General features: G+C 38.6%; 4 protein-coding genes and 1 pseudogene across 11 annotated transcripts in view; 2 read left to right on the top strand and 3 right to left on the bottom strand.

Moving 5' to 3' along the window:
* fosl2 (FOS like 2, AP-1 transcription factor subunit) overlaps positions 1-8,003 on the top strand; it is a 13,962-nt gene extending 5,959 nt beyond the window's left edge. Inside the window, exons 2-5 of one of the 4 annotated variants that reach the window (XM_047346255.1) lie at positions 745-864; positions 2,963-3,214; positions 3,305-3,412; positions 5,475-8,003. In XM_047346255.1, the coding sequence (XP_047202211.1) occupies positions 2,978-3,214; positions 3,305-3,412; positions 5,475-6,026 (897 nt within the window). In that variant the 5' untranslated portion in view covers positions 745-864; positions 2,963-2,977 and the 3' untranslated portion in view covers positions 6,027-8,003. Of the gene's footprint in view, positions 1-249; positions 865-2,962; positions 3,215-3,304; positions 3,413-5,474 lie in introns of those variants that run through there. The other 3 variants (XM_047346254.1, XM_047346253.1, XM_047346256.1) reach the window with 3 other exon arrangements.
* Positions 8,004-12,322: 4,319 nt separating this feature from the next.
* wdr35 (WD repeat domain 35) lies at positions 12,323-27,837 on the bottom strand. Its single transcript, XM_047346252.1, has 28 exons — positions 27,448-27,837; positions 27,248-27,365; positions 25,776-25,847; positions 25,038-25,130; positions 24,825-24,953; positions 24,546-24,679; positions 24,096-24,261; positions 23,848-23,993; positions 23,399-23,524; positions 22,941-23,126; positions 22,775-22,810; positions 22,624-22,684; positions 21,146-21,290; positions 20,689-20,758; positions 20,449-20,502; positions 20,178-20,287; positions 19,841-20,060; positions 19,663-19,743; positions 19,276-19,412; positions 18,348-18,551; positions 18,103-18,249; positions 16,524-16,656; positions 16,312-16,422; positions 15,718-15,882; positions 15,137-15,277; positions 14,838-14,994; positions 12,959-13,199; positions 12,323-12,722 (listed from the first exon to the last, which is right to left on the bottom strand). Exons 1-28 carry the CDS (start codon positions 27,469-27,471, stop codon positions 12,572-12,574), a joined length of 3,558 nt encoding a protein of 1,185 aa, XP_047202208.1. The 5' UTR covers positions 27,472-27,837; the 3' UTR covers positions 12,323-12,571.
* A 3,510-nt stretch (positions 27,838-31,347) lies between these two features.
* LOC124884931 (matrilin-3-like) lies at positions 31,348-45,810 on the bottom strand. Of its 5 annotated transcripts, none has more exons than XM_047392987.1 (10): positions 45,534-45,810; positions 45,228-45,332; positions 43,387-44,073; positions 39,157-39,276; positions 38,479-38,598; positions 36,152-36,271; positions 34,503-34,622; positions 33,995-34,114; positions 32,086-32,187; positions 31,348-31,925 (listed from the first exon to the last, which is right to left on the bottom strand). In XM_047392987.1, the coding sequence occupies exons 1-10, from the start codon at positions 45,799-45,801 to the stop codon at positions 31,873-31,875; spliced, it is 1,815 nt and encodes a 604-aa protein (XP_047248943.1). In that variant the 5' UTR covers positions 45,802-45,810; the 3' UTR covers positions 31,348-31,872. The 5 variants fall into 5 exon arrangements, with proteins under 5 accessions (XP_047248943.1, XP_047248945.1, XP_047248946.1 ...); XM_047392989.1 differs by having other exon boundaries at positions 43,498-44,073; XM_047392990.1 differs by lacking the exon at positions 36,152-36,271.
* A 2,275-nt stretch (positions 45,811-48,085) lies between these two features.
* LOC124855613 lies at positions 48,086-51,662 on the top strand (annotated as a pseudogene).
* A 4,180-nt stretch (positions 51,663-55,842) lies between these two features.
* On the bottom strand, positions 55,843-59,375 carry odc1 (ornithine decarboxylase 1). Its single transcript, XM_047392933.1, is given in 11 exon segments — positions 55,843-56,874; positions 56,876-56,959; positions 57,048-57,262; positions 57,359-57,474; positions 57,588-57,750; positions 57,838-57,921; positions 58,013-58,229; positions 58,309-58,481; positions 58,609-58,782; positions 59,003-59,135; positions 59,292-59,375. Coding segments are annotated over 10 exon segments (1,380 nt in total). The 5' UTR covers positions 59,105-59,135; positions 59,292-59,375; the 3' UTR covers positions 55,843-56,822.
* Positions 59,376-65,633: the final 6,258 nt, after the last annotated feature.

Below are 65,633 nucleotides of genomic sequence, written 5' to 3'. Positions count from 1 at the left end.
GCTGACGTCCACCGGCACCAAAAATAACAAACCCGCTTTAACTGTAAACCAGGTTTTAGATCTTTAGTCTCCGTCGTCCGCCGCGGGAGAAACGAGCTCTGCTCCCTTTGCGCTGATCCAGAAGACTAGAGGAGCGGAGAGGAGAGGACCCCTCCCCTGCTGGATGTTTGCAACGCCCCGCCGTGACGTCGGACGTTTCGTTGGTGTTGAAAAGCCGTCGCGCTTCTTCTTAGTGCCATTGAAGTGAGTCATCTGTAGGAAGTGGGGTGAAAAGGGAAAGAAAAAAAAAAAAAAGTTCGAGGTGTTCCGTGAGCGACAGAGAGAGTTCAGAGTAGAGTAAGTAGGCAAGGCGGCGGAAAATATTCGGAAGATTAAAAACCTGCTTGAGTCACTCTGACTGCTGACTTCAGGCTCAAGTTTTCGCACCTGAGAGGATCTCTGATAGTCTAGTCTACCTGAAAGCACAAAAAAAAGCAACTTAACTCTCAGGGCTAATTGATACAACCTGTACTATCTGTAAGATGTTTTAGATCAGGTGTAATAATCGCACTTTGCTTCCCCGTTCTTGGATACCTGAACATCTCCAATCACAGGATTCTCTTTTCTTGCTGGTGCCTTTTTTTTTTTTTTTTGCTGCGGGGGGTAATTGTTTGCGTGAGAAAGAGAGGAGGAAAAATAGGGAAAAAAGGCTCCAGAGCTCTAACAGTCCCCTGAAATCTGCCTCTGTCCCGGATCATGTACCAGGACTACTCCGGGAACTACGACACCTCGTCCCGCGGAAGCAGCACCTCTCCGGCCCAGCCAGAGTCCTTCACAAGCGGCAGCAGCACGATCGGGAGTCCGATCTCTACCTCAAACTACCAGGTAAGACGCAGAAACCTCTAGGAATGCATTTTTTTTTAAATAGGGGTCTGTAAATAATAAACTGCAATATTGATGACTGGATAGATGTTTTACAAAATGTTGGAAAATGTGACCTACGCCTACGTTTACCGGTGAAAAATCTGGATTTTACGCACGCAGACAAAGCGTTTATTATTTACAACAGAGCGTTTCATAAGATTTGATTGCTGTTTAATTCAGACCAAGCCTCTGATTTCCAAACAACATTCAGTCATTTCCGTCTGTAAATCTGCGGGGTCCTTAATGTCGGTTTGTGGTGCATTTTTACGCATTTTGATCTTAATAGAACAGACAGACGCTGAGCTGTGCGGAGATGAAGCGTGGATGCAACAGGCATGTGTGGAGTCGGGTAAATTCATGCAAACACGCTCCTCAAAAGCAGCGGGTTTTTTTTTTTGTGGCAGATTGCGATTGAGTCTCATCGAATATCTAAGATTTTCTTATGATTATATTCGTGTTCAGATTGATTGGATGCGACGGTCTCTCACATGGCACATTTCCTCCAGCGGGAAGCCGCTCAGTTGGACGATCAAAACCCTGCATATAGGCTTCCTTACAGAGGAGGGGCCCGTCACTGGGCCGCCTAAAAAACAAAGACCACGGCGTCTGAATATTAACTCAGACTGCAGCGTGTTTGTACATTTCTGAATAGAAATAAAAGGACTGGGCATGTTATTTCCCCACAGCCCGGTCCTACTGTTGCACTTCTGCGGAAAAGTGGCGTCAGGCTCACGCAATCTTACAGAAAACGACTTTGGCCCCCATATATCACCCTGTAATCACTCACTGCCTGTTTTCCATTACATGACCTCCTGTTTCTGTGTTTATTGGAGCAATAGAATATTTTATCACGCTCCAAGCATTTCATGTAATGACTCCAAGGAATTTCTTTGCCCCTGCTGCTGCGAGTTCATCCACCCAGGCTTGTTTTATTACTTAACAGGATTATTATTTTGTTTTGTTTTTTCTCCTTCGCATATTTCTGGATAAGAATTCCCGGCTTGCTCCAGCTGGCGCTTCCTCCACTTTACTTACTGGAACTGAGTTGGGTTCACACGTGCTGGACAAATCCCATTCACAGTGACTCATTATGATAAACAAAGTTCTAATAGACTGTCGGGATATCCGACGGAAAGTCGGGAATAACAGAGGAGGGGGGGGTCGTGCGTACTGACAGGTCGTCCATCTGGAGCACCGATCTGCTCAGAAGGTGTTCATGTAATGGAGACAGCTTCCAAACCCCCTGCTGCATCTTCAGTTGGATTTTAATGTGAAACAGGGGCGAATCCAGAAAGCTTTGTAAGGGGCGGTTAGCCAGATGGGGGCTAATCTGATCGTCTGATGTGGCACAGCAGAAAAGAAATCAAAATCAAACATTTCGTGAGTTTAGAGTGCCATTGTTATATGTATAGGGGAAGGATACCCAAAAGTTGCACACTATAAAATAAAAAATAAAAATAGAGTAATTGAAAATAAATTGGCAAACAAATAAATAAATAGCTTTTTCTAACAATTTATTTTGCTGATTCTCTCCGTACATTCCAGTTCATTAAAATATTCGGTCGAGTGTTTGGTTTGGCCAGAGGTGGACATTGTCCTCTCCAGATGCTCTTGGAGATGCCACTGTAGATGTGAAAAAGTGAGATTTGTGCCTGTTTTAAGTTTAAAAGTCTTTAACAAATCTTAGTCAAACTTCCAGATGTGCAGACCGACTGGTTTCAGGGGGCAGATGCTTCACCGGCATTGGTCTCATCGTGCTTTTTGTTGAACAACGAGATGGGCTGGACACCTTTAGGCTTTCCCACATGATTCACTGCATGTGTCACCGTTCCACTCTGGGGGTTACAGTTGACGTGGATTGAATCATTACTACAAGCTTTTAAACATGGCAAAATGTGTTAATTTGATGATGGTGGGAGATGCTGGAAGTCACGAGCTTCCAGCCAATTAATAAGTCAGAGGATTAAGCTGCATCCTTTGAAAGCGAAGATGAGTTCTGTCCATAGATGATGAGTCTTTTTTGACCATTTTTTCCTGTTTTGTCTCTCTTTTTTTCCAGAAGTACAGGGTTGACATGCCTGGCTCCAACAGTGCCTTCATCCCTACAATCAATGCAATCACAACCAGCCAAGACCTGCAGTGGATGGTGCAGCCGACCGTCATCACCTCCATGTCCAACCCGTACTCCCGCTCCCACCCGTATGGCCATCATCTGACCAACGGGCCGGGCCTGCTGTCGCACAACACACTGGCCCGGCCCGGGGTCATCCGCTCCACTGGCGACCTCAGACGGCGTAAGAGGGAGGAACAGGTGAGCAGTCTGAAGGTTTTGTTTCGCAGTCACACTGCCTACGGATCCAGCAGCTGATTTAACGTGTTTTTATTTTACTCATAAACGCAGCTGACCCCAGAAGAAGAGGAGAAAAGGAGGGTGAGGCGGGAGAGGAACAAGCTGGCTGCAGCCAAATGTAGAAACCGCAGGCGGGAGCTGACGGAGATGCTGCAGGGGGTGAGCATCACATTCAGCTGCTCAGTGCACATATTATTCATTAGGATGTGTGGCCCAGACGTTCTGATGAAAGCATGAACTCCACTCCTGCTTTTGCAACCTCGCCAGACTGGTTTGACTCTAAGTGCAGGCTCTGAGTGAAGAGATGACAAGCATTGAAAAGCTTTTTGTCTTTGGCGACTGCAGACAGAGGTTGGGTTGTCTCGTAGGCAGACAGTAACAGCATCTAAATGGACTAATTAGTGGAATTAAAGAGAGACTGAACTTGTCAGACCATTAAAGAGGGAGAAAACCTGGAGTGGAACTGGCTGTAAGCAGATGTCTTTATGAGTAAAGAGGCAAATAGAAATATCTAAATAACCGAAACCAAAAATGTTCACACCTGATTTTTTTCAATCATCCAAAAATAGAGCTTTACCAGCTTTACTAACGTCAGTCCTTATGAATGACTTCCTGATACCTTTGCCCATGAGTCACAGTTCTCAGACAGCATGGCCTCTTTATTGCTGTTTGTCTGGCACCCTACTGCAGTTTGCGCTTTCTTTTTTGTTTGATTTGATACATCTGTTTCAAACTGCTGAAGGAGATGTCATCTTCCAGAGACATAAAAACACAGTCATTAGGCGACGCTCAGATTCAGGCAGAGAGCTTACAGGTGACATGGTGTTGGTCCCAAGGTCTCATAAATCAACCCAATATCTCCAGCAGATGAACACTGCCCTCTCTTGGCAATTTAGAAAATCACAGAAACATTCTGGAAGCTCTGCTGTGTGAACTTGGATCAGATTTATGATAGTTTTGTTTTAAAATCTCTAAACAAGACAGTCTACTTTGGTGCCGCATATTACTCCCTTCACTCTCCGCCATTTCTAAAAGATCACTGTCAAATTCAGACAGAAACAACTGCATGAATTCTGCTTAGAAATCAAACCTTATAGCCGGAGCTAGTGAGTGAAGCAAATACAAGATAAAAGATCAAAATTAAAACAAAAAGAAAAAAAGGATAAAAAGAATACACAATGAAAAAACAGGAAATAAAGTAATTCAATAAATTATTTAAAAAAGAAATACAACAGTGTACAGCAGTAAATTAATAAATAATAAAATTTTCATATATATATATATATATATATATATATATATATATACAAAGAACAAAACATCCATATCATAGATTATAGGTAAAAAATAAATCTGAATGTAAATATTAAATAAAGGAAAAATATACAAGAAAAGTAAAGTATATTAATTTAAAAATAAAAACAGAAGTATATACATCAGTAACTGAACAAATAAAAGAGGGAAAAATAAAAAAATATATGAAATAAAACTATCAATGTAAATATAAGACATTAACATACTCATTAAACCTAAACATATGTATACAACAATACTGGAATAAATAAATAGCAATATAGCAAAACAAAATAAAGAAAAACAAAACAAATTTGGAAACTGGAAAATGACAAGAAATTACCAATTTAACAAGGAAGGAACATCTAAAATTATAACATTTATTATAAAAAAAATTATAAAACTTATTTAAATATAAGAAGCTAATTTTTTATTCAAAAATAAAAATATGTACATCAATAAATAAAAAAAATAAATCACAATGTTACAAAAATAAATGATGAAAAACTTTGTATGTACATTAGTACTGGAACTTAAATAAATGATCATTTACAGGAATCTCAACAAAAACTAAGAATGTTTAATGCAGAAATAAATCTAATAATTTCAAAATAAAAAGCCCCATATAATGATGTATATATATATATATATATATATATACACCAAAAAGCAAGAGAGCATATAATCGACATATAATAAATAACATTTAAATACATATGTTAATTTAAATATATAAACAGATGTTTAAAAAAAAAGTCATTGCTATAAACATAAAGTTTTTGTTTTACGGTGTTATAAATATTTTTATAGTTATTTATTTTTGTATACAGTTATCTTTAAAATTCCAAATGTACGTCAAATTTTGTCAATGAATTTTCTCAGATTATGCCGTAGCATCCGAGCTCATGTAGTGTTTATTTCTGAACAGGAGACTGAGAAGCTGGAGGAGGAGAAGGCCGACCTGCAGAAGGAGATCGAGAGCCTGCAGAAGGAGAAAGACAAGCTGGAGTTCATGCTGGTTGCCCACAACCCAGTGTGCAAGCTGCCCATTGAGGAGCGCCACCAGCAGCCCAGTCACCAGCAGCAGCAGCAGTGCAACCCGCTGCAGCTCACCATGCGCCCCAGCATGAACGCACGTGTTCAGATGAACCAGGTGGTGGTGAAGCAGGAGCCTGAGGACAGGGAGGATCAGGTTGGCAAACTTCAGCGCTCTGTCATCAAGCCCATCTGCCTGGGAGTCGGCATCAGCAGTGGGATGTACTGCCCGGACGGAGACAGCCTGAACACGCCTGTGGTGGTGGCGTCCACCCCGGCAGCCACGCCAAACACCCAAAACCTCATATTCACCTATCCCAACATGATGGAGCCCGAGAGCCCCTCGCCCTCCTCCGAGTCCTGCTCCAAAGCCCACCGGCGCAGCAGCAGCAGCGGTGACCAGTCATCCGATTCCCTCAACTCACCCACGCTCCTGGCGCTCTGAGTCAGTCAGGGGCGGGGCGCCGAGGCCCAGCTGGGAAACAAACACTGTAGTTGAAAACAATGAGGACAGACTGCCCCTCCACCCCAAGACCCCCTGGTCTCTCTAAAGCACATTGAAAAAGTCCAGACCAAGCTGACCGTGTGAGCCGCTTCCCCCATAGATGAAAGGGAAGGGAGGGGGGACCCATAAGGGCTACGCTGCGTTTCTTCTTCTTCAGCGTGAACATTTTTGTATCCATCAACGCGTGTGCAGTCATCCACCTTCCCTTCGGCATTTCAACTCCAGAGTGTTGATTTGTTTACTGACATTTCTGAAGAAAGAAAAACACAACCATGTTGATGTGACATCATCCAGAGAACGACATGTTAATATATTTTTCTGAAAACACCTGAAAAGCCATGCGGTTGACGCTTGCACTCTGCCGACCAATCAATAAAAAAATCACCAAACGAGGTCGGAATTCTGCTGGATTTCTGCAGAGAGGCGAAGACTCGTTTTATTTTTTCCTTTCAGACTCATAGGACTCAATTCAGGACAGAGATCACGATTTATCATGTTATCTCCATCTCTTTCAGTGTATTTATGACCTGTGCTGGTTGAATTTTCCTGTCCGCTCCTTTAAATCTACAAGGTGACCGGAGGATGACGTCCTCAGCATTACAGAGAATTTGAGCCAGCTAGCTTCTCAATACTTTCTCTTTTTTGCCATAGTGGCTTGAATTTGCAGTAGTATTGTGTGCTTTTTTCCTCAGTGATTCTGTACCTGAACCTGTTTTTTTTTTTTTTTTTCCTTTTTTCGGGACAAATTGTATGTGATTTACATTGATGTCAGGGATTATCTCTCATGTGTTTTAGTAGAACACCCGTCGTGAAGAGTGGTTGTGGCAGAGGTGGTACTTAAAAGAAAAAAAAAGGTTTAATTTCCTCGCTGTGAGTTGTTTTTGCTCCGACATTTCAAAAAAAACAAAGTTTGAATAAAACAATCCTCTGTTTCGTCCTCTTTAAATAAACATCCTTTTGTTCCGACGCTGCCTTCTCAGAGGCAGCTTGGGTTTCAAAAAGCCAAATCTGCTTTTTCTCGGCACATGTAATCCTGTGTCTCATCAGTCCTTGTCTAAAATTAAAAGGAGGAATTTTTGGTCAACTTCAACAAAAGCCACGTTGGTCCCGACTGTCGCCAGCTGCCAAATGATGTCAACCTTGTTTATATATATATTTATATATGTATAGGCTATGTGGTGTTTGTAAATCAGTCAGTTTTAGTTAAACAACGATGTTTAAACTCCACTCAGACGGGGCTGATATCTGGGTGCAAGAAGTAATTTATATGAAAAGGAAAATGATGAAGAAGACTCTCTACAGCTAGTCTGACGTGAAAGAGCGAACACTTTGAAGAACTTTTTGTTCATTATTTGAATATGTAAAAGGGACGAGGGTTTGGGCTATAATGCACTGACAGATCAGCGATATTTACCATTTATTTTCTTTACTTGAAACATTCCAAATAATTTAACGTAAAGAGGTTTAAACGCAGACCTCCCTTTTTTTTCTAATCAGAAGAATTTGAGATAGTTATGGATGCAGAAACTACATTTTACAACCAATCCAAGCTGCTGTTACTCGTTTGGAACAAACACGTCGGCTGTTTTTAATGTCATTTTAATTTGAGTGGCTGTTTTAAATCAACGGGGGCCTTTAATTTGGCTCGACAGCACAAAGAGACGATTCGAGGACCAAAACCCTCTAAATGTCTGTATGTCGGAACGTTCTGGAGCCCCTCCTCGACACACATAGGAAAGCCATTGACTGTAGATGTTCTACTGTACATGTCATCTGCTGTCTGTCGCCTGTTGAACTACGATTTCTTCTTTCTTTTTCCAAATGCTTTAACTGTTTAAATCATTCAAAATGAATAAAAACAGCAATATGTATAGCAGTGGTTGTTAATTTAAGAGTAATAAAATAATTTACATCTTGTGACTGTCTGCTTTCATGCTTTCATTCAGATGACAGAAAGTTGAGTTTTAATTAAGTCCATTCATCATTATAGTTGTGTCAAAATTAGAAACACATTTACGGTTTTTGTCAGTTAGCTCAAGCTTAAAAAAAGAGTTGTATTTTTGCTCTTTTTAACCTCTGAGTAACAATATCTTTGTTATTTTTTACATAAATATTAAATGAAACGCATGAAATTGAAAATGTAAAAGGCAATACAAATGCAACATGAGACATTTATTTAATTTGTTCAACAGGGCAGAATTTTTGTTTTATTTTCTGTATTTAGCAGAAAAAGGTCTTTCAGCTTAAATTTGCTTTGTAAGTGCATCAAAATAAGCCAGATGCTTTCAGAGATAAAAGATACAAAAATAATCCTTGGAGTGGGGAAAGAAATGTCATTCTGTCTCGAATAAGCATGAAAAAACTCCATCAATTCACTCCTGTATTTTTAAAATACAGAAACCTTCACGTGATAAAAATGGAGCAGAGAAGATCTCCATGAACACAACTTGAAAAATCTCAAAGCATGAATCACAAACTGCCAGTGGATTGAAAGTAAACAGAAAACACCAGAATATCATCAGCATATACACTGATATATCACCTGTCGTAAGTCCGCAGTTCCCCAAGTTAAATGAAAACATTAGTGAACCTCAAATTTTGCCCCAACAGTATATGTATTTGGAAATATGTTTGTCCCCATCTCTCTGTGAGCTATATTACATCTGATGGACTACAGGGCAGAGGAATAACGTCACATACAGATTTGGGAACCATAAGTACTTAATATAGAGGAAACATTTATCTTGCATTTTAAAACCTACAGGAGTAGTTTTAAATGTTTCCATATGTAAACATTAGTCTTGGCTAACTACAGCATTTCACATGAAAACATGAATAAAAAATAAAAAACTGTTACAAACCTAGTTCCATTAATTATTGTCTGTTTCAGGTCAAAATGAAAGAAACAAAAAAATATCAGTTGGTGCCATCGTGTTGATTGTAAACTGTTCCCCTAAAGGCCATTAAACATAAACCAGAAGAACTGCCAGGAATTTGTGGTTAAACAAAACCCTCAAACACTGACAAAACTCTGCCGAGAGAGAGTTCCAGGACATCCAGGAAGCAATAATCCAAGTTATTCAGCATGTGATGCACATGCATAACGATGATGGAGATCACTAAGGGGGGATTTAAGTGAATTAAAACAGGTGGGATAATGAACAAACTAGAGCCAGGTGTGAAGGGGGTGAAGGATGATTAACAGAAACAAACTGAGGAAGAAAAGAAGGCAGAACATAAAACAGGAAGAATAAACATAGAACCATAACAATCTTGATAAATAAACCAAAACACCCAAGATGATGACATTGCTATTAGCTGATGTAGCTACATCATGTGTCTTTTACTTCAGGCTGGCCAGTCCTGGTCCTGTAGGGCATGCAGGTAGTTTCCTGCTGGTTTGAGGTGTGTCCCTTGAGGACTACACACATAAACAGAATATTCAACCACTACAGAACATTTACTGCAGGGGTTTTGTGAAATGAGAAACTTGAAATAGAGAATAGGAATATTCTGTAAATTTAAACCAACTCCCCTTAAATGTTTATTTTAAATTTAAATTCTGATATGAGAAAAGTGCATCATTAGCATTTCAAGACTTCAGGCAAGAAACCAAATTTCTTTTTTAACATGTAGTCAGGCAGGAAAGGTTTTAAACATTTATATAACTCACTGATGATGAGCAAGTATATTTTCAATGTTAGAATTGGATGCAAGTATGGATTTTCAGTAAAATAGCCACAATATGTTCTTTGAATTTTATTTCAAGTTTTACTTTGTTAATTGGATTGATTTCTCCCATCAGCACAGGACAGTTTAGCATTTTGGATGAAAGCAAACCACATCAGTTGTAACAAAGTCATTTTCTACTTGTAAGAAAGCAGGATCATCTTCATTTTCAGCACTATTTCTGTCAAAAGGGTTTAGTTGTTTCCGTTTTCTGTTTCCTGCTGAGGAGAATTTTATTAGAAAGGCAGAGGCTTATGTTAGAAGTGTTAGCGTATGCTGCCCTCAAGTGGAGCTACAGGTGAATTACAACACAAGGAAGAAGGCTAACAGAGCTAAACGTGCAATGACACTGTCTGCCGAGCTTGGCTTTAACTAGCAAACTCCGAACAGCAGGAGCAACATATTGTTCAGATATGAAGCTCATGTGGCTCATGTGGTTGTAATATCAGGGATGTTGTCTAAGATTCTCAGGGAGAGAATGATGATCTTTCACCTCTGATCCAAAAGATTTCTTTCAGCTGTACAGAATCAAGAAGAGTTTGGTGTGAGACTTCTTATTAAGCTCATGTTTCATGACCTTCACTCAGCTTTAAAGCTTGGTAAACAGAAAGCCAGATAAAACGATAAGAGTTATAGGTCAACTGATCTTATTTTTTCTTCAGGACGGAATAAAACAAGCGGAGTTATTCAGGTGTTGTCTGGTTGGATCAGGTGGTCAGTCCAAACTTCAACAAGTCAGAGCAGCAAAATCTTCATTCTTATTGTTTCAATTTCAATATAACTTTTATCTTTAGGATATTTCCAGAACGTACAGATTCCTGTCCAGAAACTATAGGATACCTTCCAGAACAAAATGTACAGGCTACCTTTTCCGAACATTTTTCACCAATGTTACTCTCTGGGACACAGAACCCCTCTCCATCCTCAACAGTACAATGGCTGGATGTTTCCATGGAGTTTATACTTGTGTATAATTTAACAGATAAACATGACACTTTTGGCCTACTGGAATGCTACAGATAAACAGCTGCACAATAAATGAGTGACAAAATGTAATCATTCTACACATTTCTTAGGAAGGAAATGTCCGAAAGCTTCTCAGATTGTTATATCAAAACTGGAACACTACTATGAAACAATACTCACAGTCCAGTACCACTTCAAATGAGGTCCATATGGTTCCTCCTACCTCATTGTGGACAAAATCCAGGTTAAATCTGTTGCAGCACAGAATCAACAATTAATGGTATCTCTGATGCAAATTGTAAGCAATCATGAACCAGACTTGTTTTGAGGTTGCACCTAAAAATACATCAACAGCTGTGCCTCCATTTACCTGTGAATTAACCTATTAGAAACTTCCCAAAGCCATGACATCATCTTTTTCAAATTGCTTAAAGGCATAGTAATCTTAGTGTATGTAAACGTAGAATCTAGAATTTCTCATTATAATGGCACATTTTAATTAGAAATATTTTTGGTAATCCCTCCTGAAGTACATCAGGAAATCTCAGCCTCCCTGGGAAAGCTTACCCTAGATCAGGGTTACCCAAGTCCAGTCCTGGAGAGCTACTATCCCTCAGATGCCCCCTTCTCCAACACACCTCAATTGAATGTCTGAATTCCCTCATCAACAGTCCTTCAACTCTGCAGACGCCTGGTAACGAGCCTTTCATTTATTTCAGGTATGTTGGAGAAGGGGGCATCTAGAAGTTGCAGGAAGGTAGCTCTTGATGACTGGACAACTCGGACCTACGGTGTTGGAGTGGAGGCTCCTCTGAGGGGGCAGTGTGGCTTTCATCCTAGTCGTGGACAAAAAAAAGCAAGTAACTCAGTGTTTTGTGGAAGCTCTTTGGCATCTAAAGGAGTCAGTTAAAGTGGTTTGGACATTTCACCTGAATGTCTCCTTGGAACTTTCCTTTGAACGTTTTCTGGACAGTTTCCAATTGGAGGAGCCTCTGAGTCAAACCCAGAACTTGTTGGAGGGACCATATATAAGTATGCCTCAAAGAATTTGAATATAAAAAACAATTGCTTTATCTGTCACTCATTTCAGAAAGTGAAACTCATTTATCATAGAGATTCATTACACATAAGAGTGAAATATGTCAAGCCTTCACTGGGAAGAGAGATATCTGGTTTTTCCTGCTGGACCTATAACCTTTGTGTCCAAATCTCAGATAAACAGAAGACCATGGATTAAGGAATGTTAAGCAGAATGAGTTAGGGGAATGAAAGATTTCCTGGAATCTGCTCGTTCGTTAAAATTCGAGGCCTTTCTCCAAAATTTAAAACAGAGAAAGTTCTCCAAAAATCTGAAAACTTACAGTGACTCAAAGCAGTGACAGTTAATTCACTTAGACTTAGTGTAAAACTAGATACAAACCTGTAATATTTCTATATTTAAGTACATTTATATTATTTCTCTGTCTTCTCTGTTCTCTGTCTTATATTAATTGTACAGCTGTTGTATTGTTTTTAAGAGCTTTAGAAATAAAGTAGTATGGTAACTATTTAAAACCTTTAATGCCAAAATAAACATAACTTTTAAAGATACATAAGGTGAAGCAAAGATAAAGATTGAATTTCCTGTTTAAACTGTTAACATGAATCAACTGAGCTGCTTGTTTCTCTAATAATCAGGTAGCTGCCTGTTAAAATGTCAAAGTCTGAACATTTAGCACGTAACAAAAGGCAGCTGTTTAAAACTCCTCTTTTCTGTCTGAATCAGAGTCCACACAGGAAATAGTTGTTCTTCATGCTACAGGACTGTGGCACAGCGGGCAGCAGTTGTATTTGCTGATCTCCTGCTCCACAGCGCAGTGTTTACACACACTGCACATCCAAAACTGGTATTCCTGGATGGGAAGACCCGTCACGATGCACGTGGGCAGTTTTCCCTCGGCTCTAATGAAAAAAGGAAAGCAGAACAAGTTGAAGGAATATCAGGAGATACTTTGGCAACCTTGAAAATTCACTAGAATGAAGATAAAGACCCTCTATGCTCTGATTAGTCACAAACTTAGCAATACTCTCAAGAAAATATTTCTATACCGAAGGTTTATTGCTTACAGTGTATTGTTTTGAGTCAATACTCTTAACGATGGAAATGTCTATGGATATGGTCAGGGTGGTTCTCTCACCCCTCTAAGGAGCCGTCAGCCCGCAACACGCGGATGTCCTTTGGAGGATGCCTAGTGAAAATCTGCAGGGCCAAATCCTCGTAGAGCTGCCTCTGCTCAGGGCTCAGGCTCTCCAGAGATTCCAGCTTGATGAAGGCCTTGGAGCAGGTGCCAAAAGCCCGGTTCGCTGCAGAACAAAGAGCCAACAGAGAGTAGATCTCGACTGCAGGGATGACGTCCTCGTACTCACGAAGATGAAGGGCTGTAAAGTGGAAAGCACGGCGCAAAGTTTAACTGGTACTCAAGGGTGGATCTAGAAACCAACAAGTTTCCACTGGACAGGTTCCCAACAGATTAATGTTTTAAACTAACTGGTTTTGTCTACAGCTGGAGAATGACGTAGTTAATAGATAATATGTAAAAAATACAGAAAGCTCAGTCCAGTAAAAACTGTCATCTCAGCTGAGTTACAACCAAGCTCTCTGAAAGTGTAAATCCATTTCTAAACCACCTAAAAGTGTTTTCCTGATTTTCCCCTGAGACATATTTCATTATTTTGGAAATCAGAGTGCAGTACATAATGTTAATTTATTCATATGCCCTGTAGAGTTTGAGAAGCTGTTATTATTCCTAACACTAAAAGATAAAATATTTTACATACACTACTGGTCAAAGGTTTTAGACACACTTTCTCATTTAGTGGTTTTCTTTATGTTTAACATTATGTATGACTTATTTACATTGTACATAGATTCTCACTGAAGGCATCCGAACCATGAATGGGCACATATGGAATTATGTAGCAAACGAAAAATTGTAAAATAACTTTTAGATTCCTTAAAGCAGCCACCCTTTGCTGTGATGACTGAAATATTAACCTCTGGGAAGAGTTCTTTCTAGACTCTCTGGAAAACCATTTCAGGTGACCACGTCATGAAGCTGAGGGAGAGAATGCCGCGAGCAAAGTAATCAAAGCACTGGGAGGCTATTTTGTAAAAATCTAAAATATTAAAATGTTTAGCGGTATTTCACACTTCTTGTTTACTACATAATTCCATGTGTGTTCATTCAGTTTTGTTGCCTTTGGTGAGAATCTACAATGTAAATAGTCGTGAAAATAAAGAGACCCATTAAGTGAGAACGTTTATCTAAAACTTGTGACCGGTAGTGTATATCATTATATAAATGTTTACATAAGTCCCTGACTGCCATCAAATCTGCATGTTTTTGACTGCTGTGTTACTGTAATGAACTGGTTGTACCTCTACTCAGCTGTGATCCACCCAGTTTGTTCACCTTACCTACAGTCACCCCTATTGGTACCATTTGCCTGGTTTGGTAAATTTACTTAGGTCCAGTTTTTTAAAAAGGTATTTGTGGCACTAGTGGCCTTTATTTATTACTAGCTAGACAGAAAGAAGGGCAGTAAATGGCCCAGGGCCGGGAATCGAACCAGGGACAACTGCGTTGAGGACTGTAACCTCTGCATATGGTGCGCCTGCTCTACCACTGAGCCATGGGATCCCCAGGTCCAGTTTTTTTAACTGATAGAAAATACGCCACAATGGAAGACTAAGGCCAGATGAATTATGATAGGGAAAAAAGAAAGACTTTCTCAATGAAACAATTAGATGCTGAAGTGATTTTCTTATTGCAGTTTTTTAACACTGGGTGGCAGAAAACTCCTAGAATAAAACCACAGCTTGTGTTTAGTCTGCAGTAGTTGTGCTCTTTTAAAGTGTGTAGAAAAAAAGAGCTGCAACTGAAATCAGGGAATGAGTTTTTTATCTCTAGAAATTAAAACAACTCTTTCTCAGCTAATTGTTTTCATAGCTAATTGTAAAAACTTCCCCAGCCCTCGAAGTCATTATTCTGGTTAACTCTGGGAATTATTCTGCACCTGTGCGCATGGCGTTCTCTGTGTAGCCTGCATGGAGCTGCCTCTGGGCGAGCAGGAAGAAGTGATACGCTTCAGCTCCACGCCAAGCACAGTCTATGATGCGGTTGTCTGATGATGTTGCGTCTTCTTCAAGAAGGCCAGCAAGTGCGAATGTTGCCTAATTAAACCCAATGATACACACAACAGTACACAATGTTGCCTTTAAACGCTCACAAATGGTCAAAAGGAATGTTACATTAAGCTTTATTGAAGAAAAACAGAAAACGAACACTAACTACAGATGAAGTGCAGTAAATTACCTCTGACTTCTTTCCTTTGACTTTGCTCTGCTGTGATGCCTTCACCTGCTCATGGTAGTCCTCAACAAGCTGAGCAGCCAGAACGTAAAGCTTTTTCACCCTCAGAGGTCGGCTCATTTTCTTCCCCTCCTCATCCGCTATCTGCAAACAGATGGCACCATCACACTGCTCAATTCACTGTTTGACATTTACAAAGGTTTTCACACTACGTCTTCAGCTCTATGTAGAAGCTCATGCTGCTGGTAGGCAAGTAGGTAGGTATAGATTACTACTGACAGACTGGAGCAATGTGAGGAGCCCAATCCAATCAGAGACTTTAATCAGAAAATTGTTCTTAAAGTTGATCCAACGTTTGAAAATGTCTGATTCATCCTGCTTGAACAGACGGAAACGGAGCATGGAGTGCTCCAAGCAGATCATGAATCTTTTTTGTGGTTTACGAAGTCAGTGTTAACTTTGGCCACATCCCACTCTGCCTGTGAGAGTTTTTATCCGAAGACGGTGTTTAATGCTGGGAAGCCAAATGTAGAAACCTAAAATAATACTTTTTTTAAAGGATAAAAATAAAACTTTAAGCCTACCTTAAACATGAGTTTGGCTGCGTCGAGAAAGTGGTGAGCTTTCCGATAAAGTTCCACTGCCTCCAGAGTTTTATTTTCCTCTAGAAGATGTGAGGCATATTTGGAAAGAAGGGATTTTATCTCCCTCATGTTGTGGGTCCTTGCCAGTTCCACAGCTTTGTTCCACTGATAAAAAAGCAATCATTAAAGAGAAAGAACATCAGCTTTTGGTTTTATTTCAATACTATAATCACAAACATTACATTTAGGAAATAAATGTTAAAATTCTCTTAAAGGCAACTCATTATTACAAGCATTTCTTAAAGTTCAAAGCTCTAATCCCTCTTTAAAATATCTCAGTAAAAGCAGGGCAGCAGGTTTGTTACTGGGAAAGAGTTTAGATCCTGTTTATGAAAACAAAAGCTCATCATTTTGTTACATTATGTCAAACCATAAACCAACTGCAGCTAGGACAAAAGTTGGAAGGCAGCATTCACACTCCAAAGCTAAATATCTACAATCAGGCGGGCAGGAGGAGCCAGGTTGGCTGCTGTTCTTGTAGGATCCGTGCGTCACTCGGAAACCCCGGCGCCACTGTCTGTCTGCCTGTCTCACCTGGTTCAGATGGACGCATGTGTCCACAGCTGCTTTTGGCTGGTTGCACTTCAGGTAGGCCTTCACTGCCTGTTCACACATCCCCACGGTGGCAAACATCTGTCCAATTTCCTACAAACAGATGGGCAGTAAAAAGGGATGCTGCATAAATGTACAATTTGTCCAAATGTCGTTACATTTCATGAAAGAAAATAAGTGTTACTTTGGCGCACCGGTAACAGTTTGTGGTTTTCAGGGAGGTCCGCAGCTAGCTGCTCAAGGCCGTCATAATTCTCCAACCTGTAGTAACAATCTGCCAGCCTCTCTTGGTTACGGCCGTTAAGGTAGTATTGCACTGCATCCCCCCTATGTTTAAAAGTGAGAACAATGATTCGCCTTCAATTTTTCCTGAGGAAAAAAACATTGACATTCCCCCGAACAAAACAAAGAAAACCTTTAAGCTCCTTCCTTTTGCAACTGTTTATTTTCAAAATCAACTCTTTTCCCTATTTCTTTCAGTTATCTTATGACATTATTTTTCTTTTTTTAATATAATTACACAATGATCCACAGCGACTGTTAATCTGTAAAAACACAAAACTTGAAATGAAAGTTGTCTTCAGATAGTTTGTGGAAACACTACTTCAGCCTGTAATCCTTCAAGTTGAAATAAATAAATTGGCATTTCTGCTGCTTAAGTTCTTTAAAACTTATATGAAACGAAATGAGCCGTTTGAGACAAGTACAGAAACCATAAATGCATGATGAAATAGTGTAAAGACGACGTCTGGAAATCCTTTATTTTTGGTTTTTATTTGACAAAAATAGCTGCTGTCTTATTATATATCCGTATTTTTAACTCATATTCCATCACCAGACATATAGCATTAGTTGAAGTAACGTTTTAGACCAAATGACGTTTTGGGTAAACTAACTGCAGATTTACTCATACAGTTTGAGTGGCCTGACAGATTGTGTACTTGCTATAATGTTGTTGGCAGCTACATCACTTTATTACGGTTATACGATCATGAGAAAAATATGGGCTGATTATGTGAACAGTGAGAGTGACAAAATTGCTGTACAGCTCACTAGTATAATGTAGGGTATTTTGGTGGAAAGTTAGTTGGAGAAATTGTAGTGCTGACGCCCGTGCACATCAGGGTAAAAATGCTGGTCAGAATCAGTGCAGACATTGCATCTGTCTTAATGCTGCCAGAATTTCAGTGTTTCGAATTACAGTTTTAGCAACGAGAGTTCATCTCCACTGTGTGAATTACAGGTTACCTGGCCTGACCACAGACAGCTTTCATATCCCTCCACTGCGCTATGGTTTGTTCCGCCTCCAGGATACTCCTCTTAGACAACAGTTCTCCTGACTTACACCTCTTTAGTGGATAAATAACTATATTCATCTTCAAATTTCAAAATTGGAGCAGCAGCTATCTTTATTTTCATCTGGGGTGATCACTAGATGCTACATTATGTCCCAAGTTTGGAATTCTGTAAGTAATGTCATTACTGTTTGTCAAATTGGGTTCACTTTTTTTTCCATATTTGTCAGTTTCAGACATGACAACCAATTTAATAACGACAACCCAGAACACAACTGAAAATAAAAATAAAAAAAACTACTATGTATACATTCAATGGGTTAAATGTGTTTAAATAATTTAAAAATCCCTATAAAAACTCTGCTATTCTGAAAAAAAGATGTTTGGATATCGGATGCGTATCAACTGTAGAAAGTATGTGGATATTGTTTCTATGCGACATGTAAAAACACTCCCAGAGAAAATAGAAAAGAAATACCACTTCTGTCTGTCAGCATAGTAGTCTCCAATGGCATTGTAAGCCTGCTCCAGCAGAGCATCATCAGCGTCCCCAGAGCCAGTTTTGAGTAGCTGCAGAACCTTGAACCAGTCTCCCAGCTTGATCCTTAGGTTGATGGCGAGGTCCCTTCAGAGACAGGCACCATCACATTTAAATGACTGGTACAAAGACTGATTCAAACTCAAGAGAAGCTGGCATCAAATGAATCATTTGTCTTGTTGTACCTCCGATCCATATGCAGATACATGCTTTCAGCTTCCTCAAATCTGCTGAAGTAGGCTGCCACTTCGGCTTGTTTCATGGGCTCGCTCTGCAGGTTGCCCAGACGCTTGACAAACTGAATGCTCGGGTAGTCTTTGCAGCGGACAAAGGCCTCCTCGGCTGTCTTCAGGTCCAGTTTTTGTAGGGCTGCCTCCGCCAGCAGGTGCCTGGCAGATTCACAGTGAAAACTTTGGACGGACTATGTTAAGTAACAAAGATTAGGACTGCGTGACATCTAGTGTATGCATTTATATTCAATTTAATTCACAACAAATGTCGTCTAGAGGCACTTAAGAGAAAAAGAAAGTCAATCCAACCATACAGACAGATTCCAAGTCAATTGCATACATTTCAAGCTTTATGAAAGGATTCTTCAGTGGAAAAACCGACGAGCTGATGGCAAAGATTATTATTATTATTATTATTATTGCATTAGAGATTGTGACTGATAGATGAGGAAGGCTGGTTTTGTTGTTAGATTCAGGTTTTGAGTGAAACTGCAAGAACTGACACCTAAGCCAGAGAACACACAAAAGCAACAGTGATCACATAGGGAGAAAGCTCTGATAGTCCTTCACTGTCATTCTATGCTAACATTTCCCTGTTTGTACTCATTTGGGAGCCAGAACATTCTGTTGGCAGGGTAAAGAAAAGTTTAAATGCTGAACTGTATCAAAATTTTAAAAGGTGGACTTTTACTTTAGGACTTTACAGTCTTTTCACAACATAAAGAACACATTCCAAATTCTGTTTTGTCTGCAACAAAACAGAAAACAATACAGAGACTTATTGTGATTTTTATTTGTATTCTGAGCTGCAAACTCTGGATCCATAAACTTCAACAAAACAAAGCTGGAAAAAAGAAATTCCAGCATTATATTAAAAACTCACCAGAGCCTTGGGTGAGGATTGTCTTCAATGAATTGTGAAGCATCTTCAATGCCCACTTTCTCAATAAGTGCTCGGCTGTCTCTCAGGGAGCGGATTTCAAAGTTAAAGATGTTGTCTTTGTTTGGCCACTCTGGATCCTGCAGAGAAACATACCGTGATCTTGTAACACATGTGCATGAACTGGAACTATTATGGGCCACATTCTGGTTATGTGAAGAGTCTATTTTTATAAAGAAAGTATGAATATAGTTGTTAAATGTCACTTTACACATGTTACATTAAGAATTTGACCTCACCTCTGACCTCACCTTAGGGTCACAATATCTAAAATCAATATAAACACTGAATCTTAAACTATTACAATGACTTACCATCCTAAAGGTTTACCTTCATAATTTCATCAAGCAAAACTGATTTGATCTCCAAATCTTCAAAGTTGCAGATGTATCCAGATGTTTGAATGGGTTCCTGTTTAGTACAGATTTAGAGATGTGCCAATATGCTTTATTTATGAATCAGGCAGCTATATATTTGTTAATTATCTGGATCACACTTGAAAACTCACTTCTGGGTCAAGGTTCCTGAACACGTACATCCTGGTCTTCTCCATCATGGCAAACAGATCAGGATTGTCATTTGCCCACTTCATGTCCCAGACATCTTTACGCTCAAACTTGGATGGATCTCCTGCAGTTGCCTGGTTTCTTGTCCCTTCGTCTGTGGCAGAATGAACGTCCAATTCCAACAAAGTCAGCAAGCCCGAGATGTCAATTATAGCCAGACGACTAAAGAGGATAATAAATCATGAGACCTTAAATCAGAAATGCAATGTTCTTCTGAGATTATTATCAAATCATATCTCGTCTTATTCTGTAACACAGCGGATGTCAGCCAGTTGCTACCTGGAGTTGCAGTTTAGAGACAGATAATGGGCTCGACTGTTTGAGGAATACTTCTGGATGAGGCTAACATTTGGAAGGCTGTATCTGTGGATGGCACCGGACTCACGACCCTAGAACCACAAACAAAGATGTTTTCACAAACTTGTGACCTGTATTTAAAAGCCTTAGATCAGAGAGACAACAATCCAGCCAACATCTCAGGACAGGTTTATATGACCTGGATTTATTGGATTGATTTCCTGTTTCTCCCATTAATCAGAAAGGTACGTACCACCACCAGGGTTTTATCTGTTGCTGTGATGCAGCAGATAGGATCTCGAGTTGTCTGGGAAGAATTAAGCAAAACAAAACAATTAGAAGCCTCATTTGTCCTACCATGCTAACTGCACATTTAGTATCTTGACATAGATGAGAAACTGTTAGAAGAGCTTTTTGTGGAAGTGGGTACTTTATAAAACTGTGACTTTTGAATGTTTTTACTATACTGGGCAAAAAAAAAAACATATCTTACTGCGAAGGTTTTTGAAAAATCTGGCCCATCATCGTTGGTGCCAGATAGATTGCTGTCGATGTGATAGAACCTGCGGAGACAGGAAACTGGGCACATGAGAGAGAAAAAAAAGCACACAGAGAAGCAGCTGTCGTTCCATGGGTGTGATCTTTGGTCCGGGTGCGTGACCAGTCCTGGCAGAGCATTAAAACACACCCATACTGTCTGGAACCTCGGTGGCATTTCATGAATGAATGAATCCTTTTCATTGCACTCTCAGAGCCACACCTTTACACTGTAATGATGAGCCAATAAAGCAGAATCTAGCACCGTGGTGCTCCTACTTTTCAATAAGTGTTCAGTGATGCATTGTGTAAATCCAGAGGTGGGCTTTATAAAGACATCTTGTTTTGTTTGTAACATACATGTGCATTCCTTCTAAAATGTCTGTAAATGTTACAGACATGTCTGGACTCACCTCTCCCGGCCCCCCTTCTTGGTTCTGGTCACTTGGTTGATCTCCAGGGCAGTCAGCTTCTTGGCCACTCTGTACTGCCACAGATAGAAAGCCTCTTTGGACGCAGCGATGACGTGTGTCCTCGTCATGGTAACAAACAGTGGCTCTAACCAGAAAGAGAACAAACTCAATACAGAGCCTCCAGCTTGAGAAGAAATTACTTTGTGCTAGTTCTTCCTCTATTCTTATAGAGATTATGTGAGTAAATAGTTGCAGGACTTAAGTTACAAATAAAGAGAACAACACTCACACAAGTTTTATATACTTCAACTTTTTTATTCATAATTTCTTAGTGAAATTATGAAAATATAGGTGAATACAAGGAGCCACAGTGCCTTGGAAAGGTATTCAAACCTCTAGAACTTTTCCAAATATTAATATGAACTACAAAATGTATTCAAAATATTTTGTGGGGATTTTATGTAGCACAAAGCAACACATACTTGTGAAACAGACAGAAAATTATGGTTTTTAAACCCTTTCCAAATAAACATTTTAAAAGTATGCCAACCATATGTATTAACCCTCATTTACTCTGATACCCTCCATAGTAACCAACTCCCTTAAGACGTCTACCTGTGTTTAATTTGTTCTCAGCATAAACACAGCTGATCTGTGAAGGCCTCGGGTTTGCTAGAAAACATTAATAAACAAACAGCATCATGAAGACCAAGGATCACGGCAGACAAGTCAGGGAGATAGTTGTGGAGACGCAGGGTTAGGTTATAAAAACAACATCTCAATCTCACGGCGCATTGTTCAGTCCATCATATAAAAATGGAAAAAGCGCACTCCCCAAATCTGACCTTTATGGGAAAGTGGCAAAAAGAAAGCCATTGTTGAAAGGGAATAAGAGTCTTGTTTGCAGATATGTAGGGGACACAGCAAATACAACGGAGAAGGTGAGGAGGTTCACCTTCCATTAGGACAAGGACCTAAAACATACAGTCAATGCTACTATGGAATGGCTTAATTCAAAGCATATTTATGTGTTAGAATGTCCCAGTTAAAGTCCACACCGAAGTCCAGTTTAAATCTGTTGCAAGACTTCGAAATGAATGGTTAGATGTCCTCCATCCAGTCTGAGTGTGTTTAAATTATTCTGCAATGGAGAACGGGCAAACACTTCAGCCTCTTGATGTGATAAACTGAGACATAACCCCAAGAGACAGGCAGCTGTAACCGTTCTAGAACCTGTCTACTCAGGGGGGCAAGATATGGTATGAATTCCCACACTTTTCAGTTTTTAATAGATTGTTTTTCTTCCACTTCACAAACATGAACTAGTCTGTGTCAGTCGAGCAAAAAGAAATCAAAGACGTTGAAGTTTGTGGTTGTAACATGACAAAATGTGAAAAAGCTCAAGAGGTATCAATATATTCACAAAGCACTATATTCCGTAGTATGCAAATCATTTGACAAATGAACCTTAAACTAACCGATATCAATGTATTTGGAGTCCAGAGGAGTACCGATGGAATTGCAGAGGATCAGGACATACTGAAAAATAAACAGAAAGTTAATATATGAACTGGATTACAAGACAGATGACGTTATTTTGAGGCACAAGGCTTTAAAATCTAACGTTACCCTCACAGGACTCCCAGTCTCTAACCGAACATCTTCCTTTGAATCAGCAAATTAGAAAAACAAGATGGAAAAAATTTTTTCCGTCCCCACTTCTTAACACTAATCAGGTCAGTGAGACTAAACAGCAATATTTTAAAAGCATTAGTAAAGCTTGTTTCTTTATTACTTGAGGTTGTATTTCATCTGCCTTGCTGGCCAGGATGCAGAAGTCTCCCGAGGTAGTTATAGACATCAAGCTCTTGACATATTTCACAAATTTCTCGTCGTTTTTGGTGTCCCAGAAAACTACACAGTACTCCTTCCGCTCTGGCTTCGTGAAGGCGTACACCACCGTGCTGCAACAGTAGCCCCACTGGTGGGACACAAGAAACCATGAGGATCATTTCTGTCCACAGACCATCCCTGGGAATTCTTAAAGCTCTGCTTCCCTTCTTCAGGATAAAACTTTACTGAATATTTAAATCCTACGCTCTTTCTCTAAAACAGTGAATTTATGTAGACCTTCTCTAGAAAGCATGAAACAAACTCATTGGGCAGACCATCAGGCTCCCATGAATTTTGCATCGTTTCTATCACTGTATCCAAAAACATCTGACAGTATGGATGAAGAGTGTTAGTATTTACTTTGTAATCTGGTCTTATGTTGGCAAAGTAGATGTAAGAGTCCACAGCCAGGGCGATTCGTAGGCCTCCTCCCTCCCACGAGATCCCAGACACGTGCTTCCCGGGTACCTTTAGAGTTCTCAGATGCTGCATACAAGCAATCACCGGTGAGTCACCAGTGATGAAATAAGCTTTATTGAACCATTTCATAACATTTTTAAAGGCCAAGGTGGGTTTTATGTGTGAAATGATGACAACTATTTACTACAAGTTAAAGTTAGAATAAAAAACCTCTGATCCCTACCCTGTTAAAAAAAATAATAATAACGATATTGGTAATTACTTCATATCTTTTCATATCTAATAACTTTAAAGATTCCAGCTTTGGCTTTTTAAATTATAGAAATTATATTAACTACTCTATAATACATGCATGTATAAAGCTTATTTTTAAAAATCTACATGCTCACCTCTCCAAAGGGTGTGTAGAACTGCACCACATTAAATTCTTTCTCCATATTTGAGGCTCTGAGGGAACCTGCCACTGCCAGCACGCTGCCACAGTGGTTCCACTGGATACTGATCACATTCATCAGAGTGTCAATATACACCGGGTCTGCAGAAAAATTAAGCCGTGTCAAATGGCTCTGTTGGAGAACGTTTATTTTGGATTCAAAACAAAGCAATGACGTAACTGAAAAGGTTTTTGGTTGCTCACTCTCATCATTCTCATTGCGCATGATCTGACTCCTTCCATTGTCGAAACAGATGGCGAGGGATGGACAATCTGGCTCAACGTAACCCCCAGCTCCTGCGTACCAGTGGATTCCAGCTATGCTGACAGCTCCGGTTGCCCCGGTGAGACAGCTGATGGCCATTTTCATCTGAAACGTAACGGCACGTAACAGGCCGACACATTTAGATAAATTTAAAGTCATCTGAAAGTCCACCATGAAATTATTATGCATTTTTCACAATGAAAAAGGATTAGAGAAAAACCGTGGTTTTAGGTGGAAATGTCACAATCCTTCTCATCTACAAGATCCATTTTAACCAAAACAATTTGTAATTTATGTTCTTTAATGACAACGTGAAAGAATGAAGGCTGTGATGTTCAACATGGCCTAATTTCACAACATATATACTCCAGTTGAGTTCACACACTCACTATGAAGTTCCCTTGATTGTCATAAATATGTACTTCGCCGCTGGCCATGCCGAACAGCAGGATCTTACTGTCAGGAGACCAAGCAACATGAGCGAGCTGACTCCCCTTCAACTCCTTCCCCCAAATCCGGTTGCCTACAAACGGAATGGAGGAATCTTATTTAAAATGTCTGTATCCATTTATTCAAAACAAAATAACTAAATTAATTCAAATAAAGGATCTAAAGAGAGTTTTTTCTGCTCTAATGCTATGTATTGTTTTCTCATAAAGTAACAGCACCATCCACCGATCCAACGATGACAGCCCCATCTTCATACACAATGCAGATCTTCTGACCATCAGCGTTCCAGCTCATGCTCCTCACTACCGATTTGTTCCTGTTGTTAATCATCTCCTCGTACCATGCACCTCAGGACAGAACAAAGAAATACAACTAAACAACACAATTTCATTACAAAACAAACCAAGTCTCAGTTTGCCTGCTGTCCTCACCTTTGTACAGTATCCACACAATAATGAGTCCATTCTGGTCACTGGTTGTCAGTTTTTTATTCTGTTCATTCCAGGTCACTACCTGCACTGCACCTGAGGGGGTGAGTATGAAAAGAAAGATTTTTTTACATGTGACTCATCTTACAGTTGTTATGAGGTTAAAAATATACTAACTACCAACACAAAGAAAATTAATTAAAAAAATCCAAAAACCGAACAAAATTGAAGGAAAATAACTAGTACAAAATGCAGAGAAAAATAACTGTAATCAATGCATGTGCTTTGATTGCACATCTTTTGAAAATTCCCGACATGAAAAATGTGTAATCAATTAAAATCCATGTTAATAAACAGAAGAAATGACACATCAGTTACTGCTCAGCTTACAAAAATCAATCAGACAACAAAGCCCTGACATTTAACACATACTAAGACAAGAAGCTGAAATATCAATACAGCAAGTATGAAAACAACTCCCTATTTGCAGCACATCGTAGAAAGAAAGATCTCATTTTATTTCACAAAATAACCAACTATCGAGTCAGATGTAACTTTGTATTTCATGCTAGGATGTTTATCAAATAGTCTATACTCATAAAGTATGAAGAAGTACAGTATACCTGAAATATCACCCCATAAAAATGTATAAGGGAGCATCTGTTTTAGCTTGCAGATCCATTTTTTTCAGATTTCTTGCAGGCACACTCCTGCGATGACAATGCTGTGCACAATACTCACCACTATGTCCCTCTAAAGTCTGATTCATGGACAGGTTGCTAGGTGCAGCAAGACCTTTCAGCCTGGTGTCATCTGAAAGATAGTAGAAAGGTTTATGAGTTGATTCATTATTTATTGTGAGTTGCACAGTTTTAGGAAAACATATAATGTCATTGGTAAATAGAGCAGTGGTGCTACAACTTGCGATCCATAAATACCCTTTTGTCTCTCACTGCTCTCTTTTGTTTCTGTGATCATATTACTCAAAAATGTAATCTGTCAATTTTTAAGCATTTTCATTCAAATTAGGCGAGCACCTATCCGACTGTAAAGGTTTATACTGATTTAATATATTTTTAGAATGCAGACCAAATTGGGGATATAATTACCTCCAATTGAGTTCTCTTGAATCAGTCCCTTGATTTATGGATGTTGTGTATTTTGATCAGTTCTCTAGTGCGTTAATCGTTTACACAACAACTGTAGGTCTGTCCCACCAATAGAGTGGTACCACCTCTGCTCATACTGACTGGACGCTGAGGGACCCGAACTAAGCCTATTAGAGTTTCAGCAAATTTCTTTCTAACTGTAATGGCTATTGTTTTAGTCGCCTTTTAATCTCAGTCACACAAATGTTACATAACATTTCAAACGGTTACAAATACACTCTGCCACATATAGAACTTTAATCCTTATAAACACTGCAGCAGGTATTTAACTGAAGGTTGACGATGTTCTAATTAAGCAAACAAAACCTGATGACTATTAAGTATTATTAAGTCAACATAAAACATACCCTGTTCACTTTGTTTTTTCTAACAGTGATATACACAGGGCGTACAGATATTCATACATCTTCAACTTTTTGTATGTTTATTGTAAGTTCCAAATATTTGATTGTTTTTCTTTTTTAGTTTTAACCTCATTAGCCCCATCAACTCTGAGCAGCTTCCCTGTCCCAGCTGAAGAAAAGCATCTTCACAGCATGATGCTGCCACTACCGTTTTCACAGTAAGCAGGGTGTGTTCAAGTTGTTAGCTTTCTGCTGCACATAGCTTTTTGGATCTGGGCAAAAAAAAAAAAATCTTTCTATTCTCATCTAACCTAAAGACCTTCTTTCAGGTGTTTGTTGTGTCTCCTACATGGCTTCTGTCAAACTGTAGAAGAAAACCTTGTTGGCTTTCTTTTAGCAGTTCGACAATCTTCCACAGAGGTCAGATTTGTGGAGACAATGACTAACAGTCGCCTATTCAAAAGATTCCTACCCGAGCTGGGGATCTCTGCAGCTCCTCAAAAGTTACCATAGGCCTTTTTCTACTTCTCTGATTATTGCTGTCCTTGCCCTGCCATCTCTGGTTGAGTTGCAGTTGTGTCATACCCTCAAAGCATCTCTAGAGGACTGAGCTTGGACATCCCTGCTCTAAGGCCTCCTTAGAACATCTATCATTCTACTAAAATACAAAATAAACACAGGTTGACTCTACTCAGCTTACCTGTCTGTGTTTCAAGCCTCAGCACCCTTAGCAGACCATCTTCTCCTCCACATGCAATGAACCCCTGGTGCTTGTTCCAGGAGAGGCATTTCAGATGGATGTTGTTGGGAATAGCGATCTACGGGACACGGAAAAATGACAGCCACGTTGTTACAAGCATCAATTTAACTGACCTACTGATCAATAGTGTTACTGCTCACCTTCTTGCTGAGGTAAATGAACATGGCGGCTGTGGGATTATAATGTATCCGACTTCAACATATAGATATGCAAATAATTTCTCAGTGAGGAAATTTTTCCGTTAAAACAAGCTAACGTTTGTCGCGAGGCCTCTGTTTTGAATGCGTCGTTTACTGTAGCCTACGCCGTTAGCTTAGCTTGGTTAGCCTTAATTACATACGCAAACAAAAGGAAAGACGTTTTCCTTTTTTTAACCGTAAATTTTTTAAAGCAAAACTGTTGTTACAATAAATAATGATGATTACAGCGTTTCGAAACGATTCACAGACGAAGTTTGTCTGCTTCTGATGCTAGACTGGAACCCTCGATGGCTTTAGCTTCCAAACGTCTCCCATGGTAACCGTAAACCGGAAGCGTCAAGAGGATGATACCCCTGGTAGTTGTAGTTTTTCTTGAAGAAATTCCAGCGACAAGCACATTCGGTCTAGTCTCTGAAAAGAGTTGCTCATTTGCTTCTTCTTCCAAATGGGAGCTAGGTGGTACGATACCTTAGCTAATTATTAAAAAAAATTGAATTTGGTTTGCATAAAACAATTTAGAGCTGTCTATATTATTTACTTACTGATTTAAAAACCAAAACCACTGCTCAGTGATCCATGTATTTTGACAAATAAAAATCAAATGCAATTGGGAAGCAATTTAATTTACACTGCCTAGCAAAAGCACTCATACCCGTTGAATATTTTATAGTTGTTCGTATAACCACAAATTTCAACACAGAGTGGTGCATAGTGATGAAGTGAAAGGAAAATTAAACATGTTTTTCAAAATCTTTAAAACCAGTTTCATTTTGGCCTGCAAATGTATTCAGTTTCTTTGAGGAACTGTAAATGCTTTGTAGAAACAAATCTCTACCAGCTTGGCACAACTAGATATTGAAAATTTTGCCCATTCGTTTTTGAAAAATAGCTCATACTTACTCAGACTTAATGGATATTATCTGTGAACAGCAGTGTTCAAATCGTGCCAAAAACTCTCACTTTGATTTATGTCTGAACCATTCAACCACATGAATATACACTGATCTAAACCATTGCATCATACCTCTGGCTGTAAGTTTAGGGCTGTTCTCCTGCTGGAAGGTAAACCTCACCCCAAACTCAACTCTGCAGCCTCCAGTTGGCTTTCCTATAGGATTGCCCCATATTTAACTCTTCCAATCTGACCAGTTTGCCTGTCCCTGCTGAAGAAAAGCACTCCCACGGTGTGATGCTGCCACCAACATTTGTTATTATAGGGGTAGGTTGTTCAGTGTGAGTTGTTTGCTACACATAACAGAAGGCTAAAATGGAAAAATGTGGTCTCATCTGCCTGGAACACTGTCTTTCACGTGTTTGCCCTGTCCCCTACATGACTTGTAGCAAACTGCAAATGAGACTCTTTCAACTATGGCTTTCTTCTTGCCACCCTTCCATTATAAATGACTTGTGAAGTGCGCAAATATGTCTTATCTTGTCATCAGATTGTACCACTTGAGCCAAAGATCTCTGCAGCTCCTCCAAATTAACCATGGACCTCTTGCTTCTCTGATTAATGCTTTCCTTGTCAGTTTAGGTAGTCATGTGTTGGTAGGTTACACTTGTGTTATACTCTTTCCGTTTTCAGATGATGGGCTGAACAGCTACCACATGAGATGTTTAAGTTATTGGATACTGTATATAACCTAACCCTGCTTCAAATAACTCTTTATCCCTAATCTTTCTGATTTGTTCCTTGGTTTTGTGACGCTGTTTGTTCACTAATGTTCTCTAACATAAACCTCTGAAGCCTTCGCAGAATAGCTGGATTTATACTGAGATGTAATTACACAAAGCTGGACTCTACAAGTTACAGTGCCTTGCAAAAGTATTCGGACCCCTTGAACTTTTCAACCTTTTGCCACATTTCAGGCTTCAAACATAAAGATATAAAATTCTAATTTTTTGTGAAGAATCAACAACAAGTGGGACACAATTGTGAAGTGGAATGAAATTTATTGGATATGTCAAACTTTTTTAACAAATAAAAAACTGAAAAGTGGGGCTTGCAATATTATTCGGCACCTTTACTTTCAGTGCAGCAAACTCACTCGAGAAGTTCAGTGAGGATCTCTGAATGATCCAATATTGTCCCAAATGACTGATGATGATAAATAGAATCCACCTGTGTGTAATCAAGTCTCCGTATAAATGCACCTGCTCTGTGATAGTCTCAGGGTTCTGTTCAAAGCGCAGAGAGCATCATGAAGACCAAGGAACACACCAGGCAGGTACGAGATACTGTTGTGGAGACGTTTAAAGCCGGATTTGGATATAAAAATATTTCCCAAGCTTTAAACATCCAAAGGAGCACTATGCAAGCAATCATATTGAAATGGAAGGAGTATCAGACCACTGCAAATCTACCAAGACCCGGCCGTAACTCTAAACTCTCATCTCGAACAAGGAGAAGACTGATCAGAGATGCAGCCAAGAGGCCCATGATCACTCTGGATGAACTGCAGAGATCTACAGCTGAGGTGGGAGAGTCTGTCCATAGGACAACAATCAGTCATACACTGCACAAATCTGGCCTTTATGGAAGAGTGGCAAGAAGAAAGCCATTTCTCAAAGATATCCATAAAAATCTCATTTAAAGTTTGCAACAAGCCACCTGAGAGACACACCAAATATGTGGAAGAAGGTGCTCTGGTCAGATGAAACTAAAATCGAACTGTTTGGCCACAATGCAAAACGATATGTTTGGCGTAAAAGCAACACAGCTCATCACCCTGAACACACCATCCCCACTGTCAAACATGGTGGTGGCAGCATCATGGTTTGGGCCTGCTTTTCATCAGGAGGGACAGGGAAGATGGTCAAAATTGATGATGGATGGGGCCAAATACAGGACCATTCTGGAAGAAAACCTGTTGGAGTCTGCAAGAGACCTGAGACTGGGACGGAGATTTATCTTCCAACAAGACAATGATCCACAACATAAAGCCAAATCTACAATGGAATGGTTCACAAATAAACGTATCCAGGTGTTGGAATGGCCAAGTCAAAGTCCAGACCTGAATCCAATCGAGAATCTGTGGAAAGAGCTGAAGACTGCTGTTCATGAATGCTCTCCATCCAACCTCACTGAGTTCGAGCTGTTTTGCAAGGAAGAATGGGCAAGAATTTCAGTCTCTCGATGTGCAAAACTGATAGAGACATACCCCAAGCGACTTGCAGCTGTAATTGCAGCAAAGGGTGGCACTACAAAGTATTAACGCAAGGGGGCCGAATAATATTGCACACCCCACTTTTCAGTTTTTTGTTAAAAAAGTTTAACACATGCAATAAATTTCATTCCACTTCACAATTGTGTCCCACTTGTTGTTGATTCTTCACAAAAAATTAGAATTTTCTATCTTTATGTTTGAAGCCTGAAATGTGGCAAGAGGTTGAAAAGTTCAAGGGGGCCGAATACTTTCGCAAGGCACTGTAAGTGACATCTGAAGGTGGTTAGTTCCATGGGATTTTGTTTTACGGGTATCAGAGAAAAACTGACTAATTACAAATGCATTTTGCACTTTTCAGCTTATTAACTGTGATAAAAAAGCCAAGTATCATTTCCCTTTCACTTCACTGTTTTTCACTGCTTTGTGTTGGTCTACCACAACATCACTTTAAAAAACAATAAACTTATCTATATGTATAAGAGATATGAATATTTTGGCAAAGCACCATGACTGTCGAATAATTAGAATAATTATATACCTGTCATAAAATGTATTTATGAAACTATTCTAACTTTTGTTATGTCGTTACCTCTTATCACATAGTTACAATAAATACAAACGATAATATAAAGACTATACTTTTACAAGAGTGAAGACAGATACGTAGAAAACGTTGTTTCATTAAAGTTTATTTTTTGCAGCTGTTCCCATTAGAAAACATACAAATAATTGATGTTATCTATTTCAAAAAGCGCCAAAATACAGCATTCAAATGTAGAAACGCAAAGACAGAAAAGAAAATACAATAAGAAAAGACTAAGCTCTTTAGCTTGAAATAATCTCTTATTAAAACCACCGCTGCAAAGAAAACTGGGCCAAATTTGAGTCACACTTGAACTCCCTGAACCATTTCATGACCAGGCTGAATTATATAACTTATAATTGGTTATATAAGCAGATGTAAACACTTACAGTCCTGTTTAGGTGACTTTTTGTTAACATGGGTAATAACTCCAGAGTTGATGTCAGTGCAAGTTTTTAGGAAAAACAGCACCATAACAGCATTTTTATATTTTATTTTTGTATGCATTAAACACGACGCAGATTTTTAAACAACATTATGGAATTTAAAATGACATCCTGGTACACTGGTTGGAATAAAAGTGCTGACATTTTTCCTCTAGTGCCATCTTTGTTCTCATTGTTGGAATTCACCTTCAATGTTGCTTATTTTGTCTGAAAGTTCAGCAAGTGATCAAACAGTCAAGGAAATGCAAATATTTACTGGAACAATGTGCTAATTTGATACAAAATATTGTATAATTAATACTGATTAAAGCAATTTTTGTCTTTTTGAAATTAATTTAAATTGTAAAATGACATCTTAAAATATGGAGTCAAAAAAGGATATGTTTCCTGGTGAGCTCCTGAATGGCTGACTGCACTTTTTTCTGGAATACAAGCTGAGCTTCACACATGCAAGCATCTTCTGTTATTTCACTTCTCATTTCCTCTGAAACAAAACAAAACACATGTGGAGAGAGTCTGACAGGCGCAGAGGAAGGTTTTCATCATCTAATGCAGGATACATGACAGAAGCAGGTAAAATATTTAAATTGGAATCAGAGATTAAAGTAAAATGAAAAAATGTGTTACTTCATATAGTTTGGCTTAGATTACAGATGGCAGCCATGATTGGGATGATTTTGGATTAAGAGAGAGATTAGTACTTTGTTTTAACATTCAAACCAATTATAGCTTAAGCATGCTTACGTATTGAGGTCCACATTCAAAGGAATATTAAGACACATAACATTAATTAAATGAAGAGATATCCAGACAAATATAACATGTTACTAAATATTCCAACAAACTAACATTGTAATAGTCTGAACCTTTTTCCTACAGAACCCTGGACTTTAAACTGTGCAAAACTAGCAAAGGTACTGCTTATCTTTGGACTTGAATGCCTTGGTTAGTATCAACTGCTGTGTTTCCAACAGTTGAGGGTTGCAAAAAACAAAGACATGATATTTGTGTTGTTGTTGTAAACAAAACACACGTTATGATTTAAAGCTGCAGAAAGGGTTTAAGCACAAAGCAGTTTTGGAGCTGTTCCTGCAGATAAATAGTACAGCTCTTGATCCTTTCGATGCTCAAGCTATTTTTTTAATCTACGCAGATGGATTAAAAATAACTGAAATCAGGAGCACGAGGAAAGTATTTATTAATAAACTCTGTTTGAAACTACAGTAAACTTTAAAGTCTGGTTGAATTTATGTCTTGCTGTAAAACCACTCAGCAATAGCTCTCTGGTCATTTTCTGTATGATTTTATAAGTTTCTTACATTGTTGTGGAGGAATTTGCACCACTCATCTTTTTCAACATGTCTTCAGTTCACTTAAATTTGCAGACCATTGTTTATGCATAGCTCTCTTAAGGTCCAACTAATTCATTTCTATCTGTTTAACAGCTGGACTATAATTAGGCCATTGCAGCACCTTGCTTCTTTTCTTTTTTAGCCATTTTGTTGTAGGTTTGCTGCTGTGTTTTGGATCATTGTCCTGTTGGTGACCCTTTTTGGGTTAAACTTCAGCTATCCAAAAGTTAGACTCACTCTCAAACTCCAGAATACTTTGATACGCAGGAGTTCATGGTTGACTCAATGACTGTAATGTTTACTAGTCCTGTGGCTTCAAAACAAGTCTAGACAATCAGCCCTCTATCTGTGTGCTTTACAGCTTATTAACATCTCTACTTTGGTGTACGTCTTCTTGTGGTTCACTGAGATGCGACTTAAAACTAAGTCAGGCTGCCATATTCTTTTAACCTTTCTTCTGGCAACCATTCCAAAAAGCCATACTTCTGTGTTTTTTTACTGTGATAAAATTTAACATTATCATGCTGAGGCAGGCCTATAGAATCTGAGATGACGCTCTTAGGTTTTTTGTAATTTCTCTGAACATTGCACACGCTAACACTGGGAGTAAATTCATAGAGATACCCACTATTTTTGGCTTAAGTGTTTCCCACTTGTAAATTTTTCCCACTGAACATCGATGGACAGTAAATTGTATAGAAATGGCCTTATAACCCTTCCCAGATAAATGGGAAGGAACAACTGATTATTGCTGATTTCTTTCAGTCTTGGCGTTGTCTTTACACAGTCCTATATTGACAGTTATGGAACTTCCAAACGTACATCTAAACAGCTTTAGGGAAGCTTTATTTAGGAAATGTGGAGATTGAAGCAGGCATACATTACCAACAACCTGAGGTGTGAGAACAATGTGCCTTAACTGAAGTTAAAAATCCTTACGTGAACATGTTTTCTGGTCTGAATTTAGAATATATCCTACTCGACACTTGCAGTTGTAAGAATCACCGTTGCTGATACAAACGTGCTGGCAGTCATGTCCCTGAGCACATGCATCTGAACCTGGAGGAAGACACTGGGTCAGTTTATTCTGTCCACAAACATGTTTTGGTAATCAAATTATCCAATCTATAGTGTATTCTGTGGATATCTGAACCACGCAGTTTAACAGAAATAGGTGGGAAAATTCCCAGAATGCCATCTTTGATAACATCAGACATTCAGGCTTTTGAATTTCTTTCGGTTGTTGGTAGTCTACACATGATTTTCAAGTTCTCTCACAAAGAAATTTTGGAAACTTAGAAGGTCATTTCTGGTAATTTTCCACCTTAAAACATGGAAAATTTAAACGTCTGATAGTTTTCTTTGAAAATAAGGCTAGATTTCAGGCAAAACTAAAACAAATAGCTGCTGGATCACTAATGGAGGTTCTGAAAGTAAATTTTCTTACGTGAGCATGTTTTTTGGTCCATGTTGAGCAAATATCCCAGCCGACACTTGCAGACATATGAGCTTCCAGTGTTGACACAAATGTGCTGGCAGTCGTGTCCCCGAGCACAAGCATCTGAGCCTGAAAAGACAAGCTCAAAGATCTGATATGCCAGAAACACTTTGTTTTGCAAATATTTTTGTGGTGCCTTAAAGAGCTGCACATGAAACGGTCCTTCTGTGATGATTCACACTTGTGCATATTTTGATGCAGAGATGTTGAATGAGGATTCTGTTTGTGTTTTCCTGTCAGAAAAGGCTTTCACATCTGTGTGGCTCAGATAAGAACATGCAGTGAAGAAGTGCTTGTCCAGAAAAGAAAAGTTTTAGGTGAGCCTGTTTTCATATCTGGATTGAAGATATCCATATTGACATTTGCACTTGTATGAGCAATTAATGTTTACACAAACATGCAGACAATCATGTTCATGAGAACATGGATCAGAGCCTGTAGCGATCACACATGATCTGACATCTCCTATAAACAGTGTGGTGGAGTTTCCAACCGGATCCCTTTGACTTGGTATTGGACCGGTAACCACTAATAACATCCATTACAAATTAAAGGCCATCACATAACGTTCTGTAAAGAAGTTTATATATGCTCATCATATGCATTAATGTTATTTTAATTAGGGCCTTTTATTGATGTTTTAGAAATGTTCATTTTCATGCTGAAATCATTAGAAAACTTACAATTTTAATGACTTTAAATAACAAGAAAAACATTTTAAGATGTTTTAAGTTTAAATTATTTGGGGGTTTTCTTCCATTATTTTCTTCTGTGATCTTTCATTCTCAAAGGGTTCAAATTGGCTAAAATATCTACATTTATCCCCACAAATATTTGGTTAAATGTCCCTTAACAAGCTGCTGCTTAACCTCCCACTTGTATCCAGCCGGGTCTGTGAGCACCCTTAAATTTAGCCTTATAACCCAAAACTAATATGATATTTAATTGCATGATTAGCCTTTTTAAAACAGTAAAAACTGTGTCCTTACTTTATGTCAGACTTCAGCGAGTACTTGTTATAATGACATTTTATTAAACCTCATTAATCAAAACCTCACTGTACCCACAGGTAGCTACAGCATCAGGATCCCAACTCAGCACCTGTTAAGAATGAAGTTGCTACTGTGATCCAGAACAGTTCAGAAAAAATGCAGGACTTAAGGACCGGCCCAACAAAAGCATTATGAGGTTGGAACAATTTGCAAATGCAGAGCTAAGTCTGCTTAATTCAAACCCAGTCACTTCAACTTTTGTTTCTGTGAAGCACACAGTATTAGTGTAATTTCACAAACCGAGAATGTAAGAATGCCTGAAGTTAGTGCCTTTTAAAAATCCTTATTTACCCTCTGGCAAACATTTCAATCACAATTTATTTAATATCTATAAAAAATTTACTTTAAATCCTACAAAACCGTAACAAAAAGAAAACTGTGATAAAGACTAATTTAAACCTTTTGAGTCTGCAAACAGCAATTGGTGAAATGCAGATAAAAACTAAGTTCTTACATTTTCATGTTTTTTAGCATCCCTGACACTAAATGTAAGAATCAACATTCATTGTAAAAATAACTTTTTAAGTCCCAAATATCATAGCTTACGTAAGCATGTTTTCTGGTCTGTATTTAACATATATCCCACTCGACACCTGCAGACATATGATCCATCCCTGTTTTCACAAATGTGCTGGCAATCATGCCCATGGGCACATGGATCAGAACCTGAAAAGACACACATTAGCACGACAACATATATAGTGCCACAATGCATTCTGGCCTTACAGACAAGGGGCTTAAAGCAAGTGATACAAAGCTTTAATGCAACGATAATCAAACGGACCAAATTAACAAGTTTACATTTTTGGTAATATCTGGGATCTGCTCGGTTTCTTTAAAAAAAAAAGCTTGACAATTAAATTCTGCATGGCCCTATATCTCTCTAAAAACTCAGCATATCCACAGAAACAGACCAGAAACATACAAAAGACATATGTATGTAAGCATGTTCTCTGGTCTGCATTCAACACATGTATACATTGGACATGTATGTTGACAGTCATGTCCCAAGTGCACATTTATCTGAACATGAAAAGCAGCTGAATCATTCATTCAACTTTTTCGCATTGTGTTACATTACAACCATAAACCATATTTTATCAGGATTGAGTGTGATGCATCAACACAAGGTAGTGTATCATTGGTACGTGGAAATAACAAAAAATCTAAAAGGGGTGCTGAATGTTTCTGATCAGCTCCCAGAGTCAGTACTTTATAAAACCACCTTTTGTTGCAGTTGCAGCTGCTTTGGGGTTTGTCTACACCAGCTTTGCTCATCTAGAATGTTTGCAAAAAAACTCAAGCTCAGTTAGATGGGATACAGGGCATCTGTGAACATCAACTTTTAAGTCCACGGACTCCCGAAGGATATTAGCGTTGGACTTTGACCGGTTCATTCAAATATATGCTGGAGGGTGAACCTCCTCCCCAGTGTTAAGTCTTTTTCAGCTTCTAACAGGTTTCCTCCAGGATTGGCCTGTATTTAGCTGTATTTCTCTTCCCAATAACTCTGATCAGCTTCCCTGTCACTGTTAAAGACAAAGTATCCCCACGACATGATGCCACCACCACCATGGGGAGCAGTGGCGATTGCAAGGGAAGCTCATCAAATATCAAATATATATTGTTGTGTGTACATGTCATTGACTAAATATACACTACAACGCTCTCAACCTTTGTTCAGAATCAGCTTCTTATCACTGGTAACGACGCGGCTTTCCTCTCACTCATTCCCGCAGCTTCACAGTGCTTTAAACAGTGAGTTTAATAGCGAAGCAAAAATGCTGGGCTTTGTCCCGCCCATCGGACGCTCAGCGTCTCTGGGAGTCTATGGGGCAGTGGTCTGGCCTCGGCTGGCCCGGACGCTCAGTTTCTGCATGATGATTGGATGATCTGTCTGAGGCTGAATCCCTTTTTGATTGACAGTGAAATGAGCGAATTAGCGATCTTGAAATTGAGCTTCCCTTCATTGAAAGACCAGCATCCGCCACTGATGAGGAGGGTGTGTTCATGGTGATGAGCTGTGTTAGCTTTCCTCCACACATTATATTATGATGTAATCTGATCAAATAATCTTTTTCTACTTTGTTGTCCCCATATGCATTGTGGCAAACTGCAAGTAGGACCTAATATTATGTTTAAAAAATGGCGTTCTTCTTGAGACCATTGATTTCGCTTGTGTGTTACCTTGCATATGGGGTCTCAGTCACTTTTAGATTTCAGTCAAGTACAGACAGCAAAACCACTTGGTTAGAAAATATCATGGTACGGAGTTAATCAGCACAATAACTCGGTAATAGAAAAGACAAACATTGACTACAAAAAAATCCTTTTTTAGAGTGCAACACAACAAGGAACGTTATTTTCGTATGCAATGTTTTTAGGGGTCTGACATATTGAGCTTTCTTTTAAAGAAAAGATTAAAGGGGTTTTTTGTTTTTAATTTATTTCCTGTAAAATACTTTGGACTGCCTTGTGTATAGATGATGCCATATAAATACATATGTCTTGCCTTGGCTTAAAGCTGCAAAGGTGGGTTTCTAATTTGGAAACCAAAAGCCCAAAGTCAATCAAATCCCCTCACAGGTGTCCCATGCATAATATAATTGGTGGCTGTAATTTTTTGTTTAACACATTTTTTCTCTTATCTACTGCTTGGGTGGTTGAATACGCAAAAAACAACAAAGTTGATCGTTACTACAAGGCAACTGAGTTCCAGTTTTGCATCTGGAACATGGTCAACTTGAAGACCCCTGATTTATGAAGCAACCTAGAACTTTGTAAACCTTTGAGTTCTTCATATGAAATCCAGACAAACTATCGGTCACAACAGCTGGAGCTTATGATCTATTGAGAGAAATAAATGTTCTTACGTGAGCATGTTTTCTTGTCTGCGTTCAACACGTATCCATTTCGACACTGGCACATGTACGAGTCACCACTGTTGACACAAATGTGCTGGCAGTCATGTCCCTGGGTACAAGCATCTGCACCTGTAAAATAGCCATCAACACATCAGGTTGACACGTTTTTCAATAAGAAGATGACTTATAAGGACTTATAAAGTTACACTAGAACTTCTCCATCTGGATCTCTATTTACAGACCTTAAACATGTATACAGTTTTATTCACACCAAGATTTAAACATGAGTTGCATAACCAATTAGACAATATAGCAATTGCAGCTTATAGTTCTTCTGCAATATTTGGTTTGTTTTTTCATGCAAATTCACAACAGTGTCATCTACATACATCTGACAAGTAACATGAAGTGGACAAACCTTAGGAAAATCACTGATATACAAACTAAAAAGAAGAGGACTCAAGGTAGAACCTTGAAGCACACCAAAATTGCTGTCAACTATTTTAGAAAACTTGTCATTTATGAGAGAGCTTGTTTTCTATTACTTAAATATTATTTTTTTAGCACCTAAATGGAAAACTGGGATTTTTACATAAATCATTTAACCATCTTTCCCTACGTAAGGCTTGTCTACACTATATGTTGAAAAAGATTAGGTTAAAAACAGCTGAATAGTAAAATACTTACCTGAGCATGTTTTCTTGTCGGGATTCAAAACGTAGCCTGAGTGACACTTGCAACTGTACGAGTTCCCACTGTTGACACACATATGCTGACAGTTGTGTCCTTGAGCACATGGATCCAAACCTAGAAGAAACACTTCAGTATCTGATATGCTTATGTCTACTAAAATCTGGTTAAAATCAGTTTGTCTTGCATTGTTTGGTTAGTTTGTGAGTATTTAGTTAATTTGCCACATGCAAGTAAGTTTGTAGGATTTGTGTGATTCAATTCGAAAGATATTACATTGAGTTTATTTGATTTAGATTTTTATTATTTGTGCAGAAAGATGAATATTTAAATAGTTCAGTGCTTATAAATACTAGTTACGACCCATCCATAATAGACCTATGCAAAACTACTGAACAATTTGTATTTCTAAACTTGTCCTCAGAAAAGAAACACAAGTTGTTCACACTGACACACAGAGTTCACTCCATAGGTTCAATCGAATATTTAACAGCAAACTTTTCTGTTAGTATCAAACATGCAATGTGCAGTTGGCTTGATATTTGGGATATTGCATGACTGGCACCCGATAGTTTGGCCTGTACAAGTTGGAAGATAAAGCATAAATACTGTCATTTAATTTATTTAGATTGTTGGTACTGTTTTCTCTGAAATACTTCTGCATCATCTCTCAATGTCACTTCTAAACAGTTTTCCATATACCTAAGCTGTTTGTACGGATCAACTCTCTAATCTTGTCTGGAGAAAGATAAATTGAACACTGTGTTTCTATTGAATTAATGAAATTTTTAAGATTAATCTACCAGCAATGTTTAGCCAGCTTTTCTCAAACAACAAGCAGGAATTGAATGTATTCAGAGAACGCTGTATTGAGAGGGAAAGCAAACATGTTTTGGACACAAGAGTTGACATTTTGAGAATTTTGTTAAGTGTGTTTTGTTAAGTGTGAACCACCCTTTATAAATTCTGATAATACCCTTATGTTAACATAATATAATTATTTAGAGTAGGCAAACATTAAAAAAACAACTTTAAGAGAAAGTTTCATGTGTCACAAATTGGTGTCATGTTATTTTTCTATACTGAACAGTAGACATTGCACGTTCTTACGTTTTTAGCCTGTGGTTAGCTTCAATATTGAATTTAATTGGTAACTAGTAAATTGTGAAGAGCTTGGTATGGATGTTCATTAACCTTCGGACAGAGGCAGCCTAGCAGCTACTGCTATGCTTAGTTATTCAAGTGTATGACATAGTACTCGGTAGCCATGAGAAAGTGCATCAAAGACAAAAAATATAAATAAATACATAAAGTTTTAAGGACTTTTGAAAGCTCCTGTAGCAAAGCACTTAATTATTTTGAGACACTTTAACAAATAAACTGTGGCTATAACTGGTACACTGTAAAAAAAGACTGTAAAGAGTTTGCTAAAAGCTGCTAATAAGCCAAACTAAGCAAGCATTAGCTGTCACAGAGTATGCTTAGGTTGCTTAAATGAGATATGAGTGTAAAGTATATTTCCCCTTCAAAACATGGTAAAATAATAGAAATCACATGTTTTAAGGCTTAATTTAAATCTTCTATATCAAAGTGTTTGTCTATTGTCAATCTCCTCTTTTAAACTACCAGCAATATTTGTTTTTGCAAAATACACATTCCATTTTCAGCATTAAACGTTGAACATTCAATGGAAATATTGTATATGTAACCTGTTGAGGTGGTGTTAATTTCCCATACTAAACAGTAAACGTTCAAGTTCTTAATTTTGGAGCTTTTTTTTTGGTTATTTTTAACAACAATCTTTAATCACAACTACCTCACTTTAAAGGGGCTTGTTTCAAACTTTATTAACTTCATGCTGAGCTAGCCTAGCGGATATTGCTAAGCTGAGCTAACCCACTGTTAGCTTTGAGGGAATCGGCTATTTGTCCTAATAAAAGCTGAAAAACCTAAAATGTTGCCTTTTTTTTTAGCTTTTTTAAAAGCTCCTACAGCAGAATGGTTACTGACTGTGAGTCTTTGCTTTTAAATTAACAACAATAAACAAATGCATGAAATATACTTCCCCATTTTTAGTCGTTTTTTAAAATGAAACTTTACATGTACAGGTCCTTCTCAAAAAATTAGCATATTGTGATAAAGTTCATTATTTTCCATAATGTCATGATGAAAATTTAACATTCATATATTTTAGATTCATTGCACACTAACTGAAATATTTCAGGTCTTTTATTGTCTTAATACGGATGATTTTGGCATACAGCTCATGAAAACCCAAAATTCCTATCTCACAAAATTAGCATATCATTAAAAGGGTCTCTAAACGAGCTATGAACCTAATCATCTGAATCAACGAGTTAACTCTAAACACCTGCAAAAGATTCCTGAGGCCTTTAAAACTCCCAGCCTGGTTCATCACTCAAAACCCCAATCATGGGTAAGACTGCCGACCTGACTGCTGTCCAGAAGGCCACTATTGACACCCTCAAGCAAGAGGGTAAGACACAGAAAGACATTTCTGAACGAATAGGCTGTTCCCAGAGTGCTGTATCAAGGCACCTCAGTGGGAAGTCTGTGGGAAGGAAAAAGTGTGGCAGAAAACGCTGCACAACGAGAAGAGGTGACCGGACCCTGAGGAAGATTGTGGAGAAGGGCCGATTCCAGACCTTGGGGGACCTGCGGAAGCAGTGGACTGAGTCTGGAGTAGAAACATCCAGAGCCACCGTGCACAGGCGTGTGCAGGAAATGGGCTACAGGTGCCGCATTCCCCAGACCTGGGCTACAGAGAAGCAGCACTGGACTGTTGCTCAGTGGTCCAAAGTACTTTTTTTGGATGAAAGCAAATTCTGCATGTCATTCGGAAATCAAGGTGCCAGAGTCTGGAGGAAGACTGGGGAGAAGGAAATGCCAAAATGCCAGAAGTCCAGTGTCAAGTACCCACAGTCAGTGATGGTCTGGGGTGCCGTGTCAGCTGCTGGTGTTGGTCCACTGTGTTTTATCAAGGGCAGGGTCAATGCAGCTAGCTATCAGGAGATTTTGGAGCACTTCATGCTTCCATCTGCTGAAAAGCTTTATGGAGATGAAGATTTCATTTTTCAGCACGACGTGGCACCTGCTCACAGTGCCAAAACCACTGGTAAATGGTTTACTGACCATGGTATCACTGTGCTCAATTGGCCTGCCAACTCTTCTGACCTGAACCCCATAGAGAATCTGTGGGATATTGTGAAGAGAACGTTGAGAGACTCAAGACCCAACACTCTGGATGAGCTAAAGGCCGCTATCGAAGCATCCTGGGCCTCCATAAGACCTCAGCAGTGCCACAGGCTGATTGCCTCCATGCCACGCCGCATTGAAGCAGTCATTTCTGCCAAAGGATTCCTGACCAAGTATTGAGTGCATAACTGTACATGATTATTTGAAGGTTGACGTTTTTTATATTAAAAACACTTTTCTTTTATTGGTCGGATGAAATATGCTAATTTTGTGAGATAGGAATTTTGGGTTTTCATGAGCTGTATGCTAAAATCATCCATATTAAGACAATAAAAGACCTGAAATATTTCAGTTAGTGTGCAATGAATCTAAAATATATGAATATTAAATTTTCATTATTACATTATAGAAAATAATGAACTTTATCACAATATGCTAATTTTTTGAGAAGGACCTGTACTTTATAGGAGCTTTGACAGAGAAGGCTACTTGAGTTGCTTGCCTACAGTAGATATAAGAAAATGAAGGTAAATTCTTATTAAAAAAAAATAATAATAATAATATTTTCCAAAATGATTAAGGCTTTTTTAAAGCTCTTATGGCAAAGCTGCTGCCTTTTGTGAGTCCCTGGTTTCAACGGCTTTTTATTGGCTTGCAGCACAACTTACAGCAGCAGCACATTTCTGTGAACAGAACAGACAACATCATATTAGGTTTCCAACATTTTAAAGAATGTGGCCAGAATTTGAATCTTCTCTTCTTTAAGTTGGTTAGTGTGGGGTTTATTTTTCATGTTTAATGCTTTCTGCATTAATACCACTCAGTTTTTTTTTTACAGTTGCTAATTATCTTTTTAGTAGAATATTCAGTTAGAACAAGTGGTAAATTCGTATTTATTTGGGGTTTGTACTTAAAACTAAAGAAGAGGACCAATAGCTTTAGAATGAAGATCCCTTGTATGGTGCTGCCCATATGCTCACAGGTAAATAGAATAGGACCGATCTGACATACCGTTTTTCCCTTTATTGTCACGCTCAATTTTCATTCCATTATCGTCTTCCCTGTCATTTAGGCCTAGTCCGTTATCATCAATACCTGCACTCCCATTTTCATCATCCTTACCACACAAGGTTTCCCTAAATTTGGATGTGAGCTTCTCGATCACACCATAGGTCTCCACATAGAAGACATGGTCATCATGTGGTTGGCTGGCCATAAGCTGCAGAGAAGTCATATCAGCTCTGTCAACTCCAACTGCATAGATCTCTATCCCAGATGTTCTGGCTGCGGCTGACACCTCCTCCACCTTGTCCTGGGGCCTCCCATCAGTGACTATAATAGCCACCTTAGAAATGTCGATGGAAGCAGTTCGAGCCCCAGCCTCCTTGATGAAGGCTTTTTCCATGGCGGTCTTGATGGCCATGCCTGTCATGGTGCCTGAAGCCAGGGGCACGACCTGACCAAGCGCCTGCTTTATGGAGGATTTGTCAAAATAGGTGTTGAGGAGAAACTCAATCTTGACTGTGCTTGCATAATTAACAAGGCCGACACGGGTGGCATCCCTGCCTATGACCAAGCTGTCCACCATGTCCTGCAGGAACTCTTTGGCCTTTTCAAACTCAGCAGGGCGCACACTACGGGAGCTGTCTATGATGAAAACCAGGTCAATCGGACGATTTTTGCAGTTAGTTCTTGTTGCTGTAAATAAAAAAAAAGTAAAGAAATTGTATTCAGTTTATTTGCAGAAATTAGAGGCTTTTCATTTTAGAGAAAAATATTGTCACTATGAAAAATTAATCAAGTTATTTGGTCTCTGTGTTAAACTTTGTCTTGACTTTTGTGTTTCATGTTTCCTTGTTAATTTGATTGATTTTCTTCTTATTTTATAACATAACCTAATTACTAATTAACACACCTGCATAGCATCACTGCCATCAGTACTTGTTTTCTGATGATTCTTTGTTTTTTGTCGCAATGCCCAAACATAAAACAGTACAAATTGTCAAAAAAAACAAATCGTGCTTACTGAATATAATATGTAAAAAAATAATGATAATGATAATGGTAATGGTGTTACTGATGATGACAGTAATAATAATAATTGTTGTTGTTATTGTTATAATTATTATAATTACTATTTTTGCTGATGTTGTTGCTGCTAGTTTTGTTTTTGTTTTTTATTTCAAGGAAATAAGGATTGTTCTTGCTACTGTAATTATATTTCAATAGATACTATATTGACAGTATACTATTATTAAATGTGTGTATGTTACATTGGAATTATGTTATACGTGTAAGATTATCTGGGTAATGTAAGGAAAAATGGATAAGGAGTGAGAATAAATATAGGTTTGCACTCCCACCCACTCCCTTGAATATGTAAATAAGAGTTTTCAATTATGTGCTGTAAATATTCTTGTACATATTCAAATAAATAATAAATGCTAAAATCCCAAACACGGATTATTAAATATCTGGCAGTAGGTTATCTTGTTCATTTATGTAAACTAGCTCAGAGAACTAGCTTACTTGCTATTATAGTTTGTGTAAAAGATACAATTTCAAGATTTAGCAAAATATTTAAAACATCAAGATCTTCAGTGTGTAGCACAGCAGTGGCCATTTTCTTATATCTAGTGAGGCCACCCAAGCAAAAGCACAATATTAGAAAAAATACTAAGTCTTTTCATTTTTTGTTATTGAAAATATTAATACTAAGACCCTAAAAAAAACGTACTCCAGAAAAGCAAAGAAACTGAAAAGTAATAATAAAAAAAAAATGGGAGCTAGAAAAAGTATCCAAATTTCACAAATTTCTGGATTTAGTTCTGATGTTTGGTGAGGCCCGGTATCTGCGCTGCTTCTGATGGTTGCTGGAAAATCTCCAGCAGGCTGCAAGGAGCCAGATGGTGCAGCTTTGTGCTGAAAGGGCTTCGACCCAAAGTTATTGGCACCATCTTTGCAAATTAAGAAAACGGAGAATGAGTGCAGGATGTGCATTGAAAGAAAATAAAACGGGCTTCTGTGGCATCCAAATATTGTTGAGTTTTAATAATATTTTAAGTCTTAATAAATAAAATTACAATGTTGACTGCACTCTTACATCAATAAAAGCTGATGTTCTATCAGTTCTAAGTAAAATGATGAGTAAGTTCCACCTGAACGCATGTTGACAAATGCGTCACCTCCCCGTCCCTCGTGCCTCAGGTAGGTATCGGCACCTGTGCGCGCGCCCCGCCGCAGCTGAACGCTTCTCTCGTCGCCCCGCCGGACCTCCTGAAAGCGTTCCGCTCTCTGCGTCTCTGAATACGTCTGCTCGACCGGTGCGAAGTCCTCAGAGCGGCTATAGCGCCATGAAGACACCCGGCCCTGAGATCTCACCGCCAGGATACCAAAGACCACCAGCTTCCACGTCAACAAAACCATGTTGCCTTCTTCCAGCTGGTTTACAGCAGGCCCACTCCTACTTATTGGCTGGACAACCACTGCCCACAAGGCGTGGGGAGTAAGGGGTCCAATCAAGACCCTTTAAGTCCTTAAGTAGTGGTTAATCAATTTTTTACAAAGATGATCTGAATTAAAATTCCTTAATTATTCTTACTTTCTGAAATTATAGTTGGGGGAAATTTTATGAAGTACTTAGCTTTTGCATAAATTTTAGGTATAGGACACAGTGGCTTGAAAAAGTACCTAAACTGTTGGACATGTTGCATTGCAACCAAAAACCTCGGCGTGTTCTATTGGGATATTTTGAAATAGACCAGGATAAATTTGTGCATTACTGTAAAGGAAAAGTATGGTTTACATTTTTTTAAGTGAGGCATGCATTTGTATTTGGCACCCTTTATTCTGATATCTCAGAGTAAAATCAATGGCAACCAATGAACTTTAGAACTTAACCTAAGTTAGTCCAACTGTGTGTAATTAAATTCCAGTCTAAAATCAGTACAAACTCATAAGGTCTTCACAGAAGACCTCAGAGGTTTGTTACAGTATATTGGTAAACAAACAGCATGATGAGGACCAAGGAATATGCTTGATGGATCAGTTCACATTTTTAAAAGAAAACCACAAGATGCCCTGATTCAACATGTGGAAAAAGCTACTCAGGTCACATGATATCAAACTGGACCTTTTGGTCTTATTACAAAATTATGTGTGGCAGTAAACTAACACTGTATCTCATCCGGAACACACCCTCCACACAGGTAAAGCATGGTGGTGGCAGCATCATGCTGTTGGGATATTTCTCTTCACCAATAACAGTGAATTGACAGGAAGATGGGTGGAGCTAAATGCAGGGCAAATCCTAGAGAAAAATGTGTTTAAAGCTGTGATAAACTTGAGAATGTGGTGGAGGTTCACCTTCCAGCAGAACAAAAAACCCACAGCCAGAGCTACAATGAATGGTGCAAATCACAGCATACTCATATGTTAGAATGACCTAGGTGTTGAGCTCTAAATGTCCAGGGGGTTCGCAGATTCCCAGCTGGAGAGAATCCCAAAGTTAAGAATCTAAACCTTGAGAGCAAAGTTTCCTTTTGTTGTTCGGATCAAGAAACATTCTTCCTCACTGTTAGTCCTCCTGTTCTTTTTCACATTTAAAAAGATTACGTATTTAGTGCAATAAGCTCCAAACTGATCATCATAAATGAATTCAACCTGAAAAGACTAACAAATGAGAGAAACACAGAGATGGCAATCAGAGGAGTTTATTAGCTGATGCTTGTGTTGGCGCTCGGACCCCGGTGGAAGACATGGTTGCTGATACTGACATGAGGTTGAATGAAAATCTTAGGGTTAGAATTAGAGAAGTCTCCCTCCGGGATTCTGATACTGGTGGTGGAGTGGAGGCCTGAGGAGATAAGGAAGTCGGGAGGAGCTTGAAGCCTGATGGTGGAAATGGGGTGGAGGAGGGTCAAAGCTCAGCTGAAGAGCGGGAAATTCTGCGCATGAAGGTCTTTTAAAGGGAAGCCTGGAGGGATGATTGGCTGAAGAGGAATGTGGATCAGGAGCTGATTGGTTGGAGCGGAGAATGTGGTGGAGTAGTTAGAAGGAGCCTGAAGTGGAGGTGAGTCTTCCAAGTTGAATTTTCATCTAAACTCCATTTTAGGGATATTTGTGAAAACTTTTTCATGGCTTCTTTATACAAACATATAATCAAACAGCAAATCGTTCTTAATTTTCACTCATACCAATGAGTCACAACATCATGAACCCTCACAGTGAAGTTACGTTTCTCACAATGTTCTGCTGGATTCCATCACTGCAGGGCTCCAAAGACTTAAGAAATGCCTTTGCCTCATCCTGCCGGTTGAACTGCTGGGACTGATCAGAGCAGACAGAAGATTCTGTTTTATAGCCGTAAATGGTGGCTAAAAATAACATCTAACTGTTTATTCAAAACAACCTCAACAAAAAGGTTAATTTATATGAAGCATACTGCCCTCTTGTGAACTTTAGTGTAAACTGCAGTGCAGAGGTTTCAGAGGCCCCTTACCTCAGGGAAAAGTGTAAAGACAAAAACCTTTATTGTTCAGACTGGTTTAACTGCTGAACTTCTGTGATGGTGACACGCAATCAGAAATTGTGAATGAATCCCTCTTTCTGAGGGATTCAAATCACCTGGCCATTTTCATGCCAGAATTTTAATCTGTAGGAATCAGTCTGGTAATGCAAATGATAAACATCTGCAGTAGGCAAACTTTATATGAAATAAATTTTTCAATAACCAGCTCACACTGCATGGAGCTGAAAACACAGCACACACATCTGATTAGACTGTGAGCACCATGTTTCTGTTGAAGTTACTTGTAACGTTCATGAGTGTATTTTACGCTCTGAAAAGAAATATTTGCATCAGTACCTTTCTGGGGACGTTATAATTGGAGGTCTTTTTCCCATTCACCAACAAACCAAGAGGGTGAACGATTCTGGTCCGATCATCTGCAATAAGTAAGTGTGTCCTCAACAGAACAAATCCACTCACATAACTAGAAAATGTATTGTTTATTTCCTGCCTTCTTTTATAGGTATAATATCCAAATGATCCTGTGCACCCAACTGATGATCCACGCCATCCAAGAAATAAACCAACACTCGCCAAGACTGCTGCCCAACCTCATCCTTGGTTATGACATCTATGATACTTGTGATTATGTCAGTCTGGCCATCAGAGCAGCTCTGCAACTGCTGAGGAACCAGTCAGACCCTCAGAGGTGTCTCATACCTAGATCCATCGACTCTTCCTTGCCTGAGCCCAAGACCAAGGTGGTTATTGGGGAGAGGTGCTTGGAGGTATCCATTACCATCGCAAGGATATTTGCTCTACCGTCAGTCACCCAGGTTTGTCTCTCGCTATGTGTAATATGTAATACAACTCGCCTAATTGTAAATATATCCATATTTTGTCACATACCAAATATAAAGAGTGAACACACCCTGAAACTTACATCTTCTGATCATTAAAGAAGTTATTGAACAAAATTTCAGCAGAACTTGGATAGCTGGTGACACCTGGTCCACTTCTCCTGATGTCTTTAAGATAGAAGGCATCGAAAAGATCGGTCCCGCTTTTGGATTCTACACAATCATCTATAAACAGAATGATGTGCCTGGCTTTCAAGATTACATCAACTCTACGTTTGAAGGATCTAAAAATGCCATTTTGAATCATTATCAACTTTCCATAAACGACTCCAAAGATGAAGAGGATTTTAATATCAAGAATAAGACTTCCAACTCAAACTGGTTGCAGCACTACATTGACCGTGACGAATCCTACAGCATCTATCTGGCTGTCCGGGTCATTGCAGAGGGCCTCAGAGCCTCACTAAAATGTGACTATCAAAGCTGTGAATGGACAATTTTTACTGCTTTTGAGGTATAGTAAAGAAATTTATGTGTTGTTGATACAAGTCGTTATTTACAAATGTCTTTTTATTTGTTTGGTTGAGATTGTTGGCAGAACATAATTGGAAACATATGATCAATCTTCTACAGATATATCCTGTATTTGTTTGACTAGACCATTTTAGCTGCTTCTGGTAGTAATTATTTTTGCACATCAAACAAATGCATAATAACATTTTTCTTTGAATGAAATAAATTGGTAAAAAAAAAAAAGGTAGTTGGCAGTTTACAGTTAGCACTGTTTCCTTAAAGCCTAGCCCTATGTGAAGCACAAATGAAAAACAAAGCCATTGACATCTATTAGTCTGAGGGTTAAAAAATTATTTTTAAGGTCGAAGAACACAATAAACTACTGTGAGACCCATTTTCCACAAATGGAGAAAACATAGAACAGTGGTAAACCTTCCTAGATTTCCCAGCCTACCCAAATTACTCCAAAAGGCCTCGCTCGCATGGAGAAGTTCCAAAAAACAACAACACATTTTATCAATATTGAGCAAAATGTTAAAAGGTTTCATATAAACTAAATTGATGTCTGTTTTTAGATTTTTTTATTGACTGGTTAATAAATGTAGTTTTAACAAAAATGCCCTTTAATTTGTTTTTCACATCATACCTCAGGTTTCAGCAGTAAAAGTAACTATTCAATTTTTATTATGTTTTTGTTAAGTGGTAAGTCTTTGGAAAGGTAGGCAGAAAAAGCAGCAAGCTTTACATAAAATAAAAATTATATAATTTGCATGCATTAAATAGATCAGAGTATTTTATTTTCTAAATGGCAGACATCTTATCAGTTCTCAGGACTTGTAATCTCATTAATTTTTATTCTCTAAGAATAATTTCTGTCATATATCACACTGGCTACATGCAGAAGTATAGATGATTCTTCTTATGATCATATTCTCTGATGTTGGTTTCATTTTGACCATAAAGATTTTATAACTCATTTTCTGGGTATAGTTGATTTACGCTGTAGAATGGTCACTGGTTAACTCACGTTTCTGAAGATAACTCATTTAGCGTGACCTACCTGGTAAATTTGGCAGTGTAACCTGCTTTGCTACAACATAAGATTATTTGGTGCAGAAGACATTTTGTGATAAAAGTACAGAATGATATAGTCAAGACAAACATGTTGTGCTCATTGTGTAAAAAGAAAAAAAATGAAGGATAATGTAAGTTTCAAGTTTGACTCAGGAAGTTGAGGTTGTGAATCAGTAATCTAACTTTAAATCAGACTATGATAATTTTGTTGCCTTATTAATCTTAAGAATTTTGTCAAATGCATTCTTGTTTTGGTTTTTTTTTTCCTGGGTGGTCATTTCCCTTCAACCCACAGGACAGTTTATTTTGGGGGTGCTTAGTAATACATATAAATTATGTTAACGTTGTGCCTGTAATAAATCTCACACTACAAAGGCAACCAACAGCTCCAAGGTGCCCTTTTTTTCCACTTGAGCACCTGCCCCCCCAAAATGTCTGTGCACTGCTCACCAGCAAACCAAAGGGATACTTGTGTGGATAAAACTGAAGAGTTTCTTGAGTGGAGAGACAGCCATAGTTCTGAGCACAATGGCTGCCATTGCAATAATTGTTACTGTTGTGACTGCTGTCATCATTGGTATCAACTGTGGAACTCCCATTGTTAAGGCAATTGGAGGTTGCTTGTGTTTCGTGGAGGTAGCCTCCTTTCTCTTTGGCTTCTGCATAACCTTCACCTTTATGGGAAAACCCACAACACATTCATATTCAGGCATTCATTTCTTTGGCATTGGTTTCTCCCTCTGTATTTCCTGTATTCTGGCCAACTTAATTCAGATCCTGCAGGGCTTTAGCTTTGACCCAAGGGTCTGCTCTAGGATTAAAAGGTTTAATCATCCAGTACCTCTGATTGTCATCATCTCTGGTGTGCAGATTGGCTTATCCTTGGCCTGGCAACTTGTTCGACCGGTTCATCCTATACAGGTCGAGAAATCTGCATTCATATTGCATCAGTGTGTCTTGTCTATGGACACGTTTTTTGTGGCCACAATAGTCTACATCTCTTTCCGGGGCCTTGTGTGTTTTATCTTTGCTTGCAAAGGTAGACAGCTACCCGACATCTACACAAAAGCCTCGTTAATCACTGTGAGCATGGTGCTGTTTTTAATCATATGGATTGTTTGCCTCCCAATTATTTTAACTTTCCAGGAAAAGTACATAGCAGTTGTAAGCAGCGTGGCCATTCTCATTTCTTTCTACGACATCCTTGGCTGTCACTTGGTCCCCAAGTGTTACATTATGCTGTTCAGAAAGAGCTGAATAATCAGATTGCTATCAGCGAGTACATTAGAAAACACTGTGAGAGGAAGGACTTGCCCGTGATACCACTATGATCAATTCTGCCTGTCCACATTTCTCCTTATCATTGATGAGCTGTACAATAATACAATTGAAGACAGATACTGTACACACAGTCACAAACTTTATTTCTTACTGTCTGACATTAAATCAGACCGTATGTTTCCTGTTTTGGTATAAATCTACTTAATATATTAAAGACTGGCATGGACTGTTCTGACATGGACTGAAAAGCCACACAGATAGTACGAATTACTCTGAAAGCCAAATAAAAAACAAATTACAGTTTGCACATGCTCTCAAGGATAAGGAACTTCACCTTTGGAGATGGGTCCTATGTTCTGATGGAACTAAATTTAAAGCGTTTAACCATTAAGACCGTTTTTACATTTGAAGGAAAAAGGGGACACTTGCAAGTCTGAGAATACCATCCTAACTTTTAGGCACAGGGTTAGCAGGATCATATTGCAGGGAGTTTTACTGCAGGAGGGACTGGTGTATTTCACAAAACAGAGGGAATCCTGAGGAAAGAACATTATGTGGAAATACTGAACCACCATCTCAAAACATCAGCTAGAAAGGTAAAGGTTGGGCAGAAATTAGTCTTCCAAGTGGACAATAACCCTAATCATCCCACCACATTAGTTACAGAGGATAAAATACAACAAGGTCTATAAGCCATACAGTTTAAAGAGTTAAAATGTAATTTATCTTCATGAACTTTATAACCTTTTTATACCATTGATATCATTTGTTCTTATTTGCTAATGCTCTGAGTGCAGTAAAACAGAAAAATAAAAGATCCTCAATAAATGAGCTTGTTCTTTTTAAAATCAGGGTTTAAATTATGGATCATCTGCTGAACAAATTTTATTTTTTGCAGGACATTATTATGACAGATGTACAAAAAGGTTAACTTTGAACCAAAAAAGTTTATTTTATCATAAATTAAAATTATTTTCTTACATTTTTGACAACTTTAATTATATTTACTCATCAAAATACACTTTGTCTGTTTGTTGTTATTAACTAGTGATTTGCATCAAATATGTAAAATGAAAAGATGGTTACGACCTCAGGGGTCAAATGTCAAATTAAAATCATTGCTGAGAAAAATCACTTAATCGATGTGGGTTCTGAAATTATGTTAGTCTTTGTTGTTAGAGCAGTTTATATACTTGTTATTAATGTCTCAAACTAAACATTAATTTCCAGGATGTTTTCAGCCAAAGGTACATACATTGGAGTTGCTGACACCAACGGGCCAGTGAAATCAGTCAGCTCTAAATCAATCAGATTGTTGGTTAAACTTAGCTCTTTATTACAAGGACTCATCCAAGCTGAAGGAGATTGGGCATTTGTTGCATGTTGGCTAAGCAGCTTCACTACATTTGGGGATGGCTGCCATCTTCCTCTTTCTGTAGAGTAGCGTTTGTTTTGTCTGTTTACAATGCTAGTATTTGGCTACCAAATCTCGGTCACAATATGTAGTAGCACATTAAAAAAGGAACCATCCTAAAAAAACATAATATACTCCTCTCATGGGAGATATTCCTGTCAGGGTTTAGGTCAATATTCACAGGTGTTGTAAATAATGTTCTGTAAATGTCTGTTAAATTTTATTTTCACCTACAAACAAAACTATAATGAACTAATTGTACACAATCATCTGTTTTGTTGTTGTGCTTTCAAATGTTTGTATTATTGGGAATAAGGGCACGTATCTACCTATACTTCCTTAGTAACATGCTAATAAGGAGGCTTCTTATATTATGTTGTAATAAAATGTTATTGCATTAAAAACAAAGCTTTTACAATAACACTATTTTTATTGTTATATTATAAACAAATGCAATTATCTAACAGTTGTACATTTTTATTGTTTTGTCCTCATGTATTTCTCTTCATCCGTTTAGTAACTGATGCAGCACTCATCGGAGCCGCCAGCCTTCCAAAATAAGTTGCTCATGTACTGCATGTGGAGATTTCACAAAGAATAATGAAAAAGAACCAGGAAGACAAGGAATTATAATAGATTATAATGCAGAAGCACCTTTTGTAAAGTTGCAAATGATTTTACAAGATGAGCTATTGTAAGTCCCTCTGCTATATGTACTGTATTTATACTAAATCGTTTTAATTAACTTTAAATAAAACCTTTTTAAAAAGGGTATGAATTGGAAACCAAATATTTTAGTACATTGATACTTGAACTATCATTAATTATATACACTAATACAGCAATATATACTCACCAAGCCCTTGTATGACATGATAAATTTAGCTAATTATGAACTGTACTTGTGCTCCACCTTGAGGCCCATAATTATACTAGTTTTCAATATCTAAGACCATTTGCTTCAGTAATGGTGTTATGTAAACATTGAGGTCTAAATACAGGTCCTTCTCAAAAAATTAGCATATTGTGATAAAGTTCATTATTTTCCATAATGTAATGATGAAAATTTAACATTCATATTTTTTAGATTCATTGCACACTAACTGAAATATTTCAGGTCTTTTATTGTCTTAATACGGATGATTTTGGCACAGCTCATGAAAACCCAAAATTCCTATCTCACAAAATTAGCATATTTCATCCGACCAATAAAAGAAAATTGTTTTTAATACAAAAAACGTCAACCTTCAAATAATCATGTACAGTTATGCACTCAATACTTGGTCGGGAATCCTTTTGCAGAAATGACTGCTTCAATGCGGCGTGGCATGGAGGCAATCAGCCTGTGGCACTGCTGAGGTCTTATGGAGGCCCAGGATGCTTCGATAGCGGCCATTAGCTCATCCAGAGTGTTGGGTCTTGAGTCTCTCAACGTTCTCTTCACAATATCCCACAGATTCTCTATGGGGTTCAGGTCAGGAGAGTTGGCAGGCCAATTGAGCACAGTGATACCATGGTCAGTAAACCATTTACCAGTGGTTTTGGCACTGTGAGCAGGTGCCAGGTCGTGCTGAAAAATGAAATCTTCATCTCCATAAAGCTTTTCAGCAGATGGAAGCATGAAGTGCTCCAAAATCTCCTGATAGCTAGCTGCATTGACCCTGCCCTTGATAAAACACAGTGGACCAACACCAGCAGCTGACACGGCACCCCAGACCATCACTGACTGTGGGTACTTGACACTGGACTTCTGGCATTTTGGCATTTCCTTCTCCCCAGTCTTCCTCCAGACTCTGGCACCTTGATTTCCGAATGACATGCAGAATTTGCTTTCATCCGAAAAAAGTACTTTGGACCATTGAGCAACAGTCCAGTGCTGCTTCTCTGTAGCCCAGGGCTGGGGAATGCGGCACCTGTAGCCCATTTCCTGCACACGCCTGTGCACGGTGGCTCTGGATGTTTCTACTCCAGACTCAGTCCACTGCTTCCGCAGGTCCCCCAAGGTCTGGAATCGGCCCTTCTCCACAATCTTCCTCAGGGTCCGGTCACCTCTTCTCGTTGTGCAGCGTTTTCTGCCACACTTTTTCCTTCCCACAGATTTCCCACTGAGGTGCCTTGATACAGCACTCTGGGAACAGCCTATTCGTTCAGAAATTTATTTCTGTGTCTTACCCTCTTGCTTGAGGGTGTCAATAGTGGCCTTCTGGACAGCAATCAGGTCGGTAGTCTTACCCATGATTGGGGTTTTGAGTGATGAACCAGGCTGGGAGTTTTAAAGGCCTCAGGAATCTTTTGCAGGTGTTTAGAGTTAACTCGTTGATTCAGATGATTAGGTTCATAGCTCGTTTAGAGACCCTTTTAATGATATGCTAATTTTGTGAGATAGGAATTTTGGGTTTTCATGAGCTGTATGCCAAAATCATCCGTATTAAGATAATAAAAGACCTGAAATATTTCAGTTAGTGTGCAATGAATCTAAAATATATGAATGTTAAATTTTCATCATGACATTATGGAAAATAATGAACTTTATCACAATATGCTATTTTGAGAAGGACCTGTAGATTATTTTTTTTTGGGTTCCTTGCAATTACGGTTATAATCTGAAAAAAATTATTGCTCCCATTCCTATTAGTTTTAGCACAGCATTTAGATTTTCTAGGTACTCAAAATTTCTTTAAACATTTTTTTAAAAACCAGAGAAAAAACAATTAATGCAAAATATGGCCACTAGATGGAGCTCTTGTGGGAAGTTAGTTGAATAGTGCTGGTTTGGTTAAAATCTGAATTTTGACATAAGCACAAAACACCCATTGTTTGGTTCAGCACCTAATTTATTAAAAAAAAAATACAAAACTTCAAAAGGTTTCCATAGGAAAGCGATACAAATATGCAATCCCGTCTCTTTCATATCCAGTTTCCATGCATGTTCAAACTTTGCTGTCTGGTTAATATTATGAACAAATTATATAATTCTGCAAGCTAAAACAAAAAAAGAGAAACCAAAAGGAGAGGGGTGCCATCTGCTTTTTGAGTCCCTGTGTTTTAAGTGTTAATCTTAAAGATTTTTCTCTTATTTTCCAGAATCATTAGTTACACCCAAAACAATTCATGTAATCAACATTTTCTGATCAAAGACTACGTTTTGTTCCAGATATGAAAGTTAAAACATGAGGTTTTGAAAGATCTTGAAGATTAACACTACCTCGGTTCTGTTCAGAAGTGGCAATCATGGAAAATATAATTATAGCAGCCATATAAGGATCTGAATTCCACCTCTCGCCAATGTTTTGTGAGTCATCAGATATGCGTCTTCAGTTGTTAAAATGATAATACACTGACCTCATGATACTGATAGATAAGGCCATCTGAATTTCTGTTTAAGTCCCCAAACCAACAACTGCCCCATCTCTACTTTCACAGCTGTACTGGGCAAACAATACTTTTACTCCAAAGTTGTTCTTCAAGTCATCATGAAGTTAATTTCCAACTTTTTCCAGTTCTAAAAATAGGCTTATAGTGAAGTACCCCATGCTAATGCTACAAATCAGCAGCAATTAATTTTAATACAGAGCTGCTTGTTAAACTGTGTCTGGTACCCACAGAGATGGCCTGAGTGTGAAACAGCCTCATTCAAGGGTTGATTCCCAGCTTCTGTACAGAACATTGCAATGTGTGCAACATGTCCCCCTCAATCTCCTGTCAAGTAACTGGGCTTGTCCAACATGTATAGAACTTCATCCGCTTATTAATAAAGATGCCAACTAAGGAACATGGCTTCTTTCTGTTGCAAGTTTCAGATCACATGGGTGTGGCAAGGCTTGGTGGGCATGTCCAAGCTGCTCTCGGCCACAGCAAGCTGGAACGTCAGATAGGGAGGACTCCTCTGCAGGAGCTGGAAGGCCATGGGAGCAGATCTGCTGCACATAGTGCCTGGAAACAAAAAAGCATAAGTCACAAATTAAAAAAAAATTTTTTTGCTGAATTTCTTTCTAAGCAAGTTTCTGTAACAAAGGCTCACCAGGCAGGACGGGACATGACGTAGTAAATGTCAGGTCTTTGGAAGCCATTGAAGGTGGAGGAGGCAGCTACAGTGTAGGCACCCATGTTGTTAAAAACCAGCCAGTCGCCCACCTGGAGGTCCGGCAGGGTACACAGTTCGACGATCCGGTCTAGACCGTCACATGTTGGGCCCCATATACTGCAGGGGTACAGCGCCTCATCTGGCTTTGGTTTCTACAAGTGACAATTGAAAGAAACTCAGTAAAAACAGATCAGTACTTTTCTTACACTTTGTCCCCATCCCAATGACAGCCTTTGGATCTCACCGACCTTATGCAACATTGGCAAACAGTGAGCATGGTCATAGAGGATGCAGTTGAAGGATCCATACACCCCATCGTTGACATAGTACATCAGAGTTGTGCGACTGGTCGCATCATCTTCCTCTGCAGGAAAAAAAGATCATAACTTATTTTTTTTTTTTTTAAAAACAAACAAAAAAAGGTCATACGACTAATAGGCAACCCCATATGGTTATCTGTTCAACCAAAGCCGTTACCATCAGAAGACGGCTCGTCATCCATGATGACCTTCTTAGCAATGATGTTCACAACCAACGTGTAGGCAGATGCCACGTAGAAGCGTCCCGGCTCAGCGATGACCCTGATCCCAGAGTCAACAGGAAAGTACTTGTCAAGGGCAGCGTTGATTACTACTGTAATCTAAAAATGGAAAGGAGTCCACATGTAAGTCAACTAGAATGTTACTTTATACGACTCTGGCTAAAAAAAAAAAACATTTCCAAATACCTCTTCAAATTTCAGTTCAGCATCATCTGAACCAGGAAAACCTCCTCCAATATCCAGGAGATCCATGTTGAAGCCAAGCTCTTCCTGCAAAAAAAAAAGGTTTAAATTTAGGCTTCTTTGCAGAGATGAAACAATCAAAAATTAAATGTGAAGGTGGATTTTAGGAGCAACTCACCCCCATGTCAAAGACACAGCGAGCATCTGCAATAGCTTTGGTGTAGGTCTCTGCGTCCGTGCAGCCGCTGCCAACATGAAAGCTGACACCGATCACATCCAGCCCCAGTTCCTTGGCCCGCTCCAGGAGACCACGACAAGCTTTAAGAGGAGCCCCAAACTTCACACTTAAGCGACACAAAGCCTTTGAGTCATCTGTGGCAATACGCAACACCAACCTGAATGAGAACAGGAACAGTATTAACAAAGAGGCCAAAACTAAAAACAAACCTTTACTTAAAAAGTAAAAACTCTTACTTGGCATTATCATGACAACGAGCCACTTTCATGAGCTCCACTTCACTATCAAAGGTCATCATTTGGACTCCATGTGCAGATGCATACTTTATCTGTGAAACCTGCTTGCAGGGGTTGGCGTAGATGATTCTGCTTGGATCTACTCCCAGAGACTGAACAAGCTGGATCTCAGTCTGTGAGATGACAATGCTAACAGTCAGCAAAAAACACAAGAGATGCCAGTGTAGTTTTGGCTAATAATCAACAGAGCTTTGAATTTGTTTATTCTAGCAGTAACGATGGAAAGCACCCAAAGCACACCTTGCTTGCACAATCGAAGCCAGTTCCCAGTGATGCCAGAGTCATAACTACAGCCTGGCTGTCGTTGCACTTAACGGCATAGAAAGGAGTGATGCGAGGCAGTGCTCTTGCCCAGCGGAGGTGTTTTCGTAAAACATCTCCTAGGTCACAGACATAGAATGCATCCCTGTCATCCTGGAATAGATGAACAAAAATGAAGGTTATATTTTACCTTTCACAAACATTAGACAAATCACATTGCATTAGTACTGCTTATTATAGGCAAAACAAAGTTCTAAAAGTGAATCACTGGGATAAAACTATGCAACACTCGAAGCTTGTACGAAAATGTACATCCTGTTGACAAATCAAATTAGCCCATCTGTCTATTACATAAACCCCACAGGATGCTTACCGTCAAGGATGACTCATTGATTTTCTGCTCAACAATGTCCCGAGCAGAGAAACCCTCCTCAAGAAAGGAAAATTCTAATTTATTGAGTGCGGTGGTGTTCATCCTGAAATGTATTTCTGATCCGTCACACAAACTGAAAGAATCAAAACAGAGTACTCAGACAACAGCATCTTTTGCCTAATTGATTATTCAACTTTAGACCCAGCAGTCATGAAGAAAGAGTGTACGATGACTGGGAAGATGATGAGTAACTCCAAAAAGGGAAATTTGGGGAAGACATGACTCTTACCTGGATATGAAAGAGTTGGAATTCGGACCTGCTGTTTCTCAGTTGCAGAGAGGCCAAGGCGGCTCACCAGTGAAGTTAACTCCCTTTAAGTAGGACTCAAGGCCTGGGCCTGTTGAGCAGCTGGAGTGTACGTTCCTGGAGTGAGGATTCTGGGAAGGAAGGAAAGTTATTAAATATTATTATAATCATTATTTATCATTCTAGTGAATTGGAGCACAAACAAATGTGTACTCATCCAGCCGCCTAAATTTATAACTTCATGTTTTATGTATTCGGACGAAAACTGACAACCGAATCGAGAAATTCACATAGTTTTCTGGTTTTATAAAACGCCCGAAAACTTGACACCAGTGCAGAAGTCACTGAAAGATAAGAGCCTCTAAACCACACCCAATCTAACGCTTTACCCAATCAGAGAAGAATCTCCTTCCACTTGAAAAGAACTAACCAATGAGCAACCAGTGACGGACTTATGCCGGTTCCGTTGCAGCGCCTAACGCCATGAGGCGACATTGCCTTTTCAATTTATTATGAAACTCATTCATAAAAACAGAAAAAACTTAAATTATTGAAATGTTATTTTTTTTTAAATCCTATTTGTCGTTAGACCAAGACCAACGACACAGAGTAAAGTCTTTCTTTGCTTCTCAGTAACGGCAACAAAGAAAACGTCTTGCTAGCTAAACTATTGTCACACCGGCCACGTCATAGATTTTTAAACTTACAGAGCAATTTAACGACGAACTAAACCAACTCATCCGGTACGGAAAGCCAACAAATAATCAATCCTTACCTTAAAAAGCATTTACAAAGAGTTTGTCCATTAGACCAGAGAGCTGGGGTCAAAAAAAGCAGGTCCCTTCCTTATGTTGCGTGCTGCTTGAAGTGTAGCTTGACTGACTGGAAGCGGATGAACACTGGAGTATTTATAGAGCGGCCGTTTCCACGGCAACGCAGCCAGCTGAAACCGGCCTCCCATCCACGTAGGAACCGGTTTAGGCTTGTCATCTCATCCACATGGCGGATATAAAGAGACCTCCGCTGCAGGGACCACACACCAGGTTTATGGTGGTGCTGCAGCCCGCTGAGACCAAATTTATGTCTTTCTAAAGCCTAATCTTGTCTCTACACTGAAATTAAGACTTTAGATAAACGCTTAAGTTTACCACTCGTGAAATAAAGTACGTTACACAAGTCCTCAGAAATTTACATGCCCTTTGATATTACTTCTACTGCTTCAATGATGCATTTCATTCACATTTTTAGTTTGCTACCTTTTAACATTGGTTCTTTGCCAAATTTTCTAATATTTTCTAGTATGTTTAGGCAGTCTGCTTTTCTAATTTTTAAATGAAATGATCATGGCTGTCAAACTGTGGTTAAAGTAGTATGTATTTGAGTATTACCAAGAAATGTTCGCATCAGCTATTAAATACTAATCAAATGCCAACTGTGCATCGATTCAAAACAGCCAGGGGGGCATTTCATGCTCACTTTTACAACCAGTGGTTTAAAGTAATGTTCTGTAATCTGCTTCAAATCCACTGTAAGAAAAGGTGATTAAATGGCTGTAATAAAAAATATCTACTAGCAAAAGGTCATTATGTTGCTCGTAATACAAAGTCCTCAGAAAATAATATACAGTTAAATGATATGTAGGATTTGGGTATTTTGTATAACTGTCTCTGCAGTTAATGGAAATATTAAGCTACCAAGAGAATTATACTGACACGCAAACGTTTTCCTTCATGGGTATGAAATGATTGGTTTATGTGTACAAATTGGAGGACTGATTATAGACTGATTATAAAGAAAACCTCTAGCTAAGTGGGAACAGCATATGAAGAAATTGGGTGTGTCTCAGGTCCTTTGCACAAACTGACAATGTGCAAGCCTTGATTTCCTTGACTATTACTAATCAAATGTATTGCATACATGGCAGAACTGTCAAAAGGCCTTGCAAGACACATATGTTAAGAATTTATTTCTATGAAAAATCAAGAACTTAAAGAGGAAAACAAATACTTTATTAAAACAACATATATTAGTTAAGTGTATTGTCAAGGTCTGGGTTTGGATCGGACCAAAGTGCAGATAAGAGCTTGGCAGCAGCATGATGAGAGGAAGGCTTCTCTTTAATCAAAGGTCTCCAAAACATAACATAAATCACAGCAGGAGTCGAGCCAAAAACTTACATGTGTACACAGTTCTGTAATGTAGCAAAACTGAGCATAAACGGGGGTAGTGAACGAGAGGAACCAGCAAGGAACTAAGAACACAGACCAACTAATATACAGAGTGACATGAGAGAGTAACAATAGACAGACAATAAAAAGAATTAGGGACAGGTGTGGCGAGGCAAACAGGGAAGCTGAAGGGCAGGTGAAACTAATACAAAACTAACCCATGGGAGAAGGGACTAATAAACAATACAGTAAACAAACCTAAACCAACACTGACTGTAATAACTGGAAAGGAAGCAGAGAACGTGAGGACTAGAATACATACAAACCAAAATGTAAACAATAACTAAAACTAACCTATCAGGAGGGACTGGAAGAATAGAGACTTAAACCAGAGAACTATAATAATAATCATAATGAAGAGAAAACCATTCTAAGTGATAAATAAGAAAACAACAACAACAACTAAAGGAACTATGAGCGAGGGGAGAGAGAACTGCAAACAGCAGGAGGCAGGAGGGAGAACAAAACTAACATCAAAATAACTGAAGGAATAAACAAACACAAAACCAACACAGAGTCCCAAAATGTCAAACCCTGACATGTATACATGGTTGGTTTCTTTGATTTAATGCTAATAACTAGTATTCAGCCAAGTGATTACTAAGACACTGATAAACCTAAATGTTTAAATAACAGAAGATCAATGCAGGAAGATCAATGCAGAAACATCTGCAGTTTAACCCTGTCAGTGTAGCTGTCCCTGTAGCCGATTAAAGATATTCCAGCTGCTCTTTAAGAAACCTCCATTGCATTTGGGCCCATAACAAAATGCTAAATCATGCTTGGCTGTCTCCAATGATCTGTCAGCTCCGAGTGACAGCAGAGACTCAGTGAGCGGTCTGGCTCGATTGCAGTCTTTTTGGTCTCATTGTGATCTGCTGATCTGCGTGATGAGATTAAAGAAGGTTAAAGGACAACTGACATGGCAGACGCCTACATTAAGTCACAACAATCCTGCAAAGTCATGTGTGTTTGTAATTTACTACTGTGTTACATCAACCAGTTTATTGGATACCTAAAATACAAGTTAGTGCAGTTTTCAACATTGTTTTTTTTTTTTTTTTACAATTGCATCTCTATACTCTTTTGCATGTTTCATCACATTTTACTCTACTGAAACCGAAAAACAAAACTTCCCTGAGATTTTGCATCGAAAACACATTTTGAAGTCATCGATAATTCTCTATTTCTCTGAATTTGTGTTTAGCTGTGAGCCATGTATTTTTGGAAAGACTTATCCTTTGGAGAATGCCCATTTTAAACTCTAACAGAGTCACCATCCACCATAAAATAGTTTCCTTTGTATGTGTGTCTGTAAAAAAATAGCTCATATTTATAAAATAAAAAATTCTTAGATGTGGGTATTTATAAATTTCTTATATCGTTATTTCTGATTTATAAACGTCAGCAAAAATGTTAAATAAACACCCACTAAATTAGCAGTTGTTTATTTCAAGCTACACCTACAACCTAAATATAAACGGTGTATCTGTTCTACTCTGTAACAGTTTTTAATGCACAAGAAGAAACTCCAAACAGCTAAATTTATCTTGCTTATAAGAGAGTTATACCAAAACTTGTAACCTGTTGCTTAACATATGGTTCCATAGCACCAAAGTTTTGAAGAGGGATGTGTAACTGTTAGGGTTAAATAAGATCACCTTTGTTTTCTTGTGATTAAAACTCAGAAAATGTATGGCCATCCATGCTTTGATGTTGTCAAGACCCTTTAGGAGAGATTGAATGGAGCATGGACTCCTTTACTTTGTAGGGAGGTAAATGTAACAGTCATCTGCATAACAACGAAAAGAGATGCAACTATTTCTCAAAATTGAGCCTAAAGGGAGAAAATACAATGAAAAAAGGAGAGAGCTGAGAACTGAACCATGAGGAACTCTACAGGAGGGAGGTGCTGAAATTGACTTAAAATTTTCTATACGAACACTAAAAGTTCTGTCCTGCAGGTATGAACAAAACAGGTCTAATGCTGCACCTTTTAATCCCCACCCAGAGTTGCAAACGGGATATTGGAATGCTGTGGTCAACATTTAATTGGATAAAAACAATTTTATTCAACATTTTTGAAAGAAACTGGAATTTTGATATTGGTTTGAGTACGCCGATAGGGTCCGATGGAGTTGATTTTTCAGCGGGTTTACTACAGCATGTTTGAAAACATTTGGAACCACTCCTCAGGTCATACTGCTGTTTATGAATGCAAGAACTGAGGGTCCAATTGAAGGGAACATCTATTTAAAAAGACGTGCAGCAATGGCATCAGAGGGACAACCTGAACATTTTATGTTCCTTTATGTTCCACACAGTCAGAAAAAACTTCCAGGTATTCTGGAACTTTTTCTGTCATCAAAAAAAAAAAAAAAACGTTAAAAATGTTTAAAACGTTACCGTTTTAAAACTTTGGTAGACATACCAGTAAGTAGCCCATAATCTTTTAGACTTTAACTTGACTTTCAAGCTTTAACTTAATTTGTACTAAGGTTGCTCTCATGAATCTTTGTCTAAGTGCTCCAAATTTTAACCAGGCACAAATTTCCCAATGACAGAACACTCTGATCAATCCAACGATCACTTTCATAGCCATTTGGTTTACACGCAGACATTACCAAATGGAGGAAAATGAAAAATTTTGGTTATTGTGACCCAACACATGTGGAAATGCTGCACAGGCTTAAGATCTAAAATGCTAAGAGGATATTTTTGGGCTTCTTACAGACCACATATCTGTGGGCTTGATGTTTTTTCCAGGTCTTCAAACCACAATCAAGATTGCAGTGCACTTCAGAGTTTCTGCTCTGCAATGTCTTTAAATGAAGTCATTCTTACCAGGAAATTAATTCTTAAAAACCAAGAAACTGTCTGTTTCTGTGGTGGAAAAAGTTTAAATGAGGTTGACAGGCAAATTTCAATGCTGACATAATATGCAGTTATTTTCATGCAGAGCAGAAATCCTTAAAGTCCTAATTTCTTATGTAAAGCATGCAGGAAGCAGGCAAACACTTGAGGGCAAATTCATTGGCATATTTAAAATCACAAGATCATAAAACACTAAAACGATGTCACAGTGAATTGTTCAACATCATTCCAGACATTTATTTTCTGTCCTGTTTTTGCTTCCATGCAGTTAGTATGCAACCCTCTCCTTCACCCCTCTTGTAGCATTTATCTCTGTCTTTGTGTACAGTTTCTGTTATCTTAACTGTGGACCATTGTGGTCTAGCTCCCACATTTGCAAGATCCCATCACCAGACAAGGATCATATTTGTTATTGGGCGCCCACAAGCTACAGTGCAGAGTTTGAGTCCTTGACTGTGGTGTTGCATGTTGCTGTTATATTTCTCTTAAAAGCTTCTATTTACACAATAGAATGCTGACCAGTAACTAACCAGTAACTGATTTTGCAGATTCAAAGAATAAAATAAAGTTAGTGTATGTCCAGATGACATAACTGTAGAGTGAGATGTCTTGGGGAGAGGGCTGTGCACTTTCCTCAAGAGTTAGAGGATGTCTGAGGAATGGAAAACAAATGTATTAGTTCACATGTTCAATAGCTACAGTGGAGTGCAGAGCTGTAGTGACAAAGTAGAGATAAAGTTGATGACCCATGCCCTGAAGAGTTTGGAACAACTTGTTAAAACTAAAGGGGTAGTTCATTTTTAAAGTTAGGTTCTGGTTTAAGGTTACTATCATCTAACAAATTTTTAAATCAGACAGAACCTGTACGACAACATGAAGTAGGCTAAATGATCTTAAAGAATTCTGTGAACCGATGAAACAAAAGCGACATTTTTTGGAAGGTGTCCATCTTGTGACATCTGCTGTAAAACTGAGCTTTAAATGATGCATGCTTTTAAAGCAGGGAAACCAACAAAAAGGCAGAAACTGGAACTGCAGATGTTTTGATTGGAAGTGACCATTGTAAACCTGATTGGAAGATTATAGAAAATATATGTTTTTCAATAACTCATTTCAAAAAGTAAAACTTCTATATTTATTGCGCTGTCATATATTTTAACCATTTATTTATTTCAAAAAAATAAAATAATAATGAAAACCTAAAATCAAGCTTCTCAGAAAT

Source organism: Girardinichthys multiradiatus, chromosome 19, assembly GCF_021462225.1.
Source record: "Girardinichthys multiradiatus isolate DD_20200921_A chromosome 19, DD_fGirMul_XY1, whole genome shotgun sequence".
Taxonomy (NCBI): Eukaryota; Metazoa; Chordata; class Actinopteri; order Cyprinodontiformes; family Goodeidae; genus Girardinichthys; species Girardinichthys multiradiatus.
Note: the sequence above shows the minus strand (reverse complement) of the source record. Positions and strands in the feature narration are given on the sequence as shown.

What these genes read in the sequence shown, in the direction of transcription:
- wdr35 (XM_047346252.1), bottom strand. Translation starts at nt 27,471, where the DNA reads ATGTTCATTTACCTCAGCAAGAAG. An exon ending in CATCGTTGGATCGGTGGATG is followed by an intron (nt 24,680 to 24,824) that starts GTGCTGTTACTT and finishes TTCCGTTTGTAG; the next exon opens with GCAACCGGATTTGGGGGAAG. An exon ending in CAGATAAAACCCTGGTGGTG is followed by an intron (nt 20,288 to 20,448) that starts GTACGTACCTTT and finishes TTGTGGTTCTAG; the next exon opens with GGTCGTGAGTCCGGTGCCAT.
- LOC124884931 (XM_047392987.1), bottom strand. Translation starts at nt 45,801, where the DNA reads ATGGTTTTGTTGACGTGGAAGCTGGTGGTCTTTGGTATCCTGGCGGTG. An exon ending in GGACCAAAAAACATGCTCAC is followed by an intron (nt 34,115 to 34,502) that starts GTAAGAAAATTT and finishes GTCTTCCTCCAG; the next exon opens with GTTCAGATGCATGTGCTCAG. An exon ending in AGACCAGAAAACATGTTCAC is followed by an intron (nt 32,188 to 33,994) that starts GTAAGGATTTTT and finishes GTTTTGTTTCAG; the next exon opens with AGGAAATGAGAAGTGAAATA.